This window comes from Xenia sp. Carnegie-2017, unplaced genomic scaffold, assembly GCF_021976095.1.
Source record: "Xenia sp. Carnegie-2017 unplaced genomic scaffold, XeniaSp_v1 HiC_scaffold_6, whole genome shotgun sequence".
Lineage (NCBI taxonomy): Eukaryota > Metazoa > Cnidaria > Anthozoa > Malacalcyonacea > Xeniidae > Xenia > Xenia sp. Carnegie-2017.
The window spans coordinates 17408517-17480605 of NW_025813526.1; the positions used below are offsets into that span (position 1 = coordinate 17408517).

At 33.8% G+C, this 72089-nt stretch overlaps 2 protein-coding genes and 2 long non-coding RNA genes across 4 annotated transcripts; 2 read left to right on the forward strand and 2 right to left on the reverse strand.

Annotated features, from left to right (window-relative positions):
- Positions 1-12741: 12741 nt before the first annotated feature.
- LOC124457215 (U3 small nucleolar ribonucleoprotein protein MPP10-like) lies at positions 12742-21938 on the reverse strand. The gene is made up of 8 exons (XM_047007496.1): positions 21934-21938; positions 21784-21875; positions 19929-19996; positions 19259-19394; positions 17417-17484; positions 16143-16277; positions 15928-16038; positions 12742-13556 (listed from the first exon to the last, which is right to left on the reverse strand). The coding sequence occupies exons 1-8, from the start codon at positions 21936-21938 to the stop codon at positions 13275-13277; spliced, it is 897 nt and encodes a 298-aa protein (XP_046863452.1). The 3' UTR covers positions 12742-13274.
- Positions 21939-21996: 58 nt separating this feature from the next.
- Positions 21997-41917, reverse strand: LOC124457778. The gene is made up of 3 exons (XR_006952791.1): positions 41564-41917; positions 29196-29205; positions 21997-22006 (listed from the first exon to the last, which is right to left on the reverse strand). It is a non-coding gene; the product is annotated as an uncharacterized LOC124457778 (long non-coding RNA).
- LOC124457779 lies at positions 36387-36761 on the forward strand. The gene is made up of 3 exons (XR_006952792.1): positions 36387-36441; positions 36517-36581; positions 36705-36761. It is a non-coding gene; the product is annotated as an uncharacterized LOC124457779 (long non-coding RNA).
- Positions 41918-48029: 6112 nt separating the features above from the next.
- Positions 48030-56818, forward strand: LOC124457777. The gene is made up of 6 exons (XM_047007947.1): positions 48030-48212; positions 49057-49282; positions 49366-49501; positions 52345-52381; positions 53011-53140; positions 55876-56818. The coding sequence occupies exons 2-6, from the start codon at positions 49115-49117 to the stop codon at positions 56389-56391; spliced, it is 987 nt and encodes a 328-aa protein (XP_046863903.1). The 5' UTR covers positions 48030-48212; positions 49057-49114; the 3' UTR covers positions 56392-56818.
- The last annotated feature ends 15271 nt before the right edge of the window (positions 56819-72089 follow it).

The following is a 72089-nucleotide window of genomic DNA, read 5'->3' on the forward strand; positions in this document are numbered from 1 at the left end:
ATCAGAATTTGCCGCCAGTGATAAGTAAATTTATTTTCAAATTTACTCCCACAAGGCTTTCCAATCACTTAAATGCTAATCATCGCAGCAAACCTAATGCAAATTGTATGCTTTACAAACTCAATGGTTCCTAAATATTGCAGAAGGCACATTTCCTGTGATAATGCTTTTGGAAAGCGGTAGCGTAAAAATACGCCATTAGCTCTAATCTGGTATTGCTCAACTGTGGCAAGCATTACACATTTACAAAGGCAAATAAACGAAATGAAGTAGAACAATAACTTGATTTGACTGTATTTCGGACTTTCACGAGTACATGGACAACACTTACACGTTTCAAAGGCAATTTAAACCACCAAACTTATGCTACTCAACACCTATATAAAGCATTAATTCGTATAATATCGTCATTTTTGATGTAAATTTTTCCACATTAACGCCGGTATATGTGCTTTGTACAAAGACAATTCTATCTTAATTTTTAACCCAGCTATGTTTAATAAATTTCAATTTCCTTTTATGGATTTTTCGTTTTTATATAAATAGATAAATTAAATCACATTTTGTCGTGTATGCTGTTTATTGAGTTCTATAAAGAACTCGTCACGCTGCAACTTTATTTGTCATAGTAGGTTCAAAACTTCAGAACAAAAAATTTACTCAGTTGCTTGTGTAATGGCTATAGAATTTTCTGTCACAATGCTGTGGTTTTATTAATTTTACAAAATCTCTTCAGGAAATGGAATTATAACGGATAAGTGTACGAAAAATTTCGATTTGAAAACATGTAAAACAAGCCTTTCTTGTATTTATTTTATTGAACTACACAGGGGAAATTTCATGCAAGTATTAAGCATACTATTCATAAACTTAAGTTACATGTTTGTAAATGCAGATTGTCTAGGTTGGTAGAGTCCTAAGAAGGACTGTTTTTGTTGTTGACTGACCCTTCCACAACCTTAGCTGTACTCATCTTCCGAGTCAAATGAGGTTAGCCGTATTTTTTATCTGGTTCTTTCGTCATTTAACACTTTGTAATATACGCTTGTATTTAAAACCTCGTGTATATAAATCGACTCAAGTAATCTGAAGATGTCTTATGTTAAAGACGAAAAGTTATTAATAAATCCTTGTCTATTTTATTATTGCGATGGCTTTTTTAAAAGTCTTATGTGGAGCTATTATGTTTATATTGAAAATTCGCTTTCCGCCTGGCAAATCTCTGGCTACGATTTTACGTCATTTTATTGTGTGTACATGAAATGTGTGGGTGTCAAGTGTGTATTGTATATATTGTCCCTTACTATACTCTTAATGTCCCTTACTATACATTCAGGGTCACTACCAAACTAACTCGTTTCTATGTTGGTGTCTGTTTTCTCGGAAGAGCATTTTAATAAAGTAGGAAATTCTAATAAGCAGGCGAATACTTCTTTCCCATTCTCTCTTTAAGTTGCATACGCTGACAAATATGGCGCAAGAAATTAAAATTATGTTCAGTATTACTACTTTTGTTTGACTTAAGATAATTTCAAACGTCATCTAAAATAAATTTTTCTCTTTCTTAAAGGTCAATTCATATATGCATATATAATAAACGTGGATGATATGAGCACTTAATTGCTATAAAACTTATAGAATTGACATTTTCCTTTATTTTATATTGGATAACAATTGGGCAAACCAATAAGGATAATACTTATTTCAATCTTCCTGTACAAGCATTGCATGGATGTAGGCAGAAAGAAATGATATTATATGTCTTTAGCTTATTGCTAAAGTAGAAGTTATTAGTTAAGAAATAGAAGATGTTTACTGTGTTTGCACAGTAAATGCAAATCGGAGGCCTTTTGGAGATCTCGAGAGCAGATCAGTGCGAGCCCGAGACCGAAGGTCTAGTGTTGCACGTTCTCAAGTATAAAATAGTAATAATGCCATACATTTTTATTTTTTCCTCTAAAATGTATTCATGATCGATTTACAAATTCTCTTTGATTGATTGATTGTTTAGATTGATTTGATTGGTTGAGCTCAGATGTTTTTGCACTGGCTAATGCAAACTCAGATCTAGACTAATCAGCGCAAGCGTTTCATTGTGTTTATTTCATAATTAGGGCTCATATAATTTCAAGAACATTTATTTTTTATTACAACATTAATAAGTATTTCAACAATATATAAATATGTATCACCGTACATCCTGTGTCCCAAGTGCAGGAGTTTGATGTACCTCAGATTTCTTTTGAGGATCAATGTAACCCATGTATACTTAACAACAGTGTTATAAAGTAAAGATACATGACGCAACTACAACTTCTCGAATGACGTTAGGTTCTGAGTAGAAAATGTTTTAATAAATATTCGTTAAGCCAGCATTTTATATAAAACAATGAGCCAACCATTCTATTCTACAATATGCATCCTAAAAACATTAAAGATTTTAAGAATTTTATTTATATTTTATACGGTTATAGCAATAAGCAGAACTTTCAAAAAGTTATACTAATTACTTTCAAATACAGAACTGACGAAATAATTTGAGAGATTTCAAAATTAAAAAATGTGATTTAACAACGTCTCCGTTAAAAATGACTGTGGTCACTGAAAGAATGATAAATAAGAGAATGTAACACAGATTTGTATTAAGAAAGCAACATCTCGAAATTGTACGATAATCGTATATTTGCAGAATTGTTTCCAACTCACAGCCGTAGATTTTCTGTCTACATGAGAAAAATTTCTTATAATCTTTAAATTTGAAGATATTAAACACGGTTTAATTTCCCAACTATAAAAAATCAGTTGGAAAGATTTAGTTATAGCTGTCTTGGAATGAACACGTTGTGTTCTGTGAGCTGATATTTCTCGAAGAATTAAATTTTATTTGTCGCCAATACGAAAATTTACTCCTTGTGTATATCATTGGTCTTTCTTCCGGCCGCATCACAGTTGACATTTATCCTCTCATTTATAATGTCTCTGAAATATTTCTTTTATTTTGCGATAACGTAAAATCTTCAAATGCGTCACATCGTGCTTATTTTTTTAAAAAGTCGAACATGATGAATTTAAATTACGACTATGGAGATATCGTCCGGTTATACTGGAGTATGCATGTACCGAGCATTTTGAATAGATCTACTTTGAGAGATGGCTTACCACCCGAGTGTCATCTTCTCTATCAAAGTTTGCCTTCTTTTCATAAACCACACACTTCATCAGAAGCTCTAATTGTAATTCTCCAAACTTTCTCTATAAAGTTTTAGTCTAAAAAATTTATCGCGAGTGATCTTAATTCTGTTTGTTTTCCGTATTTCAGAATACCACATTATTGAGAACGCCTTATTCGCCATATCATCATGCATTCAGTCAATTTCGCAATGAAGAGCGAGAAACTGCGTCGTCATTTTCGATTAGGAAGCGTTCGAGGAAATCTGCCTTTCCGCCCGTAACCAAAGTTCGCCTGGATACATCTGTACTACAAGGGTTAGCCCATAGCACTAATTTTTTTAAAAAACAAATGATATGCAGTATCTTTCAACTATTTTAACTCGAATCCTTAAATTTCAGACCATTGAGTTTGTACCTTTTACTTTCCACCACCACCTTCGCAATTTGCGAACAACCATCTTTTACCCACGTCAGAAATGTACAACTGGGCTTGCTGTAAAAGCGATGGCCTTGTACGCCCACCCGAATACAATCCGATAGATATTCAAATGTCAATGTTCGCGACACTGTCGTATCCGATGATGACCCGAACACTTAAAGAGAAGGAAAAGTGACCAGCACCAAAACGGTTTCCATGCTCCAAGTGTGAAAGATCATTTGGCAAGTCGTCACACTTTTGTGACCAAATTCAAACGCACACAAAAGATCGGCCTTACAAATGTGAGCACTGTGTTCAAACTTGCTGACTCTCACGAGAATCCATGAGGGGGAGGAGAAGATTTACCGCTGCACACATTGCAACAAGCAATTCACGCAAACTGTAATGTTGCGCAGTCATACGAGAACTCATATCGGAGAAAACGACTACCCTTGTAAATTATGTCTGAGAAAATTTTCTTGCATTTCCGCTATAAAGGCGCATGCATTAAGGCACAAAGACGTGTAGGGAACGTCACCCGATAAGATGAAACAAGAATTGGTCAAAGTAAAAGAAAAAATTAAAGATGACGCGATGTGACTAACATGTATGAGCGCTGATTCGTTATTTTATTTATGTTAAATTACCTAATTGTTGTGAAATAATATCATTGTAGTGAGTTAACTATTTGCAGCTACATGCACATGATATAGTATCATAAACAAATATCTTTTAGGCCTTTATCTAAGGAACTTAGTTGAAACGTGTGACGTCATAATGAGTACACATTCTCATTTATGATTTCGATCTAAAGCTGCTGTTTTTGCTTGAAGCGGTGCGTCTTCGTGTGAAACATAGGCAAGATCATCCAAGCGAAAAGTATAGACCAAAACGACGCAAAACCGTTGATTGGTCAAAAAGTCGTTGTATTTGCAAAAAAAAAGAATACAAAGGAACAACAAAAAAACAGAAGACAGTTTCATAAGTAATTGTTGCATTAATTGATGTTTTCCTGACATTAACCCTAGAGAATTTTGATGACTTAATAATGCAATTAAAACAAATAGATCTATTCAAACGAAATATCCTTGTCGGAATATTTAAAATATTTCCACAATTTAAGCGAAAAAATTTTAACACATCTAAATTAAGCAATGAAACCCAAATTGTAAACAATTATAATGTTTGGGCAACTTTCAGAAATGACGTTCTTCATCAACCAGTCACATATAAAAAAATGTACAAACTTTTTGTGAGGTTGAAGGACAAAAAAGCTAATGCCAGTGATTTAATATCACCGTCCTAGAAAACGTGCAATATAAGGAAAGCTTGTTCAATGATTATAATAATGAGCTAACGTACTTCTATATTACTGGTAATTCAGGCAGGGGAAAATCCCAATTAGCTCGATAAGTCTGTGAAGTACTGTATACTGAATACGTTTCGGATAATATTACATTTGTTATGACCCTAAATGCTCAAGATGTAACCTCACTTTTGAAAGATTACGCGGACTATGCGCCGACTGGGCATTACGTAACATGATATTAATAATATTTTAAACAAAAAAGTGACAAATGAAGAAAAATTTCGTGCAGGAAGAATGCATTGTTAGAGCATATTCCAGCTATCTCAGCTTCTGTTGTCGAAACCTTTTTAATTTTCTAAATTTATTCAATTTTGCTATAAACTTGCACACAATACTGAAGAAGCATACTTTCTTCATTAATTGTGATAAAATTGCAATGAAAAACGATTAAAGCGACGCAAAAGGCACATTGACGATGTTCTTTTTCCACAACATAAAAATCACACGTTAACATGCTGCCATGTTTGCTACATGAGATGGTGATGACGCATGTCAATAAATGTTAAAGCAAAATAAATTCAAAGCACAATTAAACTTAAATCTATACAACTACAAAACATTTCCAAGCAATAAAGTTCGCTCCTGCCATCTTAGTGACGATAAAATTTAGAACTATTTCATCCATAGAACTGAAAATGTTTCCGTGATAGTGAACGATGTGGAATACGCAATCAGTTTTTATGAGGAATAAAATTGGGGAATCTAAATGAACGAGTTCATGGAGCACATCAGTACCATGTTCACTCCTTCAAAATTCGTCATTTTCATTTTATAAAGTATGGTTTTACCCAAAAAGTTGGTAGTCGTTGTTAACACCTACTTTAATTCACCCCCGGACTATGTGCATCCCTTCTCATTGAAGTCATTTAACTCGTCAATTATACTAAATGTAACAACCAACTATTGTACCTGCGAAATAAACTATACAGGCTTACAGGAATGCTACTCGATGCTTTAAAAATGTTAAACAGAAAATTTGTAAACATTAGTTAATTAGTGAAACAGGTGTTTCTTTAAAAGACGAAGCTTTGTCATCACGACTTCATGAGAATTAAAGCAACCACTACATTTTAAGAATTTGTTTTTAATTAGTTTAGTTTTACACAATGCTGTAAACAGCGCTAAAAACACTATTAACTAGCTTGAACGTGATAAGAGTATACACTGTGATACCTTCGACAACGAATGTCTTTGGGCAAATATTTGCTCATAATGCAGATGTCAAATTAGTTTTCATACTGGGAAGGAGAAGGGCTGTAAAATCATTGATGATTAGAGGAGAAATAGCTTTTAATAAATAGCCCTAAATTTTATCGAATAAAATTGTTACGAACAATTATGTACATTTGTTTGCTAAATATATTTTGATTATCACAATGTAATATGTAATAAAGGAGTACCAAAACAGACTTCTCATTACCTTTATATTCAAGATGCAAACAAATATTTTGCGATCTTTGTTTTAAAAAATTGTTACATTTTGGATTTTTAAAGTTGTCTACGTGTAACGCGGTTATTGATTGTGATTGTTGCCTTTGAGATTTGAACCAAAATGTTGGTAAGGGATTTCCTTAGAACTCTCAACGTAATTCTTGAGCAAAGAATTAAATAATGACTTGAAGAACCAAGTCAGACGAGATTTAGTATTAAGTAGATAATTGTTTTAGACAGTTTTTAAACGGGTTAAAACTAAGTTAAATAGGATTTTTCGCTAAAGTTTATACCATGGTGATGGTGCTTAAAATGACATCTTGAAGTGATATGATAATGATATGCAATTCAAAATTCATCGTGTTGTTTAGTTTCATAACAGTTCTTTTAGAACTATTGGTTAGGGTTCTGTGTTAAAATTCAAATATTTCTTTAAGAACTCTTAACTTTATACTATTGCCGTTCTCCGTGGTATTTGCGATCTTTAAAACGATTTTCAGATTTCTCCCTACGACAAAATCTCTATTTTACTAATTTAGATTTATAGATAATACAAATGATACAAAAGAAACAACCTCAATTAAGTCTTCAACGTGCAGGATTTGTCAAATTTAACAGATTTAGGAGATGCATGGATTTCAAAGCGAAAACAAGATCCACAGAATTTATTACTTTCCACCTATGTTTGATGTTCACACGTCCTAAAACTATTACAGTTAATATTTTTTTTCATTATATGTAAATGATTTCTTTTTGTTACACTCCAATTTTTTACTTTCATTTTAAAGTTTATCTTGGATGCAGGGAAAGAAAGGAAAGTATCTTCAAATAAGAAAATACCATATTCCCATTTGTTTGTCACAATTGATTTTGAAAAAGGAAATTCTAGGAGATAATTTGCAATCGATGCATCGAGGTATTTTGAATTTCATCCAAAACAATGCACAACACCAAATTTTTAACTCCTATCAAACATTGCCGTGCAGAAAGAAACGATCGGATTGTTTGAAGAAGATATTAACCATGCTCTAATAGCGTAACCGGAAACATTACACTCTGACAATTTTGCATATTTGCTACAACAAAGGCGGTGATGAAAAGTTCTATAAAATGCTATTTGAAAAGAAAAAACCAAATAAGTTGACATTACATTTGAAACTCAAATCAATGCAACTAAAAAACATCTCCAAAAGAGTTCATGGAACGCCTCAATACACAATCAATCCTTGAAAATCGCGAATTTTAATTTTATAATGTGTAGCCTTACGCCAAAGGTCGCTATTAATATTACCACATGCTTTAATCCACCCCAACTAATGTGCATGCCTCCAAAAGACTTTTTATTCAAGTCAGTTAACTTTTCTTTCACATAATATGTCACTACCATCTAAATGCTAAATAAACTAAGCAAGGTCACACTATATTGTTCCATAATTTGAAAAAGTAAAACAGAAATATTTATAAGCAAAAATGCTTTGCAAGATGTTAAGTTATGACAGATATACGAATTACTGGTACCCCATCTCTTGTGTTTGAAAAAGTTGTGTAAAATGGTAGTCGGCATAAAGCTGAGATTGTTAATTATAAAGTTATTGTTCTTTGGTTAAAAAAAAGAAAATAGAAATTGTGATGTTTCTTTCTGTTGTTTTGGAGTTTTATCAAAGAATTTTAGCATGTCAGTAATTTTCTCCGTTACTTTATTCATCAACTGTAAAGGCAATATTTCTATGGATGGTGTACGTTGTTCTTATTTGAGGTTTTTATGATAGAAAAAATACTTGCAGAGGCTGGGTGTATGAAAGTAAGAAAAAAAGTGCACAATCTTCTCTTGCATATGTTGGAAAAAAAGACTGAGATCTAAGATCTGAAAGGAAATAGATAAGATTATTGCTGTCACGAGAGGCTCTAATAATAAAATTAATATGTAATATCCAGAATCAGTGGAATGTTTTTAAATGGGAAGCAGTTCTTCATGGAGATGAAATCGTTTGTTGAATGAGAATTTTTCAGGTTTTATCATTTGAACAAAAATTATCATGTAAGTACGAAAATGTTCACCATATGATGTGAACAAAATGTTTACATTACGTTTGTAATAAAGTGCTTAGGTCATCATAAAAATAGCGAATACAAAAAAAAGGCCAAATGGGAATCAGTGAAGCGTGAAATGAAGTCGACGCATTAAGAAGGAGCAAAACTTCAAGCGTAAAAATTACAACTGTTTGTTAAACGGCACGAGTCGTGACGGTTGTGTTTCTCAAAAGTGGAGAAACACGTGGCTTTGTTTTTTTTAGTTTAAATGCTTTGCGTAGTTAATAAAGTAGAACATCACCAAATTGCTCAATAAGATTTATACATTTAACCCGTGAAAGAAAGCAATTTTCCAGAAGGTTTAAAAATATAATGTCAGGTAATTAAAACTAATCTCCTTTAATGCTTGCATCAACAATTTAATGCGACTCTTAGTTCGTAAACCAAAGCGTGCAATATGCTTCCATTGCATTATTTGCACGCATGAAGAAACTATACGCTTAATTCTTCTTGCAAATAACACAAGTGACCATGCAAGTTGACTTAAGTGAACCTGCTGACATTAAACGTAGTTTCATTTTTAAGAAGGACAAGTTTCTCATTCACTGATGTTTTTGGTTTTGGTAAATTAAAGCTACATGAAGCTAACTAACAACTGAACATAACTACAAATCATTAATGTGTGTACAAATTTAAGGTAAATGGAACTTTAAGACAAGTAATACCACTTTAAGAGAGGTAATTACTCCAGCTAAAGACCAAGAAATCATAATCAAAGAAATGTATTCTAATAATCAGTAAATGAAGAAATAATCATTCAAAATAAGCAATTTGAAGTAATAACTGTAAATTTAATCAACAACAGTTTGATAGAGCAGAGATATAATCTACAATGAAAACAGGCCAAACCAATAGCCATGCTACCATGCTATAAAATATAAGTGCAAAGAAAACAGAGAAAATCCAACGAAACAAGACGACTGAACATTCAAACAGCTTAGCTCAAACGAAACAAATAAGCCTCTAAACAACAAAACAAGACATATAAGGCCCAACGTAATGCGAAACAGTTCAGTTGACATGAAACATCCCAAAATGCAGAAAACCAACAAAGGAGCAAAGGACAGTCCAAAAGCTCACGAATCAAAGCAGAAAAAACACAAAACGAGATACGCCGCTAATTGAATCAACATCTTCAAAACTCACGTTTATGGATGCAAACTACCTAAGGCCATCGAATAAGATGATGAAAGACCAGCGAAAGAAGACAACTCAATGCCGACAACACAATATACTTAAAGACAAGAATCAGTCCTGCGAGAAAACAGCGAACTATAGAAGAGGAAGAAGCAACCAGCGCATGCAGAAGGAGAGAGAGCCAAGAGCAAAAACCTGTTTAAAATTATCTGTGCTTTATATACAATGTTCATGTTAATTATTATTCAAGAATATGTTAACGTAATGTCTCACATGGTGCACTCTGAAAGATTAAATGTACAATGGCACGAGTACAATTGTTTTGTATACAGGGTGTATTAAAAAAATTCGAATTTAAATTTGGTGTTGAATAACGAAGAATACAATTGGAAAGTCGTTTGTTTTTTGCACCTTTGTTAGGTCATTTACTTATTGCCTTTTGAATAAAATGTTGTACGCATCTTTCGGTGTCTAAATGAAGAGGTATTTTTTTGACAAACAAAATTAATAAAAATCAGAATTTGCCGCCAGAGGTAAGTAAATTTATTTTCAAATTTACTCCCATATGGCAAAAGGCACATTTCCTGTGAAATTGTTTTTGGAAAGCGGTAGCGTAAAAAAATACTCCATTAGCTCGAACCAGGATTTCATCTATAAAATGATTGAATATTGAACAATTTGCGTTTATATTGATTGTCATGATGGGGATGTACTAAATACTCCACCACGACCAAAGTCACTACCGCGGTAAATAAACAACAAATATTGTTTAACTCAAAATGTTTACTTTAAAGAAAATCTCTGAGTAGACAGTAGGCAAAAGGATATCATTAACACTTTGTACTTTGTCAGGCTTGCAGTGTTGAGGGTTTTAACCATTCGTTGCAGCAGAATATTTATTATTTAAAAATGGTTTATATATATTTAATGTCAAAGTTTTTATTTTTATTCAGGTTCCGATAGAAAATATATATTAAGAAAATGGCGGCAATTTTAAAGCCTATAGGAATATTTAAATTCCTGTAGGAAATCCTATAGGAAGACAAAGTCAATTCATTTGACTCATTGACTCAAATGTAATAAACTCTGGAGTAGACGATACTTTAGAAACTGGTTGGACCAAAGTGGCCTGTGCTGCGAGCAGTTCAAAAGACTCGGCTAATACTTTGAGGAATATAAGCTCATTTTGTGACTGAGAAACGCTTGGATTACGTCTTCACAACGCAACTCTTGAAGAAAATTGCTTGAAGGATGGACAGTTGTGTCTTGTTTGTGGTGCTGATTTGGCTACACTTCATTGTACTTATTGTGGACCACGACAAATCTTTTGCTCAAAATGTGCAAATGAACTCTATGAAAATTTCATGTGATGGAAAAGTGGAGAGTATGTTTACGTATTTTGAAAAACTGCTAACTAGTAGATTTAAAATTTGTATGCCAATTCCAAAATGCTTTCATACTTGTTGAAACGCTATGACAAATGTTAACATCTGCTCATTGCACAAGATATCATGACAACGTAAAAATTCGATTTTGTTTTCTAATTTATTCCAACCGTATCTTTTCACACTTGCTGAAGGATCTTTTTATATAAACATATGTGATTGGAATAAACCCCCCTAAACAGACCACAGCAGTTACCAGCACCTTACAAACGAATTATTCACAATACAAACAAACGATCAACTAAAAACATTACACTTCACACTAATTGACAATGACAATACACAATTGACACCCCAATATTACAACTAAAAATATCAGACCTAAATCACACATCACAACTAAAAACCTTTCACTTCACACAAATTCACAATGACAATACACAATTGACATCCACACATTTCCTGTACACACAATACAACGACGTAAGAACCAGATAACAAATACGGCTAACCTGACGTTTACTCCTCATTTGACTCTGAAGATGACTACCGCTAAGTTTGTCGAAACGTCCGTCAACAACAACAAAAACAATCCTTCTCAGGACTATACCAACCTGGACGAATTTCTTTAAGGTAATCAGCATGTAAAAAGGGTTGCAGTTTGCAATTTTGAAGGATATGCTAAAACATTATTTCTTGGCAATTTTTGACGTAGTACATTGGAGAAACCCACTGTTGGATTCCATTTTAAATTAATCGATTTGGCTGTTGTATTATTCATGTATAATCAAGTTCCTCTGAAAGATTATTTCTAAAATTTTATTAGAAATTGTGCCAAAGTTGCAGCCAATTATTGTAAGTAGACATTACCCAAATTGTTTTTATTTACAAAATCAATTGTTTTATGATGCATTACACAAAGTATCTGAAAATTAGCCAGACAAATTTACATCTGTCTGGAACAAATTTTTATTCCATTTCCATTACGATTTATCAGCGGTTGGCACTAAGTAATTGAATTCTGAAACATGATGACTTTTTAAACTTAGCAGGGGCAAGCATCCAAAAATATGAATTTTACTTAGTTATATGACGATAAAATAAGTCACGTGACGTACTACATAACATAAACAAAGATAGCTGCGAAATAAAATTTTGCTGTATGCTTTTCTTTGACAAACTTATTCTTAAAAGAAGACATTTTCTCAGTGTTTTGTTGCTTCGTTGTTGAAAATGATCATGAGTTACGCACACGTCAAACTTTTTATGATTGTACGTAAAATTTGTTATATTTCTTAAAACCTATGTTTTTTGGAATATATCATGGAATGTTTTCTCTAAATCTCCAACCATCGACCAAAACGAACCAAAAATTTGGATAAGATTATACCCCATCAAGGCTCACAAGGCACAAAAATTATCTACTACTGTCTTAAAAAACTTCGTAAAACCTCAACAAACCAGTTTAACTTATTCTTATTTTTGACACAAAAAATGTCGCTTTTTCAGTTCCAACAAAGACAAAATCTCACCATTGTTTTGTTTTAATGTCGTATACCATGTTACTTGCCCCGTTGTAACAAATCTTACATTGCTAAAACTGAGAGATGCCTTAAAACCCGACTTCGTAAACATGCCACACAACATAAAACAAGCGTTGTTGTACAGGAGCCTAAAAGTACAGGACATTACATATTACAACAAGAACACACATATGAAACACTTTTGGAAAAACGTAATTCAAACATTAAATAACTTGTATTTAAGAACTACAAAATACTTTGCTCGATTACTATCTTAAACAGAAACTGACTTTTACTAGTATAAGTAGTAAAAATTAATTCATTTTTTTAATGTGATACACAGCTAAAGAAGATATGACTCTGTTAAATTACAAAAAACAACATCCAAGAGACGTGTACGGGAAAAGTTTTGGCAAAATATGGAGAGCGAAAATGTAATGCATTGAAGATTATTTCTTAAAAGGGGATCAGCTCTTTGATATCATTTGTCTGATCTTAATTTTTCTAGATTGTTGAGAGAAGATCATGGCGAAGCCTTAGAAACAGATTTAATAATTAAAAAAAAAAAAAGTAAGTAAGTCAATTGATAAACACATGTTTCCTTTCACTTGAGTAAATGTCAAAAGAGATATAATAATTACTGTTGATGCTTATGTTTGATTTTGATATCAAGAAACACACATTTAGGCTTGCTTTTTTGTCCATTTCTTGATTACAGAAAACACGAATGAAGAAAATAGGCCGTCTCCTCAATTGCGAAAAGGAATGCGGAAAGAGCCATCATGTAAGTTTTTTATGATTTTAAGAGGACGATTGCATGGATCAATTTCAGCTCCAGTTTTCGCTTTCTTCAAACGACGCTTTCGCGTTCTGTCTTGTTTTGTCATCTCTGTTTGAGCTTTTATTTCAGTTTTCTGTTTGTCATAAATTTCTTCTGGAGCGAGTAGTGCCGCCTCAGTCACGTTTACCGGTGTGCACTCCTCCACATTGATTGACGGCACGTTGGATACGATCGTCACTTCACACTTTAACTGAAGATTGAAAATAATCATGGTTTACCAAAAAAGTACATTACAAACGTTTCACGTTGAATTGAATCATGCAAATAAAATGCATGAAAATACTCGCAAGGAAGCATGTAATATATGTAATACATGTAAAAATACATGGAAAATGCATGTAAGAACATAGAGATTATAAATAAGACTAGAGGTGGTATTGATGACGTTTTTAGGCGACGCGTGAATTAGGGGGGAAAATTTATGTCCCCGATTAAAACACGAAGTAAACAAATGATGTTTTTTCCGTTTGCTTCGAGTTTTGGATTCTTTCTTAATGTATTTAGTAAGTTTTTTGCTCTTTAGTTCGAGCATCAAGAAAATTTGTCATTTTAAAGCGTAAGTAATTGTTTTTAGCGAGCTGTTATTTGATTATATGTTGTTTGTAATCTCCGTATACTTTGTATGCTTCAATCAACTATACGCAATGAGAACGTATGACATTCTTTTCTGTTTTCCTGTTTTTACAATTCACATTTTCACATACCAATGCGTACCATATCTTTAACTATAGATTATAGTACGATGCCACCTCTAGTACTATTTATAATCTCTATGTGTAAGAATACATGTAAAAATACATGGAACAATGCATGTAAGAAGACATCACAACATGCATCCAATGCATCACAACATCTTAAACCTTAAGATGTTGTGATGTTTATTTTTACATAATTGCAACAAATGACTCCCTAGTAGAATCGAAAAAATAAAGTTGACTGGGTCTTAATAATTTGGATTAACTTAACATGGGAGTCATTGCAAACATGTTGCACCTTTTTGTAATATCTTGAAATTAGTCAGGCTTTAAATTGCTAAATTTTCTCCTGACCCCAGAAACTTGTTGTGCTCGTTAAACAAAATCTTCACATCGTGTGAGCATTTGATAAAACTAACTCATATTTTAAAATTGCCAAACAAACGTTCAATCGAAATAGTTTTGTTTTTTAAAAAACGTAAGTTTTTCTGGCATTTTGAGTTCATAACTACCTATTGGCATTGCAAAATTTAAATAAGCTTTGTGTTTTTGTGATTGGACGTGGTGATTGTTGTAAACATGTAGTTGTCTTGTTAGACTTCCAATATTAATCTGAAAGTAAAACATTAAAGTAAATAATGTAATACCGAAAACCACTTTTGAAATAACTTGCACACGAAAATAACACAGTGAAAAAGCAATTAAAATAAGTTAAATCATGGAATATGTTATTCAAATTAACAAACTTTTAGAAAAATTAGCTAATGCTTACGCAAACCCTCAGCTTTCAAATCGTGGGTAAATTTAGATTTTTTATTGTTGTATTGGAATTTAGTTGCAATCCTCATCAATTATGCATAGATGTTGGCTTAAATTCACCCAAATATAAATAATTGAGGAAGGTTATTACAAATCTTCTATAACAAATAAAACTGTCTAATAACGATCTGTGCTGCAACATCTTTTCATTAAGAAAATTGTCAAAAATCTAAAATACAGCGACTTTCTAAAAGGAAAGAACGGAATGAGGAAGAACTTCTTTGAAGGACCACACGTGGTTTCACTTTGATTTGCGTGATTTATGATAAATTATTTATGATCCTGTGGTCACTTGAATAAAAAAAAAACGAAATTGAACTGTGTATTATGACGAGAAAATTTATTTGCCTAGTTGTTTGAATTATTTGTTTTTGTCTTTATCATAGCTTGAATCAACTTTGAAAGGTCTTTCTTTACAAACTTTTTTTCGATTGTGTTTATCTAATTTCAAATATCTATAAAGAAAATTCTCCATAATGAAACAAATACACCAATAATGAAAAATCTTTTCAATTTTCATTGCATGAACAATATCGTGATGTGTGAGTTACGTCATGGCCGCCATGTTGGATGATTTTTTCAACAGTTTTATTTGCAAAAGATTTAAGAATACATGCAAAAATACATGGAACAATGCATGTAAGAAGACAAGCTGCAGAATACATGTAAGAATACATGTAAAAATACATGGAATAATGCATGTAAGAAGACAAGCTGCAGAATACATGTAAGAATACATGTAAAAATACATGGAATAATGCATGTAAGAAGACAAGCTGCAGAATACATGTGAAGAATACATGTAAAAATACATGGAATAATGCATGTAAGAAGACAAGCTACAGAATACATGTAAGAAGACATGCAAAAATACATGGAACAATGCATGTAAGAAGACAAGCTGCAGAATACATATAAGAATAATGTAAAAATACACGTAAGAATACATGTAAGAATACATTTAAAAATACATGGAACAATGCATGTAAGAAGAAAAGCAGCAGAATACACGTAAGAATACATGTACTTAAAGTGTTTAAGCCTCACCGGTTTGGGTGTAAAATGAAAGTTGGTTAGAGCATCCAATTTCGAAAAGAGAGATTTCATCAATTTCTTAATTTCAACATGTTCTTTGTTTTCCTTTTCTTCCTCTGGATTCTAAGAAAATACATGTCAAATCTTCCAAAAAACTTTATGAAAAACTTCAAGATTCACATGACAAAATCTATGAAAAATTGCTCGTTTCTTAAGTCAAAACATACCTGTTGTTGTTGATATTCTCTCTCATATATTTCACTCAGACTCATTTTACTTTTCTCTTGACTTATCGGTTGAGCTTTCTTGTATTCATAAGCTTTCTTTACTGGCTTTTCTTTTCGCTCCACGTCATCCCATGCCTATAGAAGAGACCACGTATGATAGCATGTGATACCGAGAGAATAAAAGGACCCATGCACGATGGCGCTTTTAAACCAAGATAACATTACCCACGAAGGATAGTATGAGACATACGAGTAAGAATGACTGATGCAGGAGATGTCATTGAGGATCGCATGACCTATGCAAGATAGCGTGACAAAGCCTGGTCTTCACTAGCGACATAAGGAAAAGCATGCATAAGAATAAGCATATATAAGCACTAGATGAACGGAGAGTTTTAATAATCTTGTACTTAAGCTTATGTCGCCAATGAATACCAGGCTTAAAGCAAGATAGCGTGACCCAAATGAAAAGCGTGATCAATGCCGAATAGCGTGAACAATGCAAAAAAGCGTGACCAATGCAGGATGGCGTGACCAATGCACGTTAGTGTGACTAAAGCACGTTAGCGTCACCAATGCACGTTAGCGTCACCAATGCACGTTAGCGTCACCAATGCATGTTAGCGTCACCAATGCACGTTAGCGTCACCAATGCATATTAGCGTCACCAATGCACGTTAGCGTCACCAATGCACGTTAGCGTCACCAATGCACGTTAGCGTCACCAATGCAGGATAGCGTCACCAATGCACGTTAGCGTCACCAACGTTAGCGCCACCAATGCACGTTAGCGTCACCAATGCACGTTAGAGTCACCAATGCACGTTAGCGTCACCAATGCACGTTAGCGTCACCAATGCAGGATAGTGTGACCAATGCAGGATAGCGTAACCAATGCAGGATAGCGTGACCTAGACAAGATAGCGTGAACAATGCAGGATAATGTGACCAATGCAGGATAGCGTGACCAAAGTAGGGTAGCGTGACCAATGAAGGATAGTGTGACCAAAGTAGGGTAGCGTGACCAATGAAGGATAGTGTCATAAAAGCGGGGAAGCGTGACAATGCAGTGTAGCGTGACAAATACAGGAAAGCGTGACCTAGGAGGTTAGCGTGACCAATACAGGATAACGTGAATAACACTGGAAAGTGTGACCCAGACGGAATAACGTAATGCGGAATAGCGTCATTCAGTAACGGAGAGTTTCGTGATCATCAAATACCTCCTGGATATACCAAAAGATAATCATCAAAAAATTCCTTGAACAACTTACGTTATCTTTAATTCTCTGAGTAATAATATCTACTAAATTTTTGCTTCTCTCCTCTGTTATAACAGGAGCTATATAATGAAAATACACTTTAAGTAAGCACTTTTAAAATGGCACAAGATACACACTAGTCAGTATCGTACGCTACAGAGGCTTGCTTACGTACGTACATATCAATTTAACAAGTTGATTCAAAATTAAAAAAAAAACAAAGGGAAAAAGAGAGAAGAGGTAAGACTTTGTGTTGCAAAATTTATATTTGCAAGCCGAATTTGAAATAGCTTTTTAAAAACACAGGCATCATTAAATGGTCAAGAAAGCTGTGATTCTATAACTCTATAGAAACACGCAGAAGTCTCGCAGGTTTGCACATTTACATATTTACATAAGTAATATGTAAATAAAATCAACAAATTTATTTTTCTAATATTGCTTTTAAAAGTCTATTTTATAAACGAAATAGAAAACTTATTTACTTGTTCCTTTTGAGTTATAGAAACAATAGTGAAAGTTTGGGAGAATATCAGAATTGCTCATAAACACACTTTTAGTTACTCCTAAGCTTTCTATGTGTTACTGAAACTCAAAAGAAACACGAAAATGTTTCCATTCTTAAGCCTGAAACACCTAAGCAATCGCTTCAGTCGCGCGCCGAAAGCGAATTAATCCGCACGCGTCGGTCGGTTGAACGCCGGAAACACACATGTGAGCGAGCATCGCATCTATTGAACATGGCAGAGATTTCTGTTTGTTACAAACACAGACATCACTTAAATATTTTATTTTGGCGTTTATTATAGCTACTAATACATGAATATTTACTCAGTACAAACTACTATGTGGACAAAAGAGAACAAGCCAGTTAAAACACGCCAATATGATCATAGCCCATTACATGTATATCGTGGACAATCTTATTCTGTGCATTGAGGTTAATAAGTTTCAGTTTGTAGCTCCTATCGTCCCTATTTGATAAGTCATATAAAAATTAAATGATTCCAGTGTAAATTCACCTACTTTGTCCTCCACTTACATAAAAATGGTAGCATAATGCTTTATTCAACAACTAGAAACAATAACGACCTTATCCAACAGCATTTGAAAAATTAACCATCCACACAGGGATAAAGCATTATGCTACCATTTTTTTTTTCTTTAATACGTAACATTTCAACTATTTAACCTTATAATTATACTCATTCATGTCGGCAAGCGGGATGCTAGTGACAATGTATGTTTAACATCTATATTAGATTCATTCTTTTCAAGTGAAAAGCGGGATGCTTTCACTGAAGGGTAATGATGTATTGTCTAACATTAACACCAGATTATGTTACTGTATATTTAATATGGAATTCCAGCTAAGTCCATATGAACTGTTTAACATGCTTCCAAACAAAAATGAACAGGAATATTCAGTTGATTAATATATAATAAACCTTTCACCTTTTAACTCTGCTATACCAGTCACAAGCCCGGGACTTCTAGCGTAAGGCTCTCTGCTTTTGAGCAGACTTGTCTCGTTTACAAGGAAGAGGAGTGGAAGGTTAATTTTTCAAATGCTGCCGGATAAGGTCGTTATTGTTTGTAGTTGTTGGATAAAGCATTATGCTACAATCTTTTTTGTTTAATAACACTCCAACTATTTAACCTTATAATCAACATGTTGAATTTTCAAAGCGACTAGCTGACGCGACTACGCTACCAGCTTAGTAACCACGCAGAGCGGTAGTTTTAGATGGCCGACTAAAGCGACTGCCTAGTGTGTTTTAGCCTTTAAATAGCAAAGAGGGCAACATGAAAAATTTCAGATATTTAGTTTCCATAGATCTATTGTTCACTAACCAGGAGCTGTAGTGTGATCAAACTGCAACACTTCCTCCAGCAGACTATTTTGTGGTCGTACAGATGCTGATGTCTCTCCTGATAGTTGCCAACTTTTTGCCGCAATATTACTTTGTTCCAATGCGGCAATCTGCTTCTTCAAATTAACAACACAGATGTTTCAACAAAGTAACTAATAAATCTCCATAAAATTTCTTTGCATCTTCAAGCAGTGATCTAAGATGGTTTTGTAGGGGGGTGGGGGTGGGGGAGGTGGACTAGTTTGCATTAGATTTTGGTAGCTATAGTAACTCTAACCACATCACGTGGGATTTTAAATTCTATTTTAATATGATTGAGAAATATTCGGAAGTGCGCTCCACTAAACACTAATCCCAATTGCCATAGCAGTAGGCATATTTAACAAATATTGGATGAGGTTGAGCATGACTATTCAGACCTAGGTCAAAGCAAAGCTGATGCAGATAACGATGATCAAGCTCCAAATAGTTTTGATAACATGCCAAAACCAAATTCAATAAAAGTTTTATCATACAATTATAATTGAAGAAGCTTTCTTACTACTTTGTAAGAGATTCATAAATTTTCAGTAACGGAGAGTTTCGTGATCATCAAATACCTCCTGGATATACCAAAAGATAATCATCAAAAAATTCCTTGAACAACTTACGTTATCTTTAATTTTCTGAGTAATAATATCTACTAAATTTTTGCTTCTGTCTTCTGTTATAACAGGAGCTATATAATGACAATAAACTTCAAATAAGCACTTTTAAAATGGCACAAGATGCACACTAGTCAGTATCGTACGCTACAGAGGCCTGGTTACGTACGTACATTTCAATTTAACAAGTTCATTCAAAATTAAAAAAAAACAAAACGGAAAAGATAGAAGAGGCAAGACTTTGTGTTGAAAAAATATTTATAATTGCGAGACGAATTCGAAATAGCTTTTTAAAAACACAGGCCTCATTAAATGGTAAAGAAACCCGTGTTTCTATAGATTTATAGAAGTCTCGCAGGTTTGCACATTTACAAATTTACATACGTAATAAGTAAATAAAATCAACAAATTTATTTTTCTAATATTGCCTATAAAAGGCTATTTTATAAACGAAATAGAAAACTTATTTACTTGTTCCTATTGAGTTATAGAAACAATAGTGAAAGTTCGGGAGAATATCAAAATTGCTCATAAACACACTTTTAGTTTCTCTTAAACTTTCTATGTGTTACTGAAACTCAAAAGAAACACGGAAATGTTTCCATTTTTAAGCCTGAAACACTTTAAGCAATCGCTTCAGTCGCGCGTCCAAAGCGAAGTGATGTGCACGCGTCGGTCGGTTGAACGCCGGAAACACACATGTGAGCGAGCATCGCGACTATCGCGACTTTAACGAGGCGTATATTGAACATGGCAGAGATTTCTGTTTGTTACAGACACAGACATCACTTAAATATTTTATTTTGGCCATTATTATATCTACTAATACATGAATATTTACTCAGTACAAACTACTATGTTGACAAAAGAGAACAAGCCAGTTAAAACATGCCAATATGATCATAGCCCATTACATGTATATCGTGGACAATCTTATTCTATGCATTGAGGTTAATAAGTTTCAGTTCGTAGCTCCTATCGTCCCTATTTAATAAGTCATATAAAAATTAAATGATTCCAGTGTAAATTCACCTACTTTGTCCTCCACCTACATAAAAATGGTAGCATAATGCTTTATTCAACAACTAGAAACAATAACGACCTTATCCAACAGCATTTGAAAAATTAACCTTCCCCTAATAGATAAAGCATTATGCTACCATTTTTTTTGTTTAATACGTAACATTCCAACTATTTAACCTTATATATATACTTATTCATGTCGGCAAGCGGGATGCTAGTGACAATGTATGTTTAACATCTATATTAGATTCATTTTTTTCCAATTAAAAGCGGGATGCTTTCACTGAGGGGCAATGATGTATTGTCTAACATTAACACCGGATTATGTTACTGTATATTTAATATGGAATTCGAGCTTAGTCCATATGAACTGTTTAACATGCTTCCAAACAAAAATGAACAGGAATATTCAGTTGATTAATCTATAATAAACCTTTCACCTTTTAACTCTGCTATACCAGTCACAAGCCCGGGACTTCTAGCGTAAGGCTCTCTGATTTTGAGCAGACTTATCTCGTTTACAAGGAAGAGGAGTGGAAGGTTAATTTTTCAAATGCTGCCGGATAAGGTCGTTATTGTTTGTAGTTGTTGGATAAAGCATTATGCTACAATCTTTTTTGTTTAATAACACTCCAACTATTTAACCTTATAATCAACATGTTGAATTTTCAAAGCGACTAGCTGACGCGACTATGCTACCAGCTTACTAACCACGCAGAGCGGTAGTTTTAGATGGGCGACTAAAGCGACTGCCAAGTGTGTTTCAGCCTTTAAATAGCAAAGAGGGCAACATGAAAATTTCAGATATTTAGTTTCCATAGATCTATTATTCACTAACCAGGAGCTGTAGTGTGATCAAACTGCAACACTTCCTCCAGCAGACTATTTTGTGGTCGTACAGATGCTGATGTCTCTCCTGATAGTTGCCAACTTTTGTCATAATATTACTTTGTTCCAATGCCGCAATCTGCTTCTTCAAATTAACAACACCATTGCAGCAATGTTTCAACAAAGTAACTAATAAATCTCCATAAAATTTCTTTGCATCTTCAAGCAGTGATCTAAGATGGTTTTGTAGGGGTGGGGGTGGTGGAGGTGGACTAGTTTGCATTAGATTTTGGTAGCTACAGTAACTCTAACCACATCACGTGGGATTTTAAATTCTATTTTAATATGATTGAGAAATATTCGAAGTGCGCCACTAAACACTAATCCCAATTGCCATGGCAGTAGGCATATTTAACAAATATTGGATGAGGTTGAGCATGACTATTCAGACCTAGGTCAAAGCAAAGCTGATGCAGATAACGATGATCAAGCTCCAAATAGTTTTGATAACATGCCAAAACCAAATTCAATAAAAGTTTTATCATACAATTATAATTGAAGAAGCTTTCTTACTATTTTGTAAGAGAGTCATAAATTTTCCGTAAATACTCAATGAAAACTCCATAAGTACAGGAAAAGTATATTGCAAAATTGACTGAAATAATTTCCTCAGATGCAGTCCTGGGTTTCAGTCCTGCAGTGTTTGCTACTTTTTTCCAAAAACTGTATTTGCGCCATTATAACTTTGTAAATCTGCATTTTACTCAAAAAAATTTACAAATTCTCAAACAACTATTTGAGATCTATCAGAATCAATAGAAACAAAAAATGAGGTCATATGCATTTTATATATACAATATATACAATGATTTACATAAAGTTTTACCTTTTTCTGTTGTTCAATGGCATTGCTGAAAGAAATCGTGATTAAAAATTAGATTTAATATTGGTCATAAAAAGTACACTGACTGTATAAAAAAGACCAAGTCATGGTAAAAAAGAGTAAGTCATGGTAAAAAATTTGAATTGTCAAGTTTTTGACAATAACTATAGTTCTCAAGTTCTTGCACATAGCTATACCTGCTCTAAAGAAAACTAAAAACTTGCCACTTTTATGATAAGATTGCAAGAATCACATCACAATGATGTAATACAAAACAATGTTCTTTTCACAGGTTTCAGCCCTTCAAAAAGTTAGCTCAATCAATACATATGAACTCAAGTAAAGCAACAGCAATGAGCCCAATTTCTTAAAATTCAAAAATTTAACAAGAGTGCAATGTGTGCAGGTAGACATCTAACTATTTTCAGAATTAACATCGTAATAAATGATTGTGAAAAGGTAATGAAGTTCAGTCGCTAACATTTTCGGTTTTTCTCACCTCAAAAATAGAGTTTCTGCTTTATTTGCAAAAGTTTCAGCTTCTACACTCAACTTTTGTAACAGGAACTCATTTTGAAGCTGTATTTGCTGCCATATTACTTCTACATCGAAATTCGTATCATCAAGTTGTAGTCTCTCGAAAGGACATCCTTTGATACTTCGCCCACAAGCAGCTTCCTCCTTTTTAGTGAGGTAGTACATTTCACGTAGGCCAGAAAGAATTTCCGAACTTTGATTTTCATCGTGAGTTATAAAGTGTTCGACATTTTTCTCCACGTTTTTAATCAACAAATTAAAAGAACGAAGACTTCCTTCTTCGACCTCCATCTTTTTTTCCACGTGCTGTCGTTTTCCACGCGCGAAGAATGCACATGCACGTGACCAACGCATTTGATCTCCGCTTGGATTCTAACACTGATCTGATAGTAGACTGGATATAGCTTCTACAGGTAGCAAAAGTAAAGCCTAATTATATATGCAAAATTCACTTCCGGTTATCACGGCGAGATACAAATTACTATAGAAATGTATGGCGGATAACGTTTACAAACATGGATTTTCGAATATTTAAGACCTTTCGCGACTCCTTACTAACCTCAAGTATTAGTCATGGATAAAACAGGTTATGCGAATCGATTTGACATCAAAATGATTCCTATAGCTGTAAAATATCGACGTTAGTGGTGATTTAAAAGTTGTACATGCGAGAATGTATTTTGTCCCATCGTTGCCAATGCAAGATAGTTCACTGCTCGCTTTCCAATTTCTGAGGCAGTTATGATCTAGTATACGTTTCAGTTCTTTAGAAATGAGGTGAGTCACTTTTTTTATCATTCTTTCTTTATGTTGAGAGATTGTTGACATTTTATTTTTGCTGTAACTTCATTTTTTCATGAGCAAAGTACTACTGATGCTTAAACAAGACAAGTCTATTTAGTTTCTTTCGCACTTTATCTTTAGTTTCCATTTCTGTGGTTGTTTTTCCCAAATGGTATAGTCGCACCTTGCTGTAGCATTTAGATATGGTCTTAATTAATGAGTAAATATGATTTTCATGAACAGTAGTATCCAACATGTGTGCATCGAGATCCTTGAATGTGGTCCTCAAATCTATACCATTTACTACAGACAAAGCAATAGCATCAGGAATTCCTTTCCCTTGCGGTAAATTTCCATCTGTAGCTGCCAACATTCTCTGAAAGCACCTCTCTGTTTCATTGCATCTTTCTATTACACTTGCTGTTGGCTTAAACAAATTACCCCTGTCTTTTAAAGTCAGGAAAGCAGACTCATTTTTGTAGTTTCTTGAACCGACTGCTTCATGACAAACAGGACAGTTTATTTTCTTTTGCACCATCTGGGCAACATAGCCAGCCATGTCGATATTGCCGCCTTTTTAAATACAGTGGAAAAGCTTGGTGCATCACTATAATCTTCATCCTCATCTCTGTTGTGATTTGTCCCTTGTAAATCATACTTTCAGATGAGAGCAGCATCATCAATTGTCATGCTGATTCTTTGTTTGGCATTTTTAAATTCCCCATTACTTCCAATATGTTAGTTTCATCTTGTCTGGTGCAGTTGCCATTGCAACCATGGATACTGCTTCTCATCAAAAGTCTCTTGTATGCAGCCAGAATTGTTCAGCTGTTGGGTTGTTGTTAAAGCCTCCCGAGGACTGAATTGCTCCAAAGAAAAGCTCTAAATGATCTTGGCTAAATTTATAAGTCAAAATATATTTCATTGGTGCATCTTCCTTTTCAACCAACTCAACAAAAATTTGCTTTATGCTATCAATTGCCACAAGAAACCCAACAAAATCAGTTTTGCGATGGGTTGTGTACATTAGATCACCTGATGCATTTTTCAGACCCATAATGTATTCACGGGCTTCATCAAGAAAGGGTTCCCAACTATCCTTGTTACTTTTTCGAAGAGCTGCTACAGAAATGGAAACTAAAGATAAAGTGCGAAAGAAACTAAATAGACTTGTCTTGTTTAAGCATCAGTAGTACTTTGCTCATGAAAAAATGAAGTTACAGCAAAAATAAAATGTCAACAATCTCTCAACATAAAGAAAGAATGATAAAAAAAGTAACTCACCTCATTTCTAAAGAACTGAAACGTATACTAGATCATAAATGCCTCAGAAATTGGAAAGCGAGCAGTGAACTATCTTGCATTGGCAACGATGGGACAAAATACATTCTCGCATGTACAACTTTTAAATCAACACTAACGTCGATATTTTACAGCTATAGGAATCATTTTGATGTCAAATCGATTCGCATAACCTGTTTTATCCATGACTAATATTTGAGGTTAGTAATGAGTCGCGAAAGGTCTTAAATATTCGAAAATCCATGTTTGTAAACGTTATCCGCCACACATTTCTTTAGTAATTTGTATCTCGCCGTGGTACCCGGAAGTGCATTTTGCATATATAATTAGGCTTCACTTTTGATACCTATAGAAGCTATATCCAGTCTATTATCAGATCAGTGATGGCAATGGCAAATTGGGCATTACATTAATTGTAACCTTTTGCTGTAGTGTTATAGACTTATAGTAGTACAAAATAGTGTTCTTATCATAAAATGTTGGTTCAATCTCGATTGTGATTTGCTAAGAACCTTTACAGATGGCTTTCTATGTTTTCAAGAAATTTTTAATGTGACACAAAACTTAAAAGTATTAAAATAATATGGTGGAATCTTGCTCAAGATTTCCAAGCGTTTAAAAGTGTTTTGTTCGAATTATTGGGCATACCGACACAAACAAAAACAACAACAAGGAAACGGCTATACTCTCGAACAGGAAGATATCATCAAGTATTTACGGGAGAATAAAGAAAGCAAACCGTTAAGAGTTGATAATGTATTCAAAGAGCAGCAATCATAATAACTGCTAAAATATCATTTTTAATAAAGCATTGCATTTAAAAATTTATTGGGTTTCAACGTTCGTTAACTGTAGGCTCTTCTTAACATGCTTCACATTTCTCCAGTGCTGTAGTAGTTGGGGGGCGCTTGGGGTAGGAGCCCCTACTTTGAAATGGGTAATTTTTCATAATTTCATAGCTTCAGCTTCATCAAGAGAGCCCCCATATGATAAATTTGTTCTACAGCACTGCATTTCTCATAAGTGGTGCGCAATCCCTACTCAGGGAGTGAAGGAACATGCAGAAACACGTAAGCATGTATGATTGGCATTATTAGTCGTAGTTTCTCAGATCGCAAATTCTTGAGCTGAGCCTGGGGCTTAGGCCAGAATTGAAATGGGAAAAAACCGTATTAATTGTAAATAAAACCCAAAATTATATGCTAGTGTAAATGATGGAGAGTGATAAAATAAAATTGTGATAAAATCTTACAGCAAACAAATGATATCTATGAAACATGCAATAGAAATCAGAATGGAACGTACGAAGTTGCTCTTTGATTTTGCCACAGAGGATATTGGCGCACAACTGGTCGACAGAAAACTCGTCATGGTCAACAGAAAACACGTCATGGTCATCTGAAAACTCGTGAAATTATATTCTTTAGAAATTTAAAACCAATGGAGGTTTTCTGAAAGAACTTTGAATTTAAAAAACGCTGTATCAGCTTCTGTAATTCAAGTCTTGAACTGACGATTTACATCAAAAATTTTGACAAATCATTCACGTTGATGTGTTTTGCTATATTTTTTCAAAATGTTCATATTCTACAATACACATGTGTAAGAAGACAATCACAAAAACACAAAGTTTATTTAAACTTTGCAATGCCAATAGATAGTCATGAACTCAAAATGCCTATGAAAAACTTACCTTTTTTAAAAAACAAAATTATTTGGATTGAACATTTGTTTAGCAATTTAAAGATATGAGTTAGTTTTATCAAATGCTAACACGATGTTAAGATTTTGTTTAACAAACACAAAGAGTTGCTGAGGTCTGGGGAAAATTTAGCAATTTAAAGGCTGACTAATTTCAAGATAATACAAAAAGGCACAACATGTTTGCAGTGATTCCCAAATTAAGCTAATCAAAATTATTAAGACACAGTCAGCTTTATTTTTCGATTCTACTAGGAAGTCATTTGTTGCAATTATGCAAAAGAAACATCACAACATCTTAATTTTATAGTTAGAATCTTGGCATGCCAAATCAATGTGGGAACATAAGCCCCAATGCCTGCAAGCTTTGTAAATGTATTAAATGAGGTGGTTTTAATGAAGTCATAACCATAAAGTAAGATTGTATAATGACCAATAGTATTTTAATGATAAAACTAAAACATTCGATGGAATGTTTTAAATTACGAAAATTATCAATAGGATCTTATTAGAATTCCAATAGAATTCCAATAGAATTCAAGAGGAATTATAAGATTCCTGTAGGAAATCCTATAGGAAGGCAGAGTGAATTCATTTTTATTCAGATTCCGATAGGAAATATATTAAGAAAATGGCGGCAATTTTAAAGCCTATAGGAATAATTTAATTCCTGTAGGAAATCCTATAGGAATCCTTAATGGGATTTGTTTTGCAATTCCAACTGGAATTCCTTTAAGATAATTTAAAATAGTAGCGAGAGACTTGCCGAGCGGAAATCGGATTCGTGTAATAAAACTTAATGCCCAACATAAAGATAACAGAACTTTATGTTGGGCATTAATCTTTAAGAAAATAGTGAGAACTAAAAACCTATATGAATATTAAAATTCCTATAGGAAATCCTCTGGAAATGTTAATGGAAAACCTATGTAGCAATCGAAATATATAGGAAATGTTATTTATTTTTTCTTCAAATTTACAACAATGGTAGATTCTTTAGATATCTAATGCATGAATTAAACGAAGCATTGTGGTATGGAGTTGGTGGTTGTGTATACGACAATGATAATGTCATCTCTTGAATCAAAGGCTGCTGATGTTTGAATTCTTTACCAGAATTTAAACAACAGCTTTACGAGTTGACATTGATTAAACTCCTCAAAGCAAAGCAACAAAACGATTATATGGTTTACCTAAACTTCATAAATTAAACAATATCAATGACATACCTCCTATCAGACCTATAAATTCTTCAATCAATTCGTATAACTACAAATTAGCCAAATACCTCAGCTCTTTACTCCAACCCCTAATACCTAATGATCATTCTGCTAAAGATTCTTTTGATAAAGTTTTGTTGATGATTTTTTATCTTTTAACACTAACGCTCCACGTGACAAATTCTTTATTTCTTTTGACGTTGAAAGCCTTTTTACCAACATACCACTGACTGAAACCATAGACATTGCTATTGATTTAATTTTTACCAACAACCCTACATTCAAAATGAGCAGAACAGAACTAAAACTATTTTTTAACATCACTACGGCCGAGACTCATTTTTTATTTAACGGTAAGTACTACGACCAAATTGACGGGGTAAGTATGGGCTCACCCTTGGCACCCATTCTAGCCAACATTTTCATGGGTTTTCACGAACGAAACTGGTTAAATAACTACAGCAACAACAAACCTTTATGTTACCGCAGATACGTTGACGACATTTTTTTCATTTTTCATAACAAAGACGAAGCATTACTCTTTTACGAATACATCAACAAACAACATCAAAGCATAAACTTTACGTACGAAACCGAACAAGACAATCAGTTACCCTTTCTTGACATCTTACTAACTAAATCACATGAAAACTGTATGACCTCTACGTACCATAAACCAACATATACAGGACTACTGACTAACTTTTTTAGTTTCACACCATTAAATTACAAAATTGGACTGATACGAACACTGACCGACAGAGCACGGAAACTGAACAACACTGACATCGGCTTTCAACGTGATTTAAAGAAACTAATATTCACTCTCCCACGTAATTCTTTTCCTTTTCATTTCATCAACAACACTATACAACACTAGTTGGACAATAAGAAAAGCACTGACACATCTAACTCCACAACTAACACTAACGATATACAACAACCTGACAATAAACGCTATTTCAAACTACCTTACATAGGTTACTCACGACACACACAACGCAAACTCACACAAATCATTAAACGCTACTGCACTGACATTGACGTTAAACTTATTTTCACACCTTTTAAAATAAAATCTTTATTTTCGTTTAAAGACCCACTTCCCAAACTTTCCAAATCTATGGTAGTTTATCAATTTTCATGTGCGGGATGTAATTCCCGCTATATTGGTGAAACTTCTCGCTAATTATCTACCAGGATAAAGGAACATACACACACAGACAAAAACTCCACTATCTACAAACATCTTCAAGCCTCTCCTTCATGTAAAAACAAATGCTCACCTTCCTGTTTTAAAATCATCGACACTGATCAATCCACTTTCTCACTCAAAATCAAGGAAGCTCTACACATTAATAAAACTAATCCCGATTTAAATATCCAAGTTCACCACTACAACACTATATTTACTTTATAATAATATTTTTTGTTATAAGTTCTTAATACTTATTTTTAGAACTTATGTTATAAGTTCTTAATACTTAATACTCATTGTAATTAATTTATTCATATCATATTACGTATCATATTACTTAACACTAACCATTCTGCACTGAAGATGGCATTCTGATAATGTCGAAACATGTTTGCTCTCAAAAAAATCGTCGTTTTTCTCAAGTGTTTTTTAGAAGCAACAAAACATGTCGAAATTTAGTCATTACATAATGAGTTTTCAGAACCATTACGAACAGCAACGGAATTGATTTTTGATTTCGCCACCATTGAATTAAGTTGTTTGCTTTGTCATAGTTGGTATGCGATTCCTTCAAGGATTCCTATGACAATGCAAAATCTCATCGTAAAAGAAAATTCTTATAAGAAGTGCTTTAGAAAGTTTCACAGGAATTTGTAAACTTATAGAAAAATATAATTTCAAATTGTCCAGGTTGTGGTCATACATACATAGGCAAAACTGAACGAAACCTACACACAAGACTTACCAAATTGCTATTAATTACAATAATTCTAGTGCTATCTTACTACATTTACTCATTTTTCCAGACGCCAACTACATCTCACACCTTTCTTCACTTCCTGACGTTGACTCTGACCCCGATCTCACACGCGTGCCACTCAATCCTAATCAACTTCTCATCTTAAAAGCACTTTTGATAAAACGCAAGATGCCACAACTTAATAGTGGTCTCAAAGCGTTTAAGAAATTATCTCTATTGTAATGTAAGTATACTGCCTGATTGTTTAGTCTTATAGTTCTCTAATTACATAACTGTCATTTCCGCTTGTAAATATTACATAAAATTTTCGCAGCCTGCACTGTAAACTATAAGTCTGATGATGTCTTTAGAATAAAGACGAAATAGTGCACCATCTTCTGTTTCAAACTCTTGTACTATCTTGAATATCAAGAAAACGAGATGTCCTTTTTCGGAATTTCTTTTATTCTGTTGTGAAAAGGTGACCAATTGTGACCTTAGAAACAGGTTTAATAATTATATAAAAAAAAAAGGTAAGTAAGTCAATTAATAAACACATGTGTCCTTTCATTTGCGTAAATGTCAAAAGAGATGTAATAATTACATGTGAAGAAGTTAAATATTGTTTATCAATGTTGTATATTAAGTTAATTCCCCGGTTGTAACAAATCTTACATTGGTAAAACTGAGAGATGCCTTAAACCCGACTTCATGAACATGCCACAAATCATGAAACAAGCGTTATTGTATAGCACTTCTTAGAAAGCCAATAAGCACAGGACATCACATATTACAACAGTATATATTACAGTATAACAGTATATATTACAACATAATACAACAATCTCACTAGATCATCAAATGATTTCTCTCAATCTCCAACCACCGACCAAAGCAAACCCAAATTTTAAATAACTTATCAAAGCTCACAGGACATAAAAATTATTTAGAATAAGGTTTGGGTGTAAAATGAAAGTTGGTTAGAGCATCCAATTTAGAAAAGAGAGATTTCATCAATTTCTTAATTTCAACATGTTCTTTGTTTTTCTTTTCTTCCTCTGGATTCTAAGAATATACATGTCAAATCTTCCAAAATAGCACTCATAACCTTCCTTTACTGTCTGTAAAAGTGATGGCCTTGCACGCCCACCCGAATACAATCCGATGGATATTCAATTGTCAATGTTCGCGACACAATCGTATCCGATGATGACCCGAACACTTAAAAAGAAGGAAATGAGACGATCACCAAAACGGTTTCAATGCTCCCAATGTGAAAAATTATTCGGCAAATTGTCACACCTTCGTGACCACTTTTGAACGTAAACGGGAGATTGGCCTTACAAATGTGAGCACTGTGACAAGGCTTTCACGCAGTATTCAAACTTTCGAATTCACACGGGAATCCATACGGGGTAGAAACTTTACCGCTGCACACATTGCATTAAGCATATTGAGTACCAGCAAAAGCAATATGCCAACATGGCCGAGAGCTTAGAAAAGAACTTTCCATATAATAACATTGACCAATTATAATAATTTGAACTACCGTAAAAAAAGATAGAGGTAAATTGCTAAAAGTTATTTTTATTGGAAGTTGATAATGAATGATAAAATAGCTATAAGAAAGAGTCCATTTCGAAGTCTTAGGTAAAGACTAATTTGTGTTTTACGGCTGGAGTTTAATATTATAACATTGGTCTATTTTAAAATTGGAGGTTGGTATAATTGTAGTCAATGAGGAAAACCTAGAATAGAGTCGATTTTGAAGTCTCAAGATAATAGTTGCATCCATTGTGTTTCTAACTAAGTTTAAAGGAGAAATCCATTATTCTTCGTAATCAATGTTTTCCTTAAAAAAATTAAGAAAATACACATTTTACGATATCTATTGTTTTTCAGATTCTTCCTTTGTAGCTAAATACTTCCTGCTTTTTGTATTCGCTATTTTTATGATGACCTAAACACTTAATTGCAAACATAATTTAAAACATATCCGCTGTGTTCTTTAATCTTTAACTGCCGAAATGTTCCCCTTTAAAACCACTTTAGCATTGAACTTAATGTAAATGAAATATTAATAGAGTTCACATCATATGCGGAACATTATCTTACTTACACATAGTTTTTGTTCGAATTGTAAAACCTCAAGAATTCTCATTCAACAAACGAATATATCTCTATGAAGAACTGCTTCCCATTTAAAAACATTCCACTGAAATCATTTACATATAATGAAAAAAAAAATTAATTTTAATAGTTTTAGGACGAGTGAACATCAAACATAGGTAGAGAGTAATAAATTCTGTGGATCTTTTTTTCGCTTTGACATCCATGCATCTCCTAAATCAGTTAAATTTGACAGATTCTGCACGTTGAAGACTTAATTGAGGTTGTTTCTTTTCTATCAACTGTATTATCTATAAATCTAAATTAGTAAAATAGAGACTTTGTCGTGGGGACAAATCTGAAAATCGTTTTAAAGATCGCTAATACCATAAATCGCAAATTAAAATAGGTGTTAAAAATTACTACCAACTTTTTGGGTAAAACTATACTTTATAAAATGAAAAAAAGGGGAATTTTGAAGGAGTGAACATAGAACTGATGTGTTCCATGAGCTCGTTGATTTCGATCCCCCAATATTATTCCACATATAAACTGATCGTGTATTCCACATCCTTCACCATCACTGCAACATTTTCAGTTCTATTGATGAAATCTCCATAATAGTTCTAAATTTTATTGTCACTAAGATGGCAGGAGCGAATTTTATTGCTTGGATATGTTTTGTAGTTGTATAGATTTAAGTTCAATTGTGATTTGAATTTATTTCGGCCATTTCTCTCCTGCTTTATCCTTTCATGAAATGCGTCATCACCATCTGATGTAGCAAACATGGCAGCATGTTAACGTGTAATTTTTATATTGTGGCAAAAGAACATCATCGATGTGCCTCTTGAAACTATCTCAAGGCTTATTTTGGAGATGACGTACACTCCTTCTTGGCATTATAAATATCGGTAGATGTAAATTTTCATTTAGCAGACGTTGACACCTGAGGAGTAGTCTGCAAAAATGCATCGTGTCGTTTAATTTAGAACTATTAGGTTTGTGCTCTTTACTTTAAACAATTCTTTTAAGAACTATCAACTTATTATATATTTTTTACCATTCACTATGGTATTTGCTATCTTTAGAACTATTTTCACATTTGTCACCACGATAAGCAATGACGGAAAGAATGTAAACAAAGCACATGGATCATAAAGTCAGTATTTTTATAGTTATTAGTATCAGGAATCATTTTGTGACACACATCTGCCTGGCATAATAACCAAACAACAAAAATTAACTACTCACTACAAATACGAGCTCAAACTCATTATCCAACTTGTACTTTAACGCAGGAGAGCCATGACTGAAAGAACTTTCTGCTCCACGTTCCTGTACAAAAAAAATATAATTTCAAATTCGTAATGGCAATTGCTGAAGTTAATAAACAGGTATTTTCATTATTACATACCTGAAGTATGACATTTCTGATCAATTCATTTATTGGCAAAGTAAATGACTGGCATGTACCTTGAAATCACGAAAGAACAATTCCTCCTTTTGAGAAAACGGTGAACAATTCCAACACTTTCAAAAACTCTACTTTAGTATTTTGAATGTAACGAACTATACGTTCACACTGTTTTGAATATATATTTATTTGTATAATGATTTATCGTTTGGGAAATATTCCTATTCTTTGACATAACGACATTCACTAAGCAGAAAACGAACTAACAATACAGGCAGTTATTAAAATTGAAAATAAAAACTAAGAAATAGCTAAAAATTTAAATCTCCATGATACAGAGAGAAAAAATGGTAAAATTTGATTGTTAAAATGATATCGCTTCCCTTTGTCTTTTAAAACAATAGGTTTTCTTGTTTCCTTTTAAATAAGAGTTGCCCTACTTCATTTAAGTCGCATGTTGTTGTTGCACGTGTACGGCCACACAGATCGGCTGCGAAGCAGAGACATATTTTGCGAAGAAAATAGCGAGTAATGACAAAATCGCGAGAGATGAGGCCGTGAAAAAGTTGAAAGCATGGATATTGTCACGAAGCTCTAAATCTACAGGTTCTATTTGTTTTATATGACAATTCAATCTTTTCATTCCTGTTGCTGTCATGACTTTTATAAATAAAGTCAATACGAACTACTAAGTTTTCAGTAGGTGTCCTCATTTTTTCTCTAACTACGTTTTGTTGCATGTTTTTCACTCTCTATACCATTTCCTGGTACGTTTTGCGAACATATTGAAATAAATAATTGATGTTATAGCTTGACACTGCAGACTTTTAACATAGTTAATGACTGATAATAAACAAAGTCCTGACCATCTTTCAATACGTGCTAACATTTCACTCTTCATATCCATACACATTATGTCTTGAAGTATGCAATAAAGATCTATAGTATACCTGGGTGTTTTTACAGGTCTCAATGAAAATAACTTGATGAAACTTTGGAAAGGTCTTTACTTTTGTGTATGGATGGCAGATAAACCAAATGTTCAGGTAAAGTCCCTTACTGGAAAGTTTAAGTGTGCACCCGAAATCTTGGGTGTGCAATTGTGAGAAAACCAAACTATTATGAATGCATATTTTGAATCTCGAGTGCACAGTTTAGACACTTTCCAGTCGGGGTAAAATCTAAAATGTTTTGCATTAGGTTGATTATGCCAGAAAGCCTTTGACATGTTTTTGTAATTATATGCATAAAAATTTTTAGGAAGAATTAGCAGAGGTTATTGCACAACTTCTTCACTGTTTTCAAGATGTTTCTTCAGGTATGTGTGATGTTTTTTTGTTCAAAATGAATATGAAAGTTTCTTGTTTAAACTTGTCACTATCATTGTGCCAGAATTCTAGACAATTTCTCATTATCCAATTAATTTACTAATTTAAATTTGTTCAAAAATATGTAGCTTTGGATTATCTTCTTGTGTTTTATAAAACTATTTGCCGGGAATGGCATGGAATTGACAGACTTCGCCTTGACAAGTATTACTTGGTAAGTAAAACAGTCTTAATAATAGAAGAAGTGATATTTCTCATAAAGAGTAACATACAGTACTGCTCAGAAGTAAGTTTACCGAAAATGCATTCTGAACTCATTCCAAAATGTGTTCCAATTGCATTTGGCTCAAGGTGGAACGCGTAACAAAACACGTTTTTGGCTGCATCCAATCATTGATCGGTAATCATTTATACTCGTTATACAAGTGTTCAATTTTGGAAATTTCCGCATCTCTCCCATCATTCAATTAGATCAAAAGAAACTTAGAAACACACGAGCCTACTTCAACCACAAAAATTACCATGAAGTTTATAAATAACCGTAATTAGAGTTGTAAATTATTGTTCTCTCATGATTTATAGCTCATTCGTAAATTTGTCCTTGAGACTTTGGTTTATCTCAAGAACCAGAATTGGGAAGAAAAGTATGTTATCTTATGACTTTTATTTTATGTATTATAACTCACTTGGCTTGTGTTGCAATGATTATGCAACACAATAACTCACTTGGATTGTGTTACATAATCATTGAATAATCATTAACTCGCTTGCAATGATTATATAACTCACTTGGATTGTGTTGCCATTATGCATGATTATACACATATGCTTTATGAGTATAATCATATGCCATATGCTTTATGTATATTTGTATATATTTAATAGTATCTATTTATTTATTGGAAGTAAAGCAATTTTTTTCCAAATGTAACAAAATTGCTATATTTTGAATAAACAAAATAAGTACTTGCTTTACTTTTGTAATTATATTTAGCACTTTTTTACATTCAATTAACAATTCATAAAAGAAGGAATTATGTTTCCAAATATATATGTATACTTACATACACACATATACACCTAATTTGATTATAAATTTATGTTTTTAATATAGCATTCTAACGGTAATATTGTGTTACACATTTGACTTCTGACAATTTGTGTCAATCTTTATGTTAGTCCAAATACCAAATATTTAAATATACCACATATTACAATAACATGTTTCATTTAGATCTGTAAAGTTGGTCAATGAAATGCTGACATCTGGACCATTGTCCTCTTCTCATGAGACAGCAAGTAGCAATAAATTTGACTCTATATTGCTGCTGCCTGATTGTAAAACTGTATGTGTCCTTCAATGCCGTTTCTGTGGTATTTTTATTTAGTTTTTTGTTCCTGAAGGGCTAATAATGTACCTTGAAGAACTGGGAAAGTGTAAACTGTCTCATGTATGAAATATTTTATAAAATCAACTGAATTGGTTTAACTGGTGTATACATGTATAAAATAAATTTTATGTTCAGATTGAAGGACCTGTTCTTCTTCAACTATTTCAACCATTCATTCAACTCTTAGCCAAGAGCAAACGGTATGAATATGCTACTAACTACTATAGTAAATTTTATAAATTATATAAAATACTGTGTATTGTATTTTCAATTATTGTTGTTAAAAACTACTAGGAAATTGGTTCTAACAACTTTATCCCGAGAGATATTTGATAAAATCTTCGTAAAAGATGACGAGACTGGTGAATATCTGATCAAGGTATGGCTTGCGTGTGCTTGTTATCAATTACGTATTAGTTCTTCTTTCAAAAGTTTTCTGGTGTTATGTTGCTTCATATGTATATAAATGTAATTCATCAAAAAAATTTGCCATAATTTAGATACCGTACTGCGCAGAAGTAACGCTCGCGTTCTATTTGCGTTTTGAACGCGTCTGGAACGCGTTCCAAGAAAAATTGGAGACACGTTTTGAACGCGCTCCCGATTGTTCAAAAAAAACTCCGTGTAACATGGAAATTTCCTAAATTGAACACTTGTATAACGAGTATAAATAATGATTACCGATCAATGATCGGATGTGGTCAACAACGCGTTTTCATACGCGTTCCACTTTGAGCCGAACGCAACTGGAACGCATTTTGGAAAGTGTTTCTAACTAAGTTTAAAGGAGAAATCCTCTATTCTTTGTAATCAATGTTTTCATTAAGAAAATTAAGGTAAATGCACATTTTACGATATCTATTGTTTTGTTATTGATATTTCTGTTACAATTGCCACTAAGCATTGCAAAAACAATGGTACTAAAAACGAATTTTATGCCGTTCCCGCTAAACGTTTTTAACCATACTATAATATCAGCAGAAGCAGATTTTTATGGTTATAAGTAGCATTACACTGAAGTAATACGATGTCGACATCGTGTATAGTTAAGGCTCCAGAATGGCTCCTTTTTTGGAGTTAAATTTTATCCCAAAATTTTAACTCTATTTTTGGAGTAACCGTAACTCCAAAAGTGGAGTTACAATAACTCTTTTCTTCTTTCGGAGTTGTTTTGCTATGTAGAAATTGACACCCTGTAGTTAAGACAGTTTGACAAAACACACGAAGTACAATTTTTTAAATAACAAATATAATAACTACAAGAAATACAGTTTTAAAAAAGATAAAAAAACAAGCGTAATAATTATATCTAATACGTGAATACAGCTAAATAAAATACCATCTTTCTGTAAATTTATGGCTCCTCTATTAATTATAATTTAAGTCTTAAAAGAATTTGTTTAAAACAACTCATTTCTTTGCTTTAGCTGACCTTTCCATTGGTGCAGCCTCTAAAAAAAGAAATACATTCCCAGCCGATAATAGCAGCCCACTAAAATTGCCAAAGCATGCACTGGCGAATCAAGCTATCAAGCTTTCAAATTATTTCCCCTTCTGCAGCAATGTAAGAAGGGGAGGTAGACAGTCCCTTGTTCCTCTGCTGATCAGCATTTGAGTCAAAGACTTCATTATAACATCATCAATTGATTCATCCTCCTGTATGACAAAATCAAAAAAAATTATCAAAAAAATATATGAAATACCAGCTAAGAATATCATGTTCAATAAAAAAGAGAGCAATCCAGTCGTCATTACGTACAAATAAATCTTTCACCATAATACTTACAGAGCAAATGCGAAGTATTTCTGAATGTTTTGTGGTACGTTCATTTATCAAAAGTGGAAAAAGTATTACTGCCACAGTCCCCTCATTGTCTGAATTAAAGAAAGAATTAAAAATGCTGGCTATTAATGCAGAAAAAATTACCTTCGAATCCGCCCCTACTACAAGAAGATAAAATCAACAGCGAACACAATCTAAAATCATAAATGAAATGTAAAAAATGATGTATTGTACCTGATTGTCTTTTTGGATAATCCAAAATGCTCTCTTTCATGGTATTCAGATGTGGTTTGACTAAATGCATTTGGAAGCCAACTTAAAAATTTTTTGATTTACATTGTTCTTTGACGAGTCAACCATTTTTCTGACAATACTTTGATCACCCATAACTCGACCAAACTCTGCTTTTAACTAAATAATCAGAACAAATATTAAACCAAGGAAGAAACCATAATCTAAAGTATGCATGAAATAGATTTTTTGGGCAAGTACCAAAAGTATGAAGTCAAACAGGTTTCTAATCATAAGCACAACTGTAGAAATATGACTTACTTCTGACACCAATCTTAGAGCAGCAGGATATTGTTCTATAACCTGTTCCACAGTTGAGGGCTCCATCAAGATATTTTCTCTCCTGAATAGAAATGTAATCATTCCCAGTTTTCTGTTTGTTGACTTTAACATCTTTTTTCATCAACTTGACATGCTCATTGCATGCCTCTGCTGTTTCACCAGCAGGTTTTTTAAGTACTTTACAAATATTACAAATACCTGTTTTTCTCATTTTTTTCATCTTTTTATCGTCCTCCTTATGTTATAATGGGCATCGCGTTACAGATGGGATTTTGTTTTTCCCGGATTTTGAAACAATTTTTCATAGTTTGCTCCCATGAGCTCTATTAATTTAAGTAAACAGTACTCAACCATTTCGCCATCTTTTACAATCCTATTTTCTGACCTTAAGGGGGAAATGTTATAAGAGTTGCACAATTCACAGCATACAGCATATTAATGGTTGCATAAAAAATGGAAGCAATTTTCTTATTAAAGTGATGCTGTTGGGATAAATCACATACGAAAAAAATAAGCAATGTCCCTTCCCAGCTTATCAGCCCAAAATATATAATTCTTGATAATCAAAAATGACACATGCTCTCTCTCCGATTTGGTTGGAAATAATGTATGTGCTATAATTAAAGAGCATATATCCCTGGTAAACTCATTCCTCCTAGTGCTGGGCATGATCTCAGTTCAAGAGCATTAGTTACACAAGGTGAAAACTGAAGGATAGACAAAATCATTTAGAAAACTTTCTATACATTGTTCATAGATCAACATTATGAAGTACAAGTATGAAAATTATCCTCATTATGCTAATAACACAACGAAACAGTTGGAAGACATCCATCACATTGAAGATTTTAATCAAAGTAAGGTAATTGGTTTTAGCGAAAGAGCCTATTTCAATAAACATCTTAATAAAAAAAGGAATATAAAGGCAACAACCAGCTGCATAAAAAACAGCTCATTTTTAAAGTACTGATAGAGACCAAAGAATTATGGAAATATGTTATATAAAGAATTTCCCATAGTGAAACTTGAAAATATCATTGACATTAGAAAGTAAGTACTAACCTTACTAGGCAATTCAAATTGTTGAAGTTATTTGTTATCTTTGCTGTTTGAAATATGATTACCTGGAATTGAAATAGTCGTTTCCAACCTCTTTAAAATGTTAGGTTCTTTGTCATATTCAATCGGGCTTCGGATCAGACTGCTATCAGATGAAGGACTTGATGGTCTTGATGCATAAGGTGATGATGCATCAGAAGCAGAGAATGAACGAGTTAAAGTTTGTGAGGTTTTAAGTAAAGAGGGAGATGATGAATTGATCTAGATAAAATATATTTTTTTGTATTTTTAACAGTAGATGTGCCTTGCAAAACAAGTGTAAACTCTAATTGCTAATCCTTTAACACACCATATAACTTTTAAACTCTTCAAAGCCGCATTTTTACTTGGATTTTTGAATCAATGGCAATACACTTTAATAAAATCTTAGAAATATGATACAAAACAACTCTGCAACAGATTTAGAATTTATTGAATGTTAAATACGATTTTTTACTTACCTGACAAGAATCCTGAAGTGCTTTAAGGCCACTGCAAGGTGAATGATCTGCACTCCTTTATACCACATTGCTTCGAAATGACATCACTTATTCGTTTTCGTCTTGCTGTTTTAGGTGCAATTGTCCATAAACTCAAACTCCTAAAAATGCTAAAAGCATTTCTTTATAAATGATACAGTTCTCGTGTTTTTCCTACCTAATAAAAAACACCAAATGATGAAAAAGTTACGTGCAAATATAAATTTATGTATTAACTCTTTTCAGCAAGCAAACACTGATTTTGCGGTAAGCTGCAGTATCTCATATAAGTACGTAGAGAAATATGTTATAGACAAAATACAATTGAAATCAAACATATTTCACTACAGAAAAATTTAATTTTACAATACGGTGCAATTCACTAAGCACAAACTTGCTCACTGTAACGCTTAAATAAATCATTTAAAATCCAAACTAATATACATAATGTGCATTGATATCGACAATAAGATTTAAGGTGTTTTATTAAAAATTCTGGTTTTCACGTTAAATTCTTGAATCTTTTAGTAGCCTTTCGTTTTTTTACACTGCAAATTTGTCATTGAGTTATTTATCATAGTTTTATAAAGTTACTTCACTTGATTGTATTTTTAAGTTACTGAAAGAAAATATTTGCGTTTCAGAAGTAAAAAACGGTTTGTTTCACTCTAAATCTAACTGAGTACTGTTTCTCTCAGGTTGCCCGGCCAGTGTATCCTCTTCTCCTCGTTGTTTTGCTTCTAACTTGGGTTTCCTTTGCCAAGATGTAACCATATCATATAGATAAACCTTTTTTGCCATCTTTTCTCTCTAGCTATGTCTTGCAATTTCTCTTCTTCTTTCTAGATTAGTAACTGTGAAGGTATATTGTTTGTGAACATCAAGAAACACCTTCCTGTTTTCGTCATATTGTTTTTAGCTTCCCTTGATTTCCTCCAATAATTTACCAGCATGAATGCCTTTAAAGTGTTAAATTATCAATCCGATACGAGTCTTAAACAGAACGTTGGTTGCTTCGTTCCTGTCTTTCCTATATTTGATTCCGATATTAGAGTATTTGTTTAATGTCGAACCCCGCAAAGCCTACATGTCTGAACCAACTTTCAGATCTTGTTTTCTATTCGACAATTTGCTCATTTTTCAACACTTTCGGCCAAGATTTGTAATATTGTGAGATTTCTCCCTTTTATTGCTTAGTCATGTTACTTATATACAGATCGTTACTTAATTATAATATACGTAATATGACGTACGAAATACTAATAATTTGCATAATAACTATACTACACCTCTCCCCAAACTAATTAAATATATTTTTTGTATTTTGTATCTATAAGTTCGTTTATGAAAATATTAATTGTTTCTTTTATAGCTAAATAACTTTTATCTCTAAATTAACTTTCAACTTGTCCGTATTGAATAGGGGCTTTTCTTGTACGCAAAGGATACCGCCGTTCTTTTTCCTTTATACTTTCCTCAATGGGTTCTCCTAGACTTTTCCCATTTTCTATCTTCTTGAAAAATGACGAATTACGAGTAAATAACATTCTATCTTTCTTCGCTGTTACCATTGAACCTTTTCTTTCCACGACTTCACATGGCTTAATATCATACGGTGTTTGTTGTTTATTGGTGGTCGTATCTTTCTTAATAACACCATATCACCTACTTTAATCTCACTTGTCTGTACGTTCCTGTTATTGTCTGCATGTAATTTCATCTTCAATTTTGCTCTTTCATCCTGTACTCGAATTCTTTCCTCCGTATCTACATGAAATGGTTCTTCAGGTAAACGTACTTTCATTAGTCGACCGAATAAAGCCATAGATGGAGAGATTTTGGTCGAACTATGAGGTGTGGCACGATAATTTCGCAGGAACCTGTGGATTTCTTGCTTCCAATTTTTTCCCTCCATTATCGCAGCCTTTATTGTCTTTTTGATAGTACGCATAAAGCTTTCCACTTCCCCGTTGGCTCGTGGCCAATAAGGAATAACTTTTCTGTGTTTAAATCCCAAATACTTTAAAAACTCGTAAAATTCCTTGCTATTGAATGGCGGTCCATTGTCTGAACGAATGTTAAAGAAGAACAAGTTGACGGCGACAGAACAAAGCAGTCGATTCTTTATAGTCAAATCTGCTGGAAAACGTGACACGAAAACTTAAACATAAAATGAATCTATTGAAGAGATACAACTTCTAAGCAAAGCGAAAGACATTCAAAAACATGGCTGAAACCAACTTGCCTATGGAAGGGTATGACCAGGAAAGATTTATCGGTCAAGTTAATGAAGCGCATCGACGCAGTATTTGCTTAAAAATTTTGAAAAATCCGCTACATTGCCCAAACGAACATTAGTTCTGTCGCTACTGTATTATAAAATGATTAGAAGAAAATGCTACATGTCCTGAATGTGTGTGTTATCTCACAGTAGATACTTGCAAAAGCCTCCAAGAAAGGTAAAGGACATGCTTGAAAGACTGCTAATCCATTGTGCTATGCACACGTGGGTTCTAATCCCATCTTTGTCGCCAGATGTAATATTGTGAGATTTCACCCTTTTATTGCTTAGTCATATTACTTTTATGCAGATCATTACTTAATTATAATATACGTAGTATGACGTACGAAATACTAATAATTTACATAATAACTATATTACAAGATTTTATTGAAATAATCGAAAAACCCAAAATAGCAATGAAATATCAGACTGTCAGCGAAACTGTTAATCATTCAATTTAATAATCGCAAATATTTATGTTACGATAACCCGTCCCCAACGAGCAAGTAAAATCAGGTAGCCGTTTTTTTCGAGTAATTAAATACTTTGTCCATAAATAGCAAGTGTAAATGAAATACACCTTCCCTGACGCGCAAATAAAAATGAAACATCCCGTCCTTGACGAGGAAATATATTGTTTACATGTTAGTACTCGTGGTTTTTAGGTTCTTAACCATCACTATCAAGTCGCCATGCAACTTGAAAATAAATAATTCATTTAATCAAATATGCCAAATTACTTTAAGAACCGTTTGGTTCTTCTTACAACATTCAATTGTCACTTAGAATTTATTTTTAACTCTAACAAAAAACAACACCCTTTTAAACGTCACTTCATGTCTTTTATTCCGTCCAAGGCAGTAAGTCGTACTGTAGCCACAGGTTGACCTTTGTGCCAAATAGAAATTATATGTAATATATTAATCCCTAAGAAACTATTAGTTATCTGAATATACATATTGGCTATCAGAAGATATGAGCACAAAAATATCGAAAGAATTTTTATGGAAATGTTTAGTCTAGATTTAAAAACAAATGCAACTAACTTAAAGTTTTTTGTATTTATTGATGTAGCCAAAGCTGTAAAGAGTAAAATTGATAAAGTTGATGAATGCAAAAATTAAGAGAAATTATTCTTAATGCAGGTAATTTTCAACATGTTTTTTAAAAAGAGTATGATTTTATCAATAGTGGGTCTCATATTACTCCCCCTTACATACACACGCTTATGTCTATTTGAATTTAAATTTTGAATCTTTAATTTTTGTTTATGTGACGCAAACTTGCACAGTAGATATTTCTGTGTAAAGTTGAGATTACGAGCAACAGGTCTATTGTGCTCATTTTCTTTAATGGAATAATTTGCAGGATAAAAATATGGGAGTCAACACTTCTTATTGTTGTTTTGCTACAGGTGCTAGAGAGTACTATCGCGTTGGAGCTATATTAGCTTATGCATTGACATAAAATAGTCAGTTGCAAAGCACTCTTCCTCTTGACATTAAAGAGAATAATGATCAGCCAAGTTCAGACAAGTGCCTCCTTGACAATTTGTATTGAGTCTCGACAAAATTGAATACAGCCAAAAAAGGAAGATCCGATATTTTTCCCTTTTAACTTTAAAATGACGTAAGAGCACCTCACCAAAACTGGCCTCAAATTAAGCTTACTGTCATGTTTAATCTCGTCAAACATTGTGAAGATGACCCTGAGAAAAAAGTAAGTTGGTTGCATATTCTAATTGCAAAAGAGGAGATTAGTTCTGCAGAAAATGTTTACCTAACAAAATAATGTCCTTTTTTGGATCAAAAACCATAAGTGAGCAATGGAGCGTTGAGCAAAATGTGATCAAGGAAAAACTGCAAGGAAAAAATCAAGTATGCAGAAAAAAGCAAGAAAACAATTACTAGCTAATTTCTCATTGATATCAGATTATAACATACAAAAAAACGGGTTCAAAATATTTTCAACTTTCTGTTTTAAAGGATACCACTTCCCCAAATAAAAGATAGTTCAATCTAAAAAATCGAATGGAACTATAACTTGCTGTATTTTCATCCGATAAATCAAAGGAAACCAAGTAGTCAAATTAAATAGATTTGAGAAAGACTTGAAACAAAAACAATATACGAAAAATAGCTACATGGATAAGTGTACTGTACTGATTAACACAAATGGCGGTTCTCACGATTGTAAATATCTAAACGAATATTAATAACAACAAAAATATCGGACTTTCTGAACAAGCAGACAAAGAGTAGTTTTTCATTTTCTTAATTGCTTCACTTGGCTTCGCTGCTATCGATTCAAAATAAACAGACAAATTAAAAAATAGTGGAATTACATCGCTTGTCATGATTTTTTTTTTACCACAACTTTACGTTTTCTTTTACAAGATACTGACAACGTTTTTATTGTTGGTTACAAATGACACAACATACATTCTATGTTTTTTTGCACTGTTCCTGAAAATACATTTTCTCCCTGTGCTTTCTTTTTTACTTGCAGCTAATTGATTTGATCCATTCACATATAGAAATAATAACCTACACCATTTTTCCTTCCTCAGAATTTACTTTCTGCTGCCCTTAGAAAATTTGGAAAGCAATTCATAGCAAAATTATTGCATTATGACAACTGAACATGTAAACAGAATGGAAACCATAGAATATTATTGTTATAGTGCATGAATATCAGTCCATCGAACGTTCTCTGTTGGGGAACGCTGAAATGACTAAGAGAGCCAACAATTTCTAGCAAAATTTACATCATTAAAATGCACATTGAGTTAGATTTACGCTGATTGTTTCTCATACTGTGATATGTATTTGCAATGATTAACTATGCTGATTAAATTTTTCATCGTTGTTATCAATGGCTAACATATGAAGGCATTAATACGTTGGTACATCATTGCTGAATGAAGTTACGTTTGAAAAACACTATCTAATCTGTGTTTGTTTTAATGTTGTAAAAGTGTTTGCTTTTAGCAAAGGAAATAGTTTTTACTTGTAGCTACACTACGCTTCCTCTATAAGTGCACAAGCTTAAGTTCACATCACTTGAAGTGTTTTAGTTGCCAATGGTTATTCCATATCTTCCTATACATATTTTATGCTAAACACAACAAAATGATTGGAAAACAATAAAGACTGATGAAAGAAATTCTTTGAAAATGTATTCCAAGACAATGATCTGCAAGTGTTTAAAAGAAATTACACTTGATTTTTTTGTCTGTCCACAAGGAACTAAAATAATTCTAACTTAATGGCTTCTAAAATCTTATGACTGTGTTATGGTGAGCTTGCTGCTTTGTAAATGCTCGATATAGCGAGGCTTTTTACAATGAATTGACTGCCACTGCTTGTGACGTTATATGTTATTATTAAATATTAACTATTATAGTTCAAAAGATTTTTTAATTTGAGATTTTTTAAGATCAAAAATTTTTGCTTGTCGAAATTATATTTGTCACATCCGAATTATGGTGTATTTCTTGACTTGCACATTTTTCTCGATATTTGCGAATTAATGTTGTACGCCTACATTGGCTAGTTCCAGCAATAACACCGATAAATATTTTTTAAATCAGACTACTAACATGTCTGAATTACAATTCTATATTTATTTTGTATTTTTTTTTTCAGAAAAAGTGAGCTAAATACAAAGATATCTACATCAAGAACAACCTTTAGTGATGCAAACTAAATGACGTAATGTTATGGTTTAGAAGCCAAAACATTGATGATGATGACACTCAAACACGCGTAATTACGTCAATGCGCCTTATTACGTTAATGTTAGTTAATTAATTGCGTACACGCGATCTATTGTGAGGTGTTAAAACGTTACTCTAAAACGTGAGCGATATCTTACAACAAGTCACTTCAAACTCACTTGAGTAGTTGTTCAATTTGGCATCTTATCAATCTCACGACATATTGCTTAACTGAATGAACTGTTTGATGATTTAAAAAGTAGAAAAAAAGACAAATAGAAGTACCAAGCTTTAGACAAAAATAGGTTAATATATCACAAAGGCGTAATGAAAAGTTTCATAGCTAAAGCTCATTAACAAATATTCCCAATTGTTTTTATAACTCAGTTTTTTGCAAGGCAGAATTAAGAACAACAAAGTATTTTGTGTATAGCTGTTAATATATTATATCACAAGCAGAGAAAAGACAGTTGTTGGATTTATGGCTACTAACTATGATGACTCAAAGAAATGTTTTGTAATAATAAAAAAGTCCATCACTGTCATCTTTTACAAATATGTGTGAATTATGTCTGTACAAACACATTTTTATTCAAGAATTTTACTCAGTTGTTACAAAGATAAACGAAACGACCTTTTCCTTTGTCACCATCAATCTCTCAGTTTTAAATTCTGTAAAAGCAAGACCATTGAAATATTTACATCCTTGCTGATAGAACACAATATGAATCGATTTGAGAAGAGTTCATTGTTTCGTTTGCCCAATTCCATTATGTACAAATGGTACATGAAAAAAAGCAGTTATATTGCCGAGACGCATATCATTCATCGAACTGTACTACACAGAAGACAAAGATCGATTTACTAGAGAAAAGTCTTAAGTATATGCTACATTTTAATCCGATTAGCACGTCAACGTGAATCGTTTATTAAATTTTCCTTTCGCATCATCAACATCTGTAATAACAAAAATAGTTTGCCATATTTTAAAATTTTTACATAAGCCAAGAGATTTTTCATGATTTTAAAGTCATTTTATAGTTCACCTGCCCACATCCGACTAACTAAGTTTTGTGCAACGCCGTTAATTCGAGCTGTTAAGTAACTAAAGTTAAGGAGTTAACTACGGTAGTTAGCGTTAACTATAGTTAAAGTTAACTGCGTTTTTATACAACCGGCCCCAAGTTTTGTGCATTTGGTCAGTTTTATTTTGTATTGCATTATTCAATTTGTTGATAACTTATATTTTAATTTGCATCGTGGCTAATTTGTTCTTCATTCAGGACATTGTTTTTGTATCAAATACTTTGTTTTTAAATTAAAGGGAGAGTTTGTAAATTTATATATTAATTTGTGAATTGCAGACACGGCCACCGTAAATTATACATGAGTAAAAGGACAAAGTATTGTAGTTCTTGCATACATTATGTTATAGATCATAAGAACTTACGTTGACTGATCTTGAAATCAGTAAAAACTGATAGAACATTGTTTCTGATTTTTGTCTTTAAACCTTTTATTGACCATATTCATGAATATCTACATCCATATTTTACAAGTAATTTAAAAACATTCTTTCAGCTGCTGAAACAAATTTTAATTATTTAAAAGGACGTTTTGGACAGTATATAAAAGCGTAGATGCACATCAGACAAATTTTAATTATTTAAAGGACGTTTGGACAATATATAAAGTGTAGATGCGTATAGATACATGCGTCACGTTCATTGAAGTTATACATTTAATTTTACATTCGCAAACTGTTATACTGTCGGTCTTTGAATATGTTTTCTTCTTTGTTGGCATATGTTCCGATTGCAACATATATAATCACAATTGCTTTAGAAGTATACTGTGGTATTACCGAAAAAACCATGCTGCGTTTGCTGAAAAACGGTTAGTCTGTGTAATGTTTTATGTTTGTATTTTAAAGCCATACTTTTTGAATTTATCTGTATATTTTACATGTTACACATTTTTTTTCGTGTATATATTAATAAATTTTTTCATGTGCACAAGTGCATTTGACTGTGATAGTTTTTATAAGAGACGTGCAAGAAAGATATTTTCATTCCTTAGAGCCTGTTCATATAAGACTGGCTATCCTGCTTTGATCGGGCTAGCTACGTTTGCCAGGATCTCACCTCATATATTAATTCACTTTATATTTGAAATTGCGCTCATTCTCCCATCATTTTTTTGTACTTCTAGCCTAAACCAAGCATCTCCTTTTCTTTCGCAGGAATCTTCTTCACATTGCATATTTCAACTTTCCATAAATAACAGATCGTCTACTCGATGAAATTCTCATAATCGCATCGTTCTTTTTTTTAACATGTGTTTGCAAGTCGAAACAACTATGCTCATTTGAAAATGAATAAATAATTCTACCTATCACTGCTGCATTTGCCGGTGATAACATGATTTTGCTTTTAATTTTAGATCAAAATTAAAAATGTTTTGAGTACAGAAATTTTAAATGATGCAACTTAATGCAAACGTATTTAATTTTCCAGCGTAAAGCAACATTCACGCGCAGAAATTGTTACGTCATACCAGCCGAGCCAGCCCGTGTCGTATGAATGCAAATACAAACTAGCCCGGCAAGCCTTTAAGTGCCTTAATGTTATAACAAATTTAAATTTTTTTTGAAAATTTTTTTTAGAACTAATTATACCTAGCCATTGCAGATATATTGTTTAAGTTAATATTATTCATACCATTGCGTTATATATTTTAGAGACATGTCCATTAAAAGAAAATGTTTTGTTTGAAGCATTTTACTCATCGGCAGATTCATGTGTATTCAAATATTTACAAGAATTATTCTGTGTTGGTTTAACTTTCGAAATGACATAATGAAGGAAGATGTAAATTGTCAATTAACTCACAAACGTCCACAGAATTATGAAACATGTACTGATAACAAGTGGAGTTTCTATGAATTGCTGAATCCACAAAGAAAGGTATGGTGGAAAATTATATTAACAGTTTTTAAATTATTGACAAAGCTACTAATCTTGAATAATTGCACATTTGATTTATAAAGATACCATATAACAAAGAAAAGTTGTGTGAAAATGGTGGAATGACGATTGTTGACTTAAGAGACGGACCTGGTTCTGATCCTTACAGATGTCAATGTCCTTTTGGCTTTACGGGAAGACATTGTTCGGTAAAGCTAAGTAAGTTTGTTAGAAAATGGCAAGCAGTACAATTTCTTAAGATGGTTGCAATCTTTTGCCTTTCTTCCCTAATCAAATTTCACTTCACAAACAAAACATGACGAAAACATTTGACTTCATAGCTACATTAAAATTTGAATATGCTGATTTTAAGCTACCCTATATATATTCTGTAGAAAAGAGCAGGTCACAAAACGTATAATCGGCAAGTTCCAGTAAGCTGTATAAGGTATTTTGATTCAACGCAAAGATTAAACACTGTACCATCTGAAGTAGCTTGATAAACCTGCATTGTGCAATTCTATTGATGTTTTTTTATAGTTCTAAGCACATTAAATAAGATGAAATGAGAAGGTCTTTTTTCCAAAATAATTTGGTACTAAAAACTGACACTGTTTTTATGCCGATGCTTAGAGATATTCAAAACAATTGAAGAGCATTAGCTTGAATAGTCTTTTTCTCCAAATCTCTAGCACTTGCTAAACCAATTATGTCATTATAACTAAAATATTTTTTAGTATCTAGGGATATCCAAAATTAGATAAAAATTGATTTAGTTTGAAGAGGTTTATATCTAAAGCAAGCACAAGAACTTGTGGAAACTCGACACATTTCAATTTTTTAGCATGGTCTGTAAGCATTGTTTTAAAGTTTGTAATGAACTTTTTGTTAGGTTTTCAAAAATCTTGTAAGTAGCCGGACAAACATAATGCACAAAAAATATTTCCAAAGTCAGTATCAATCTGAAAAATAGCTAGGCTCCTCGTTTAAAAGTAAATAAGAAAATGAAAGTTTATTTTCTTTGTTTAAGATGATTTAATTGTGACATCATGGAAACCATATTGCGCGGTGGATCATATAGCATCATATAGCATCATGTGTCTTTAACAGAACCTTTTTTTTTCTTTCTATTAATACTTTCATCTGTCCAAGCTTTGGCATAATGAGTACTCATTACCAGGGCCGAAACGAGAACGTTAATTTACGGCGGATATTCTTCTATATTTAGCTCTGTTCGACTGATTTTGTTTGTTAAAGTTATTATTTCAAAAGAAATCAGTCGGGCAGATCCACTTCCAAAAAATAGCATTCTAGATTTGGCCCTGCTCATAACAGGCATAGAAAATCTATGGTGCCATAGGCCGCCCGACTTTTACCAACAGGGAAAATTTGCCTTTTCTGGAATGAAAGTGCCCTTTTCATGGTGTAGAAATGCCCTTGTTTTAGGTAAAATTGGACTGAAGAAGTTTTTCTTAGATAAAAGTAGCCTCGAGAGTAGAACAAAGTCTGTCGGCATCATGCGAAATCAGCTATAGCTTAGTTTTTTATCTTGATTACCCAGATGGATCAAAAATCGCGTATGTTGATTAGGGTTGTCTTCGCAGACGTCCGCCCAGTAACTTAATCAACCAATGAGAAGTCGCAATTTATGATCCACATGAGACTATAAATTCTATGGCAACTTATTGCTCCCGTCGTATTGTCTTTCAGGCCATTGGTCCTACAAAACTGTTGACAATTCATGATCATAATAATTGAAAATTTTGCGGTTTAAATCACTTTAATCAAAATCATCATGCCTAGAGCTGCTAGGTGAAAACAAGAAAAGGAAAAAGAGCTTGTAGAAACAGCTAAAAGGTTGCGAAAACTGACGAGTTTTTTTGTAGTGCTCCAGCAGAGAATGTTGTTGACCAAAACATCGACTCTATGTCTAGTTTGACACTGCCGTCAGCTACAGAAACTCCATCAACGTATTTATCTCCTCATTCTCATTCCAAACCAAACTTCGGCAATTCTGAGTTTATATCGTCTTTAGAGATACTAGTCGCGCCGCCGACCGAGCCAGTTCACACACCTTCTCAAAACCTAACATATGCGTCTTTGACAAGTTCCACGACTACCACCCTATTGGTAGGACCTATGCAAATTGAGTCAACGGAATGTTTGCTAGGACTCGATTGTAAGAATTTGTGCTGTACAGGCCGACAGCCTTACCATCCTACACTAGAAGAAATAAAGCACACGTCTTACTTTGATTTACTTTGTTGCTCCAATGAGCGCAGCCTCTGGAGAACTTTTTTTTCATACCAGCGGCTTGTCAAGACACATCTCAGGAGCACAATGACGGCGGCACGCTACAATAATCTTATTGTTATGGATGTAAACAAGGCCAGAACTGACGAACTGGACTTACGTTTAGTAGCTAAGGACTTTGTTCTGAAAAACGAACGTAGGGTTAGATTTTTTGGGAAATTTTATTGAGATCGCTTTACTTAATAAAATTGTTCATGTAGTCATCTTAGTTTGTTAGCACGCACGCCGAGCAGTAGTGAATACGCATAGCATTTTAAGAATGTTTACCAATATTTTGCAGACTTTGAAACTTAATCATGATTCATGAAACAATGCATATCTGTAATATACTAAAACAGTAAGCTGCAAGCTCACATGCCCTTTTCGGTCAGTGCCCCCCTACTTTTGAGATACTTCCGCGGCCCCTGGCCATAGGGATGTGTCAAGACTTTTAAAGGCTTGTCCAACCAGCATAACTCAGAACAACATTGACATCGGATCAGAAATAGAATGATTTAGAATAACAATGCAAAAGTATAATTACAATGAGCTCCATTGCCCGACATTTAAGAAAAGTAAGCTATTTTAACACCAGAACTTTTGCGTTGGTTTTCTTATTTTAAATACGTTTTTGAAACATTTTGGTTTCTACTATTCTGCAGAACTTGCAAAAACTCTAAAATTTAACTCATTAGCTTTTCTAGAAATATTTAGATTTGTCACCATCATAAAATCTCTGTTTGATTTAATTAATACTATTTTATGTTTAGTTTTTTCGTCATGCGAAGAGGCGATGAGAAATGGCAGGTATATATAAGAAAATTTACTATATTTAAGTCAATACTATACAGAATATTTTTTATAACTAATGTGTAACCAGAAATGAAGAAAGGTATAAACTGGTGTTTTAATCAAATATTAAAAATTTTTTCGACTACCATACTTTGTATTTTTAGATAGCACAAACAGTCTCTTAGAATTTGAGGTTCTATGTCATGCACATCTGATGATTAGCAATGTCAAATATACAAAGATATTAATACTTTCTATTAAATTATTTCTTGGAATAAATTCTTATGTGATAATAATAACTTTTCCTATTTGCCTTCTTAAACAACTTTTTAAACTCTGCAATAAGAATACAGTTCGCCAGAAAAGTTAAAACTTTAACTTCCGTTTATTACACTTGATGTAATAAATAAACCTCTTTGAAAAGACTTTAAAGAACATGTCATCATTTCAACATATTCTAACAATATAAATATTATAGAAATTATAGTTGATGTTACTTTTACTCTACTCTATCAAAAATGGTTTCGGCTTTATTTTTATTAGTCCAAAAAATTTACAATTTTATTCAATTTTTTTAAATGATATTGTTTGAATCGTAGGATAATTTTATTCAATTTTCTCTAAATAACATTCGTCTTAAATAGTTTAAAGGACGGGATGTACTTGATCAGCACCAACACTTTAATGGGATACAGCAAAGTTTTTTGTATGCGTAAAACAACGGGTTGCTTGAGAGAAGGCTGGACTCTAGTCTTGAAAATTGATGGAACAAAGGTAAAAAGGAAATATTTTTGAATGTTTTGATAGCTGATAGAAAATTTTAGGAAATATAATTCCTAAACACATTTTTTTCTTCCTAAAAATACTTCTTATAATAACAATATTTATCATAAAAATGATATATTTTATGCGCAAAATAAAGTGAAAGCAGTAATATCTTAAAATTTCTAATGATCTTAGAGTTGAAATGGATTTATTTCCTAGTAAAAAAACGCATTATTTTCTTGCATTGTCATTAGACATGCTAATATTTTCACTTTTTCAATATTGCATATGATTATTACTGCCAAGGGTGGATGGCATTAAAATTGAAAAAAAGAAAGCTTTCTATTTCCATGCACTTTACTTTACCAATGACTACTGCAATTTGTGGTAATTGCTGAATATCGAATAATTCGACAATAATACAATTAAGTCCAACATCGTTGCCAGAAATTTACTAGGCAGATTGCAAATATGAGCTTTTATATTCTGAGCTAAGATTCGCTTTTGCCTGGTAAGTCAAACATACTATTTAACACCCTTGATAAGCTTCAGGTGATTTTATTGAGAATTTAAGGCTATACATAAAACCTTGAAAACACTATTTCACTTCTCATGGCAGTTCTTGCCTCGTTATATGTGTAGTATACCATCCAACATCGAATGATATATATTTTAATAATAGAACATTTGTCTTCTAAATAAGATTGCGAAACACCCTAATACAAAAATGCTAAGTGTTTTAGACCCTATCGCGTTTGTGCTGACGTTTTATAAATTGCTAAGGAGCGTTCTAAGGGCAGTTCTTTTTTTCACCCAATAGGCAATAAGAAAACTTTAAAAAATTTATAATATACTGCATGCACTGAGAGATCATAAATCTATGCTTTGTGGACGTGTCAAACATTACCTTAAAAATAGAACACATAAAGTGAAGATCAGACAATTTAACTATAATGTTCTTAGAAATTGTTTATCCAGTGTCTTTATTGAAGTAGCTCGTACACTATTTTAACAATTAGACAGAATATTGAAACTTTTCTGTTTAACTGAATAAATCAAATTTTGTATATTTAAAAAAATATTACTTGACTTCTTTTTAATTTGTGCACAATTAAATCATGGGCACTCCTTGACAATGAAATAATCTGCACAGACTGTCAAATTGATCAGATTGCGCAAAAAAAATCACCAGAACTAGGCATACCAAATGAGAAACGCAAAAAAGTTAATTTTTTTTGCCATCTATTGTAGTTTAAATAATTGCGTTACATTATTGGCTCATGCCAATTTTAAGTGGCAAAGTATTTATCACACTACCTTTAGCTAATGCAATGCACGTGGTTTCGTCCAGGGCTTTATACAACTAGGACTTTCCTCTCTAAGATAATTTTTTAAAGTAGAGTGGATTCGTCTTAAAGGACTTTGACCATTTGTTATTATAAACATTTTGTCCTTCATTATAGAAAGCAAAACAATTTCTCTTATGAATGTTGTCATTATCACACTCATATTTATTCTTTCCCTCACAGCAATTAGCAGATAAATTAACACTGCTTTAGATATACAAAACACTTAGTTTGAATGTCACTTTGGTTGTAACATTATCTGCATAACTTCGTATAACAGTTCCACAACTTTCAAAACTTATTCTTGAATTTGAACCATTAAATTTCCTAATTGCATTTTGCTGTCAAAAACATATTGACTTTGTTCACTAACTATTTTTTACTAAAATATTTTAATACAAGACGATGGTCAGGTCAACACTCTCCTTTGCGATTGCATATGACATATTTCAAAGTTAATAAGACGCCCATTAGGCACTAAATTGGGCTACTGGGGAGAGCAGTCTTTGGATATATTTGCGTATTATATTTAGAAATATATTATTCAGTAAATCGTGTTTCGTTTTACGTATCATGCTTAAAACTGGCGCATGAAACGATCTAAGAAATATTTTTGTTGGTTTACGAGTTGTCATCGGTCTGTGCAAGCAAAGATTAAAAATATACAATCAACGTGATAATAAGCAATTATTGGACGAGGTTGGGTATGATATAAAAAATTTTCGGACTGAGGTGAACGTTATCTTCCAAAGCAAAGCTGAGGCGGATAACAAGGACCGAGGTGTGAATAATTTTTGATATCATGTGAAATACGAATTCAATAATTTTTTTATTATTCACTTTAACTAAATGAAATATTATTAAAACTGATAAATGCAAAACATTTTTAAAACTTTGCTAATTTTTTACTGAAACAAAACTTGTTTATTACAGGCCTTCTCGTTTTATTATGCTGTAAATATGTTCAAAAGCAGTTTCTTCGCTTTTTAGTCTTTTCACATGCTTCTTGCTGAAAAACTTTCGCTTATTGTGTTTAGAAATTACGGTAAACATCGCTATTATTTTATTTTTCAAAACCCTTTTTAAATAGCGTCGATAATTGTAGAAACTATTATCCGTAGATGTGACATCATAATTACAGATGTCGAGAATTATCTGCAGGTAATTGACCAATCCATCGCTAAAATTGCTTACATCGTGAGTTATAATGGGCATTATTACCAATACGATCAAGATAGCAAAAATGGAATTAATTTATCATTATTTATTGCATTTGGATGGATGGAATTTTGAAGTTCACATTATATATTTCAAATACTCATTTTTTTAAAGAACAAAATCAACGCTGTTTTTTCAATTTTTTTTCATTCGTTTGTGATACGAATTTATTAAATTTAGAAAACCTTCCGATATAATTCACCGCTTTGGAGCAACAAGAAGAGTTATATGACGGAAAATGGTGAAACTGGATTAAATGATCTTGAAACAAAACTTCCTACTTACTGGAGCACTAAAATAAAGAAGATGTGTGTTGGAATGAAAGTAAACAGTACAATAAAATTCATAAGTTTTGAAATGCAAGCTGAGTCCTTATACGACCTCATTGCTGACGGAAAATATAGGAAAACCACTTTGAGTCGTAGCCAATGGTTGACATTAGTTGAAAACAGCTTCCTTCAACAATACTGTGATAGAGAAGGCTTTAACGTCGTTGGACAAAATAATGTAAACGCTCAAGTAATGCTTGGCATTTTGGGAAATGAACAAAACGACTGTACTACACCGGACTCTTTCCTTGGCTTTGGTGGATCACATGAATGTAATTTTTGCGGCGTGAACAGCTGTGGTAATTTTGTTTCTCACAGTAGCAATGACAAAAATGTTCGAGCTATGGGATATATTTTTGTTATTTAGTAACTGTTATACAGGCAATGCTTGACGTTTTAATTGTCTCATTTTCCTCATGGAAATGCAAAACCAAACCAAATTGTAAAAGATATACTTTATAAAATAAGATTATGATATACTTCATTGCAAACTAAATGAATGTTTATAGTTTTAATAGAAGTGTAACAATTTCTTTGTATTTCGGAAATATGCAATAAATATTTAATATTTATGTCGAACAATTCTTTTAAATGCAGGAGAACAGTCAAGAATTGCTGCTAATTGTAAGAGTTAAAGGAAAATGTTTAAGCCGCTATAATTTGTTCTTGACTGTACCGTTTCGTTTATCCGTAATGTTTTACGTGCGTGTTTGCGTGCACAATGTACAAGTACACTTTTCAATTAACTATCAAGTCGCCATGCAACTTGAAAATAAATAATTCATTTAATCAAATATGCCAAATTACTTTAAGAACCGTTTGGTTCTTCTTACAACATTCAATTGTCACTCAGAATTTATTTTTAACTCTAACAAAAAACAACACCTTTTAAACGTCACTTCATGTCTTTTATTCCGTCCAAGGCGGTAGGTCGTACTGTAGCCAGAGGTTGACCTTTGTGCCAAATAGAAATTATATGTAATAAATTAATCCCTAAGAAACTATTGGTTGTCTGAATATACATATTAGCTATCAGAAGATATGAGCACAAAAATATCGAAATAATTTTTATGGAAATTTTTAGTCTAGATTTAAAATCAAATTCAACTAACTTAAAGTTTTTTGTATTTTGGATGTAGCCAAAGCTGTAAAGAGTAAAATTGATAAAGTTGATGAATGCAAAAATTAAGAGAAAATTATTCTTAATGCAGGTAATTTTTAACATGTTTTTAAAAAAGAGTATGATTTTATCAATAGTGGGTCTCATATTACTCCACCTTACATACACACGCTTATGTCTGTTTGAATTTAAATTTTGAATCTTTAATTTTTGTTTATGTGACGCAAACTTGCACAATAGATATTTTTTGTGTAAAGTTGAGATTACGAGCAACAGGTCTATTGTGCTCATTTTCTTTAATGGAATAATTTGCAGGATAAAAATATGGGAGTCAACACTTCTTATTGTTGTTTTGCTACAGGTGCTAGAGAGTTTCTGAAGAGTACTACTCTTTATACCTTTGCATTGCAGATACATTGTTTAAGTTAATATTATTCATACCATTGCGTTATATATTTAAGAGACATGTCCATTAAAAGAAAATGTTTTGCTTGAAGCATTTTACTCATCGGCAGATTCATGTGCATTCAAATGTTTACAAAAACTATTCTGTGTTGAGTTTAACTTTCGAAATGACATAATAAAGAAGATATAAATTGTCAATTAACTCACAAACGTCCACAGAATTATGAAACATGTACTGATAACAAGTGGAGTTTCTATGAATTGCTGAATCCACAAAGAAAGGTATGGTGGAAAATTATATTAACAGTTTTAAATTATTTTTATTGACAAAGCTACTAATCTTGAATAATTGCACATTTGATTTATAAAGATACCATACAGCAAAGAAAAGTTGTGTGAAAATGGCGGAATGACGATTGTTGACTTTAGAGACGGACCTGGTTCTGATCCTTACAGATTTCAATGTCCTTTTGGCTTTACGGGAAGATATTGTTCGGTAAAACTAAGTAAGTTTGTTAGAAAATGGCAAGCAGAACAATTTCTTAAAATGGTTTCAATCTTTTGCCTTCTCCACTAATCAAATTTCACTTCACAAACAAAACATGACAAAAACATTTGACTTAATAGCTACATTAAAATTTGAATATGCTGATTTTAAGCTGCTCTATATATATTCTGTAGAGTAGAGCAAGGTCGCAAAACGTATAATCGGCAAGTTCCAGTAAGCTGTATAAGGTATTTTTATTCAACGCAAAGATTAAACACTGTACCATCTGAAGTAGCTTGATAAACCTGCATTGTGCAATTCTATTGATGTATTTTTTTATAGTTCTAAGCACATTAAATAAGATGAAATGAGAAGGGATTTTTTCCAAAACAATTTGGTACTAAAAACTGACACTGTTTTTATCGCCGATGCTTAGAGATATTCAAGACAATTGAAGAGCATTAGCTTGAATAGTCTTTTTTTCCAAATCTCTAGCACTTGCTAAACCAATTATGTCATTATAACTAAGATATTTTTGGTATCTAGGGATATCCAAAATTAGATAAAAATTGATTTAGTTTGAAGAGGTTTATATCTAAAGCAAGCACAAGAACTTGTGGAAACTCGACACATTTCAATTTTTTAGCATGGTCTGTAAGCACTGTTTTAATGTTTGTAATAAACTTTTTGTTAGGTTTTCAAAAATCTTGTAAGTAGCCTGACAAACATAATGCACAGAAAATATTTTCAAAGACAGTATCAATCTGAAAAATAGCTAGGCTCCTCGTTTTGAAAGTAAATAAGAAAATGAAAGTTATTTTTCTTTGATTAAGATGACTTAATTGTGACATCATGGAAACCATATTGCGCAGTGGATCATATAGCATCATATAGCATCATATGTCTTTAACAGAACCTTTTTTTCTTTCTATTAATACTTTCATCTGTCCAAGCTTTGGCATAATGAGTACTCATTACCAGGGCCGAAACGAGAACGTTAATTTAGGGCGGATATTCTTCTATATTTAGCTCTGCTCGACTGCTTTTGTTTGTTAAAGTTATTATTTCAAAAGAAATCAGTCGGGCAGGGTTTAATTTATGAAGATCCACCTCCCCCCCAAAAAAATAGCATTCTAGTTTTGGCCCTACTTATAACAGGCATAGGAAAATTCTATGGTGCCATTGGGATGTGTCAAGACTTTTAAAGGCTTGTCCAACTAGCATCACTCAGAATAAAATTGACATCGGATCAGAAATAGAATGATTTAGAATAACAATGCAAAAGTATAATTACAATGAACTTCATTGCCCGAAATTTAAGGAAAGTAAGCCATTTTTACACCATTTATTCTAAAATAAGTCTTTTAAACTCTTTGGTTTCTACTATTCTGCAGAACTTGCAAAAACTCTCAAATTTTCACTCATTAGCTTTTCTAGAAATATTTAGATTTGTCACCATCATAAAATCTCTGTTTAATTTAATTAATACTATTTTATGTTTAGTTTTTTCGCAATTGGTGTTTTCCAATTCACGAGAAAGGTCTACACAAACAAAAAAGAAATTTTCGACAAAGGCAGTAAAAACACAGACACTGATAACATCAAGCTAGGCCACTTTTCTAGAAAAATGTCTTTTTCCTAGTTTGACTGCCACAACTTTGTCTTTGTCCAGAATATCATCAATCGAGAATGAGGACATTGCAAATTCTACAACAATTATAGCAAGGATGCCACAGATTTTGTGCTTTCTGCAGCAGTCGATGTTGACAGTGAGAGCACGAAGTGTGCCAATTCAAGTCTGGATCTTGGTTTTATGGATAGCGATGCTGAATTTTCAAACTTGTCCCCGTTCACAAACAGTGATGAAAGCAGCGGAGAAGAAGTTAGCTCCAAGAAGAACAAGACTGAATCAAAGGAGAACCACCTGAAAAGCAGATGAAATTTATCGTGTTCTAGGATGCAATTGTAGATGCTTTCGGTCGTTGCTGTCGATGTCATGCGAAAGGCATCGTAGCAATTGAAAATCGAATTGGTTCCTCTTGCAATATTAGCGTTTCCTGCACGGCTAAACCTGAACATTCTTTTACATGGGCAACTGGACCATTGCTATTCAAAATGCCAGTATTTCATTTACTATTAGCATCTGCAATTTTGCAACAGGCATGAGATCTTCGCTCTTTATTGTTTAATGCGCTTAACATTCTAATCTGAAGCAGCGAGTTGTCAAGTATATTTAAAGTTATGCAATTCCTTCAATATATCATTGCAGAACAATCTGATCAAAGATCAGATGTTGAGCCAATTGCTATTGCATCTGATATCAATAGTCATGTCATAGCGATCAGAAGTACTTGGAAATGAAAAGAAACATTTTAGATACAGCAGTGAAGCTATTACCCCATATTTCTAATTGAAATTCCTTAGCAATTTGAATTTATTTACAGATAAAACAGATAATGTTAATCTTCGTTTTGCAGTCCTGAAGTAAAAAGTTCACGCGATGGCACTTCGTTAAAAGGCAACTAAATACTTGGAAGACAATGTGGCTAAAATGAACAATGGTGACAGACCGCAATGTCATCTGTTATCTGGCAATGAAGTAGATCATGCATATGAGTGGTATGTGGCAAAGGTATATATATGTATAATTCTAATTTATCTCTGGCATCATATATATTCTATGATATGAAAGTAATATTAGTAAATTAAGTACAATCTTCATATACTTTGAAACTGGTGGTTCAAAGACAAAGAAATTCACGTATTCAGCCATGGAGTATGCATGTCATGCATGTAAATGTATAGCATGTATGTGTTCCTGCAGGAATCGTCATTGCATTATGACAATAGCCTGAGGGCACATTGTGATACATATAGTATTTATATATATATATATATATATATATATGTTGTTCAAAGTTGACAGCCAGGAGTCGCTGCGAGATAAGCCTCGGTGTTTACAATATGCTCACGGCGTGCGTTTCAAACAGCCTCTGTCAACCAAGTCCAACTCCTGGCCTGCTCGTGTGGCTTTACTTCTAAGCCCGGCGGAATTTCTTTAACCGACAGGAGAAGGGGCGAAGGCGGGTCCTGGCGCCATAAAACCAGATGCTTCGGGCAGGTGGTGGCTCGTGAACCCAGGAGGTTAGCCAACCTAGGGGAAGGAAAACCCTGACTCCAAACCCCCGCTGCCTTGCGGCATCCCCGGTCATGGGAAAGGTTAAGAGACGGATACTCCGAAGAAGACCACTCTACCACTGAGCTAAATGAAGCTTGAAATTTTTACAAGGTAAAGGATGCACCCGCTGGGGCTGCTTTACACTTGGCAGCTTCTGAACCTGTGGGGCATTGAGCGTCAGTACGCGAGAGGGTGGAGACGGGCATGGACGTTCCCTCTTAGCCTAAAACATTCACCTGTGCCGGTCAGGCGTAAACCGCCGTAAACCTAGGGCAGATACGGCGCCAGTATCCTCTTGCATTGACAGAGCAGCCCTCTTTAGGGTTAGCACAGCTCTCCACACATGGAGAAGGGGAGATAAAAGGATCCCTAAACAAAGCTTGGCCTACTTGCACCTGGCAAAACCGCACCTGCGTGGGCATCCAACAAAGCGGTCGTACAACTAAGGATAACAAAGCAAGAAAGCCCTTAACCATTAGGGCATGGAACGTGAGAACGCGGTTGGACAGAGGAGACAGACCAGAGCGACGTACTGCTCTATGAGCAAGGATGCTGGGACAATACCAGGTGGACATAGGCCGTATTGAGTGAGAGCAGACTTGCAGATGAAACTGAACTGGAAGAGGTTGGTGGTGGCTACACCTTCTACTGAATTGGGAAACCGGAAAACGCCCCAAGACACTCAGAAGTGGGATTTACTATACGCACCCAGCTCGCAAGGCGTCTAGTCAGCTTGCCACAGGGCATCAGCGATCGCCTCGTGACCCGGCAGCTGAAACTCCAGTAAGACTGCAACGCAAAAATTGTCAGCGCCTACGCCCCTACAATGAAAAACCCTGATGAAGTGAAGGAGGCCTTCTACGAAGAGCTCAACCAGCTCCTCTAAAGTGTTGACAGCAGATACAAACTCATCATCCTTGTAGACTTTAAAGCACGAGTTGGAGTAGACTACACCATCTGGCCAAACATCCTGGGTCACCATGGAACTGGCAAGTGCAACTCCAATGGCCTGATGCTACTATATCTGTGCGCACAGTACAAGCTTACCATCAATAACACTCTCTTTCACCAAGCTTACAAGCTGAAGAACACATGGATGCACCCTCGCTCCAAACCAGTGGCACATGCTGGACTACGTAATCGTCCGACAGAGGGACCGCAGCCCCGTGTACATCACACGCTGCATGCGTGGTGCCGACTGTTGGTCTGATCACCGCCTGCTACGGAGCAAGATGAACATCCAGCTCACCAGAAAGAACAACTCAGGAAGAGAGAAGCTACTGAGGAAGTTGAATGTAGCTCGCATTCCACCCAACAAAGAAGAGATGCAATAGAAGCTAGAGGTAACCTTGGGAAACATTAATTTCACGGGCAAGGATGTAGAGGAAGACGGGAGCACTTTAAAAGAAGCCGTCTACAACTCTGCAGCGAGTATCCTTGGATACGTTGAGCGAAAACATAGAGACTGGTTTGACGAGAATGACGCTGAGATCAACAGGCTTATTGACTGGCTCTATAAGGCTCACAGCGACCTTATACGGGACAAAGCTTGCGAGAAGAAGAAGCAAGAATACCAGCAAGTGAGGCAGCATGTGCAACACAAGCTGCGGGAAACGAAGAAAGCCTGGTGGGAAAAAAAGCCGAAGAAATCCATGTGGCAGCTGATGCTCACGACTCAAAAAAGCTCGATGATGGGCTTCGCGCGTTGTACAGTACAAAATCGTCAGGCTCTACCCCCATCAGGGGTGCAGACCGAACGACACTACTAACAGACAAAGCTGACATACTTTCACGCTGGGCTGAACAATTCAACAAGCTGTTGAATAGATAGTTACAGATGAACGAAGAAGCCATCGAGTCCCTCCCCCAGCTGCCAATCAAAGAGGAAATTGCCGACCTACCCACCAGAGACGAGGTTGCGAAAGCCTTCAAGCAGACAAGGTCTGGAAAGGCTCCAGGAGGCTGATGGCATTCCAGCTGACGTCTACAAGAAGGGAGGCCAGGCACTCCTGGACAAAATGACATCCCTGTTCCAGGAGGTTTGGAAAGTTGTCAAGGTTTCCCAGGACTTCAAAGATGCTGCCGTCGTGCACATCTACAAGAGGAAAGGCGATAAGACCTCATGTGACAACCATCGAAGCATATCCCTCCTCTGCATCGCAGGCAAGGTTTTGGCCCGAGTCGTCCTCAACAGGTTAATCACAAATGTTGCCGAGGCCATCGTCACTGATTCTCAGTGTGGTTTCAGGGCAGACAGGGGAACTACTGACATGGTTTGAGCTATTCGCCAGTTGCAGGAAAAATGCCGCGAGCAAAACAAGGAACTCCACATGGTCTTCGTAGACCTAACTAAGGTATTCGACACCGTTAATCGGGAAGGCCTTTGGAGGATCCTGGGAAAATTTGGGTGTCCAGAGAAGCTAGTCTCACTGGTAGCCCCCTTTCACGATGGCATGCAGGCAAGAGTCCAGGAAAGTGGGAGAGAGAGGAAAGTGGGGAATCCCAAAGATGCTGCTGTATGGTTAACTACAAGAAGGGAGCCGTGTCCAAGGAAGACCGCTGAAGAGATAAAAAGACACCCTTAAAGCCAACATCAAGAGCTGCAACATATACCCAAACACCTGGGAGGAACTCGCGGGAGACAGAGTGCATTGGAGGCATCTATGCTCCCAGGGCGTTTGGAACTTTGAAGCCGGTAGAGCAGCCGCAATCAAGGAGAAGAGGGCCCGAAGGAAGCAGCGCTCTGTCCCTATTGTCTCATACCCCTGCAGCGTTTGTGGCCGTTCGTGTGCATCACAAATTGACTTCCATTCACACATAATGTCCCACTCTCGCAGATAGACCTGCATGCCTACTCAAATGTCGGCCCGACAGGAGAGTCCATGTTGAGCCATGATATATATATGTTCATTTTTTCATTAACTGAACAGTCAATTATCATCCACATATATTGTGTTGGTGACTCAAGTGAAATTCCAGATGAGAGTGAAGAAAAGGGGCGCAATATTCTCAACCACATTGTTAATATTCATGAGCATTAAGGTCACAAAGTATTTGCAAAATGCCTTCATGACACAATTGATAGAGCTTGGCTCAAAAAAGGTTGAGTAAACAGGATAGACTACAATTTAGAAGTTTAATTCATGCCTCAAAATTTTTTATACTCATATATACAACAGGGTCAGCTGCTCACAAAAATTAGAGGAGATGTTGACAAGGCCTCGACTAATTGCAGTAATTCGAAAGTTATCCAAGTATCACCAGACATCAGGCTTGGAAGCCAAACATGCTTCGAATGATATGCTTGCCTCAAAGAATACTTATCATTCATATCCCTCATTGAGTGCAAGGTATATTATTTAAAAATGCAATTAAAATTTGCAATGCAATTAAAATATCTTAAAGAAGATAAAATAAGGACATTTCAATATTGAAGAAAGTTCATAAAAATCATAAATTGGGATTTTTTAACTTTCTGTATTAATATAGACTGTACTGTTCAAACTTGCACTACAATGAGAAGAGCAACAGACCACAAGCAAAAACTGCAGACAGAAACTTGAGATGGGCAATTACCTATCAAAAATCTTTCAAAGGAGAAAAAGCTGTGGCAAAACCTTTAAAGGGAAAACCCACCTATGGTAGGAATGATATCTATCAACAACAAATAAAGCAAGAAAAATTGATGATATAAAAAATAGTAGTATTATCGAAAGGCTAATACATTTTGGTGATAGTATCTCTAGAGTAACAAACAATTATCCGTTTTAGGATATGTGCAGTTAATATTGAATGAGGTCGTAAAAATAAGAGTCAGTACTCGACTTTGAAGAAGACCAAAGCACATGCAGATATGCAGGGGCGGATCTAGGATTTTTCAAACATCAGTCATAAAACGTCGGGTGCGCTCCGCACCTGGGGTCTGAGGCATTCTCCCATGAGAAATTTTGAATTTCAGAGCCTTGAAAATGCCATTTTCAGCGTTTTAGAGAAATACAAAATGTATTTGGTGGGCATCGTTTTTGTGAAAAAACAACACATTTTGCTTACCTTTTTTTTTCAAAAAAATAACTGAAGTGAACAATACTTGAATGTTTTGCCAAATATTTAGGCTCATTATCATGCCAAATACATGGCTCATTAGCATGTCTAGGAACGTAAAATTTATTTTACAATAATGCTATTCAAAAACAGATATAGTCTTTAAAAATTTCTACCAAGTTGTCAGGCATAGACCCCGTAGAGACCCCCATTCAAACCTCTATGTAATGAGTTAAGTTAGAAATTTGGTACTACAAGTGACAGTTCATAGATATAGAAAAGCTCAGACTTGCAAGTTTATTGTAACCCTTTACCCATCTCTACATCAGTGCCAGCAAATTCAAATTTTGGGAAAAAACTCAAAATTTTTTTCTGCCAAAGATTAAGCAAAAATTATCAGAGTGAAAATTTGCAGTTAAGGACAGTTTATTGCCATAAATGTTTATTAGGCATTTCACTACACTATTAATCTCCTGTAAGTATATGCAAGGTGTGCTATATAGCAATCACATTGAATTTGCAGATACAAACAGAATGTAACCAACATGTCTTTAATTATATAATTACATGAATGTTAAAATTGGTTCATGTGTCATGCTTACTGGTTATGATAAATATTTTTTCATATGATCAAAGCTCGTTTAAATGTAAATCTGAAATAATTTAGTTTAGAAATTATAATGATCATCAGAAAAATTACCTAGTGATCATGAAAAATACTTTGCTGTTTTGCCAAATTTCAAGGTTTATCTGCATACATAGGAAGACATTTTTACTTTATAGAAAATGCTTTTCATACATCAATAGCCCTTTGGAATTTATGGCAAACAATCTGGTATGAGCCCTAGATTAACACACCTTTACATCTCTACATGAGGTGTTCAGTTAGAAAAGGGGACAATATGTGACATGGGACAACATTTCATGTATGTGAAATACTCAGGTTTAATACCATTTCAGTCAAATTGTCAAAATAAAAAGCTTCATGGATAATAAGACTCAAAATCACAGGTTATAGTAAACAGCTTGTCATGTAATCAATGTTAGTTTTCTCAAATCTTAAACAATATGTAGTATAACTGTCCAATGATTGAATGATCAATGATCATTAACTGAAAAGCCCCAAACATTTGTTTATGATAAAGTGAATAATAGTATGGCGCCTTATGGCCACAGATTTTTTGTCCATTGAAATATATTTGCAGGAATGTAGGATTTCGCTGCCATATAACGGCCACGATTCCCCAAGCACTAAAGAAATCATAGCTAAAAGTCCTTCGTCAACAACAATTTTAGAAGCATCAATCTGCTTACCATACGCCATATTGACATAAACGCATCACACACTCGCATAAATTGACTTTGATATATTACATTCATGCATACACTTCACTTGTCCTTTACTTTCGATTTTGGATGTAAATTTCTGCTTATAAAACTAAAAAACAATGTTGGCTTTCTTTTGAACATCAATGACTGAAATGTCGCTCGCGAGATCGTCTTTGCCAAATATTTACGATTTATCCATAAATTTTTCACCATCTTGAAAAAATTCACAGTTTGGACAGCAGCATTCATGTTAATATATGAATTTGTAAAAGATTTCCATAAATTCCATCTGATTGTAGTTTAGTTTCTATCATGCTTATAAAAATTACTATGAAGCGATCAAACATTCAATTCAGACAGTGAGCTTGACTATGTTAGTTCAGTTGGCTATCAGTCGAAATCCGTCAAACCAATCACAATAAAACAAAAATTCAAATGAACCAATTGTAAGTTAGCAATTGGACTCCCTTATACGTCCGGCCACCCCTATTATCAGTCGAGACCAATCCAGACTGTCCACTGATCTGGCCATTGACCAATAAAAGAAGCGTTTTTGGCATTCATAGACTCCTTTATCCGTCGAACCAGTCAAGCCACCCGCTTATCAGTCGGTTATTCCAGGTCAATTAAAATTCAACTGATCTGGTTACCAACGAGATATTCATTGGATTAGTCATTAGTTTTCAATAATAAATAAAGCTGGATTTTTATCACAAAGTAAATGCGATAATAAAGTAAGAATAATTAATGAATTTTTAATTAATATGAATAGGTAATTTTTGAATTTCAAACATCAGTCGCGCGACGGATTTGACATACTCTAGATCCGCCCCTGCAGATATGATGCTACCTCCTGAACCACAATCCCTTGTTGAACAGTATTTGGCAGCAAAGGAAAGACCCTCAAAGGAGAAAATTGTAGCCAACAAAAATGCAAGATATAGTACACCAGCTCTAACCGAAAGTTCACAAGGAAGCAGAACTCGAAAAATATTTGTAATTGTAAAGGAAAATGTGCCACCTCAAAGTGTAATTGCAGAGCATTGGGATTGTTATGTCAAAATGAATGCAAATGTAGAGAGGCGAAGTGTATTAATCGAGTGTAGAGTTCAAACATAAATTTATTAAGAAATAAATTAAGATATTACCGTTTGGATATTTTGGCATATTTAAAGTGTGTATAAAGTCCGTCTGATGACTTGAAGCGTTTTCGTATGCTAGCATACACACAAGCAAGAAATGGTTTTCGATGTTTCTTCCACAAAATTTGAAAAATCCACCGAGAACATCTTTGATATGCGACTAATCAATACAGTTTGTGTACTCTCTCCAGATCCTCATCAGACAGGGACCAGTTTTCTTCAAGATACCGACACACGTCTATTTTTAACACACTTTATGACAGCATATTGTCCCTAAATTCTTGGTGTGTTGTCAAGCAATACTTTCCTTGATTTTCTGTTTGGCTTAGCAAAGCCTCATACTCACCGTATTTAAGCGCTCTTTCGTAGCAACAAAGATACTCAAATGCCTTTTCCGACAAAGTACAATGTTCACACTTACACCAACTAAAAGATTGAAGGCGCCAAGCATTTGCTCTCTCAAACTACTAAAAGATTCAAGAATTTAAGGAGAAAACCAGAATTTTTAATAAAACACCTTAAATCATATTGTCAATATCAATGCACATTATGTATATTAATTTGGATTTTAAATGATATATATAAGCGTTACAGTGAGCAAGTTTGTGCTTAGTGAAACGCGTCGTATTGTAAAATTAAATTTTTCTGTAGCCAAATATGTTTGATTTTAATTGTATTTTGTCGACAGCATATTTCACTGAGATACATATATGAGATACTGCAGCTTACCGCTAAATCAGTGTTTGCTTGCTGGAAAGAGTTTATGCATACTCTTATATTTCACATAACTTTTTCATCATTTGGTGTTCTCTATTGGGTAGTAAAACACGACAATTGTATCATTTATAAAAAAATACTTTTAGTATTTGTAGCAGTTTGAGTTTATAGAGAATAGTACCTCAAACAGCAAGAAGAAAACGAGTACGATCAACTACCATATCAATTTAGAGGAATTGTCTCTTCCATAACAAACCGTTTGCGACAAAGCAGGCACCACTTTATCTATATTTCTTTTAAATTTCGTAAATTGAATGAATACTCATAAAAAAAGTTCAAAACAAATTAGATATACTGTACTGGTAACAGCAATCCATTTATGGGACATCCCCCCCCCCCTCCACCCAGTTTCAATCCACTCCGCAGTCCTTCAAACACTCTTATTTGCAATCGGCGACGAGCACCGAACGTTCACCCATCATTCTGAGTAGAAAACGTATGACAATAGAGATACCATGAGTGAGAAAATTCCACCGTGCCTGTGGATTTGGAAAATAAATATCGGCGTAAGTTCTAAACTCACACACAATCAAATATTAAATAGCTGATAGCTGCGAGTAGTTTGATGTGCCTCAGAATTCATTGGAGGATGAATGTAACCCAAATACAATTAACAACAGTGTTATAATGTAAAGATAAGTGACGCAACTACAACTTCTCGAATGAGATTAGGTTCTGAGTAGAAATTTTTTTAATAAATACTCGTTAAACCAACATTAATATAACACAATGAGCCAACTTTTGTATATTTATATCTTCATCCTAAAAACATTAAAGATCTTAAAATTTTATTAATATTTTATACGGTTATAGCAATAAGCAGAACTTTAAAAAAGTTATAATAATTACTTTCAAATACAGAAGCGACGAAATAATTTGAGAGATAATTTCGAAATTAAGAAAATGCCATTTTATCAAAGGCTCCGTTAAAGATGATTGTGTTCACTGAAAGAGTGATAAATAAGAGAATGTAACACAGATTTGTATTAAGAAACCCAAAAAGGCTGACACAATAAGTGGCATTCATTTAATGGTTGGTGCAGTTTTTAATAATGTTTCACAGTTTAAACAAGTCTTGTGTTAGCCTAAAAATAAACAAATTGTATTAAGTATCTTTAAAGCATTCTAACTCGAACCCTGAAATTTCAGATCATCAAGTTTGTACCTGCACCTTTCATTACCATCTTCACACTTTCCGAACAACCATCTTTCACCCACGTCAGAAATATACAACTGGGTTTGCTGTAAAAGCGATGGCCTTAAACGCCCATCCAAATACAATCCGATGGATATTCGAATGTCAATGTTCGCGACACAATCGTATGCGATGGTGACCCGAACACTTAAAGAGAAGGAAAAGATGAGCACCTAAACGGTTTCAATGCTCTCAATGTGAAAAATTATTCGGCAAGTCATCACAACTTCGTCATCACTTTCGAACGCACACGGGAGATCGGCCTTACAAATGTGAGCACTGTGTTCAAACTAGCAGACTCTTACAAGAATCCATAGGGGGGAGAAACCTTACCGCTGAATACGTTGCAACAAGCGATTCACGCAAGCTGTCATGTTGCGCAGTTACACGAGAACTCATATCGGAGAAAAAGACTTCCCTTGTAGAGAATGTCCGAGAACATTTTCTTGCATTTACGCTTAAAAAGCGCATGCGCTGATACAGAAAATCGTGCAGGCAACGTCACCCGATAAGATGAAACGTGCTAAAAGTGATGATGAAAAAAACAAAGAAAATTGAGGACCAGCACAAGCAATATACCAAAATAGACGTACAATATGGAACAATATGGAAATTGGGATATTGAGCAATCAAATTAACGAAATTTGAACGATCATCGATAAAGACCCCGATTTAAATTAATTTCCAAGAGAACACTATTACCTTCATTACACAGGCATACTACATGAACATATTCAATTTAACTTCCCCATGGTATTTGGTATCTTTTAAACGATCGTCAGAATTGTCCTCACTACAAAGTCTCTATTTTACTAATTAAGATTTATAGATAACACAGTTGATACGAAAGAAACAACCTTAAATAAGTATTCAACGTGCAGGATTTGTCATATTTAACAGATTAAGAGATGCATGGATGTCAAAGCGAAAAAAAGATCCACAGAGTTTATTACTCTCCACCTATGTTTGATGTTCACTCGTCGTGAAACTATTACAATTAAACTCTTTTTGATTATATGTAAACAATTTCTTTTTGTCAAACTCGAAACTTTCTACTTTCATTTTAAAGTTTTTTTTGGATGAAGGGAAAGAAAGGAAAAGTCCCTTCAAACAAAAGCATACAGTATTCCCATATGCTTATCACAGTCAATTGTGAACAAGGAAATTTTAATGGAGATTTTTTACAATCGTTACATCGAGGTATTTTCAATTTCGTCTGAAACTATCTAAAACACAGAAACTTTAACTGTTATCAAACGTTGTCGTGCGGAAAGAAACGATCCGATAGTTGCAGGAAAATCTTAACCATGCTCTGATGGCCTTACCGGAAAGATGACGCTTTGACATTTTTTCATTTTTGCTAGAACAAAGATGGTGATGACAAGTTCTGTAAAATGTTATATCAAAAGAAAAATGACCCAAATAAGTTGACATTACGTTTGAAAATCAAACCAATGCAACTACAAAACATCTCCAAAAGAGTTCATGGAACGCATTATTACACAATCAATCCTTGAAAATCACAAATTTCGATTTTATAATGTGTAGCATTACCTCGAACGTCGGTAGTAATTTTTACCACATGCTTTGATCTACCCCATCTAATGTACATGTCCCCAAAAGACTTTTTATTCACGTCATTCAACTTTTCTTTCACATTATATGTCACTACCATCTACATGCTAAATAAACTACCCAAAGTTGCACTAATATTGTTCCATGATTTGAAAAAGTAAAACAGAAATATTTATATGCAGAAATACCTTGCAAGATGTTAACTTATGAAAGATTCACGAATTACTGGTACCGAATTACTGGCGAAAAATGTACAACTTACTGTGGATTTCTATTTTCGTTCGTTTGTTGATGTTTGAGCTAGAATATTTACGATATCATTCCTTTAAAACATTTTGTACATATTTTGCACTGTCTTTAATTTCACAAGTCTCCAATTTGCCAGGAATGCAGTATAAAATAAGTCACAATTCAATAATTACAAGTGTAAAAGCAAAACTTTGCAAGCATATTTTTGCTAAAATATATGCACATTTAAACACCAAACATATAACCAACAAACTCAGTTAGTCGAAAGTAATATTTCGTCAATCTCAAGGACGAATTAGATAACGTTAAAACTCAGACTGAGTTAAATAACTTGGTTTTATCTGAAGTACCAAGAATGAAAGAATTATTAGGCGGTCAGTTCTCAACGATAGTCCAATTAATGAAACTGATCGATGTAAAGTTTAGCAGTATGCAAACAGAAATCGGCAACTTACAAACGGAGAATGCTCAATTGTAGACAAGAATTGCAGATTTACAAAGGCAAATAAGCAAAATGAATTAGAACAATAACTTGATTTGACTGTATTTCGGCCTTTTGTGCATACA

What these genes read in the sequence shown, in the direction of transcription:
- LOC124457215 (XM_047007496.1), bottom strand. An exon ending in GAGAATATCAACAACAACAG is followed by an intron (nt 16,039 to 16,142) that starts GTATGTTTTGAC and finishes GTATTTTCTTAG; the next exon opens with AATCCAGAGGAAGAAAAGGA. An exon ending in TTCATTTTACACCCAAACCG is followed by an intron (nt 13,557 to 15,927) that starts GTGAGGCTTAAA and finishes TTCAATCTTCAG; the next exon opens with TTAAAGTGTGAAGTGACGAT.
- LOC124457777 (XM_047007947.1), top strand. Translation starts at nt 49,115, where the DNA reads ATGTGTATTCAAATATTTACAAGAATTATTCTGTGTTGGTTTAACTTT. An exon ending in TGCTGAATCCACAAAGAAAG is followed by an intron (nt 49,283 to 49,365) that starts GTATGGTGGAAA and finishes TGATTTATAAAG; the next exon opens with ATACCATATAACAAAGAAAA. An exon ending in GAGGCGATGAGAAATGGCAG is followed by an intron (nt 52,382 to 53,010) that starts GTATATATAAGA and finishes CGTCTTAAATAG; the next exon opens with TTTAAAGGACGGGATGTACT.